The sequence below is a fragment of the Salminus brasiliensis genome, chromosome 17 (assembly GCF_030463535.1).
Source record: "Salminus brasiliensis chromosome 17, fSalBra1.hap2, whole genome shotgun sequence".
Lineage (NCBI taxonomy): Eukaryota > Metazoa > Chordata > Actinopteri > Characiformes > Bryconidae > Salminus > Salminus brasiliensis.
In genome coordinates, this window is record NC_132894.1 from 6,654,795 (window position 1) to 6,726,883 (window position 72,089).

At 43.9% G+C, this 72,089-nt stretch overlaps 1 protein-coding gene across 5 annotated transcripts; it reads right to left on the reverse strand.

Annotated features, from left to right (window-relative positions):
• Window positions 1–15,172: 15,172 nt before the first annotated feature.
• LOC140538402 (ephrin type-B receptor 3-like) lies at window positions 15,173–52,477 on the reverse strand. 5 transcript variants are annotated; one of them, XM_072660905.1, is made up of 15 exons: window positions 52,417–52,477; window positions 47,000–47,672; window positions 42,689–42,844; window positions 42,237–42,572; window positions 39,445–39,569; window positions 39,036–39,198; window positions 37,821–37,929; window positions 36,596–36,648; window positions 35,591–35,713; window positions 33,615–33,862; window positions 31,097–31,312; window positions 30,847–30,996; window positions 30,162–30,355; window positions 25,617–25,772; window positions 15,173–22,334 (listed from the first exon to the last, which is right to left on the reverse strand). In XM_072660905.1, exons 1-15 carry the CDS (start codon window positions 52,471–52,473, stop codon window positions 22,226–22,228), a joined length of 2,868 nt encoding a protein of 955 aa, XP_072517006.1. In that variant the 5' UTR covers window positions 52,474–52,477; the 3' UTR covers window positions 15,173–22,225. The 5 variants fall into 5 exon arrangements, with proteins under 5 accessions (XP_072517006.1, XP_072517005.1, XP_072517009.1 ...); XM_072660904.1 differs by having other exon boundaries at window positions 35,591–35,725; XM_072660908.1 differs by having other exon boundaries at window positions 35,504–35,725.
• Between the last annotated feature and the right edge of the window lie 19,612 nt (window positions 52,478–72,089).

Consider the following 72,089-nt stretch of genomic DNA (forward strand, 5'->3'; position numbering starts at 1 on the left):
AGGCAGGAACAGCTCTCTGACGTTTCTGTGGGGTTTCTACATCTCTACTCTACATCTTTTTTTATCCTCATCAAGGACAGTGAGGTGAAACCCTGATTATGTCCACGCCCAGGAAGTAATCTCAGCGCTCCGGTCACAGCTTTGATTAAGGCTGATAAATATCGATGCACAGTAAATGAGGGTTGCCACTGGAGCTCTCCCTGCTCACTCTGCCATCCCTAAAAACATCTAGTGTAAGTGACCATGCTGCACCAATGTCAAGGTCGTTATCCTCAGGCAGGCCGTCCGCAATGAGCCAACATCCCACACAGTTATATATTTTCTAACCTCTCTTTACCTCCTGGAATAGACAGGCCGTGCCTTTAAAGCCGTTTTCACACATGAAGTCCGGAAAATGTCCGGAAAGTAGCTGGAGATTTCCAGTATCAGACGTGTGCTCACTACAGGAAATCGGCCGCCTGGATTGGACAAGGGGTGGGGCCTGTGTGGGACCAGTGTGCTAGCAGTGTTTGGCTTACAGCTCTTCGAAGATGGCGAAGATCCCTCATCCCTAATGATGTCATCAACACGCCCACTGTGAATTTTCCTGAAATTCCTTCCAGCTCTGTTCACACTTGGGCTCGTACCTGGACTTTGTACCAGGAGGAAATTAATTTCATTTTAAATATAATTTAAAATATTATTAAAAAATGCATGTATATATATATATATATATATATATATATATATATATATATATATATATATATATATATAATGCAAATGTAATAAACTGAAAATGCATTGGCTAATTAGCTGTCTTATAACAATTAGATAATATTTGTAATATAGTCATGTATTTTTATACATTTTGATAAATTGTTTATTATACATAACTATGTAACAATATCATCATCATTATTGTCATCATTAATAATAAACAATAATAACAGTATTAAAATGTAGTAGTAGTAGTAGTAATAATAATAATAATAATAATAGGTAATTCTATAGCTGTAACCTGTGTTTTTTTTTTTTTGGTTTGCTCCTGTTTTGTACTTTATATATTACTACTTATGTAATCTTCTAATAAACTTTTAAAATATTATTATTGTTACTATTAATAATAATAATAATAATAATAATAATAATAATAAAAATAAAAATGAAAATAATAGTGTGCCTCAGACTTTTGAAACTTGGACACAATTTGGTGTTCCAACAAGACCATGACCCTGGAGCTGGATGTGGAATAGATTAGGCTGGTTAACATGGAATAACTTTGAATGGCCTTCCCAAAGTCTTGACCTCAACCCTACTAAAAAAATATATGTGGCCTGAGCTTTTTATCAAACCTGCCAAGGACAGTGGTCAAATATCCAACCGGAATCCTGTCACAAGCTTGTTGATGGCATAGTCCATATTTTTGTAAACCATACCCGGTCATATCAGAATGTCCCAGCTAGAAATTGTGGGTTAGTAGGTTAGTCTGCAAGCTTGCGTTTTTTAGAATGTTTGATATGGCCTAGAACGTGTAAACTTACCTCAGACGTTTCCAACGATGTATTTTTTGCCAACATTCTCATAACACGAGAACCAGCATTACGCCACATGTTCCAGAACGTTCCTAGAACATTATTTCTGTAACCTTCCAGGCTGACACTACTGTGCTAGCTGGGGTCCAGTACAACTTATGTAATGTCTCAGGTGAAGTTCTGGGTTATTATGCATGTCTGAAAGGGGCTTAAGACTTAAGATATATGCAAATGAGCTCTGTTCTGATTGGCTGCCCTGTATTGCACCTCATTCCAAAAGCAGGCCAGGCGGAAACACTCCTTAGAACCTGAAAATGGGCTCTTTTTGCAACTTAGTTCCCATAAATGTGACTTAATTGAACTCTTATTTCCAAAGAAAATGACATGATGGCTCATATCCGCATGAGTTTCCTCCGGGTGCTCCAGTTTCCTCCCACCTCCCAATAACTCCCTTGTGAATGATAGGCGAATTGGCTGGGCTCGGCTCTAAATTGCACCTTGGTGTCAATGAATGAGTGTATGTGGTTCCCTGCCATGGACTAGCACCCTGTCCAGGGGGTATTCCTGCCTTGCGCCCAATAATTCCGGGTAAGCTCTGGACCCAGCGCAGCCCTGATCAGGAAGAAGTGGATAAGACGAATGAATAAATGAACGATACGACGCCCTTTAAAGGACATCTCCCAAAGGAGCTTTAACCAAGTAGACTCAATTGGTCAATTAAGCAGATTCGCTTCTACTCTCATTGATTGAACATCTGGCAGGTTGACCTGATGTCCGACAGGAGGCTTAGCGAAGACGGTAGGCAATTCCACTAAGTTGGGATTTCTGTAAGAAGCTCATTCTGCTGCTGCTCACTGTTGTTGATTATCGTAACTTATCCTTGTCATGGTGCTAACCTAGCACGCTAAGCTAGACACCAGGGCTCGTGATAACCTAGCATGTTAGTTCAGCATAAACACTTCATGTGGCTTTGGGAACATACGGTAAACAGGCAAAAGTATTGGGACATCTGGTCATTCAGTGTTTCTTCTGAAATCAAGGGTATTAAAAAGAGTTTTTTCTGCAGTCATGGTCTCTACTGTCCAGGGAAGAAAGCTTTCTATTAGATTTTACAGAAGCATTGCTGTGAGGATTTGATTGCATTCAGCGACAAGAGCGTTAGTAGGGTCAGGATGTTGGATGCTCACCACCCCACCTCATCTCCCTCAACTCCTCAACTCATTGCAAAAGTACTGGATAGAGGACCACCATCCCAGAGAACACAGTTCCACTTCTCCACAGCTCAATGCTGGGGGGGCTTTATACCTGTCTAGCCCACCTCTGGCACAATTCCAATAGATTCATGTTTGAGTTCTATTGAGTTCTATTGGCAGTACGTCTCTACAGGGACTAGACAAGCTGTGTGTCAGCAATGGGTGCAGCCTAAAGTAATTAAATGCATTTGGCTTTCTGTAGCTGCTTCCCGCATCAGATTCAAAACCCTGACACTGGCCTACAAAGCCAAGAACAGACCAGCCAGCCCCTCTGTACTTGATGGCAATGGTCAAAAGCCGATCCGCACCTAGAGCCCTTCGAGCTTCAAATATGGCTCGGCTCGACCCACCGCCTGGACGAGCATCCAGGCTTTTTTCTGTCCTGCACCAAAGTGGTGGAACAAGCTTCCGATGGGTGTCCGAACGGCAGAGTCCAACACTCGCTGTCTTCAAACCCAGACTGAAGACCCTCCTCTTCTGAGAGGACTTGGACGAATAGCGAATACTATGGTCACCTTATTGTCTTGTGTTTAGTAAAGTCTAAACTTAGAGGTATCTTTGAACTATTAGTCTATTCTAACTAGCTGAGGTTTTTCTTGAATAAAAAGCAAAGCACTTTTGTAAGTCGCTCTGGATAAGAGCGTCTGCTAAATGCCGTAAAAAAGGGTGTCCACAGACATTTGGACATATAGTGGACAGTTGACGGTACACTGTGTTATTGTTAGGATCCAGGGGACAACGAGAAGCTGATGTTGTCAGTGAGAATGGCTTTGCCCTCAGCTACGATGCCCTCAGTGAAAAAATTCCACATCCACCATGTTTTGTTTACCTTGTCAACCCCATAAACCACATGAATGGACTCAAATGAACAACTTTCTGTTGGAAGAAAAATACCACCCGAGTAGCACTTGAAAGTGGGGTGAGTCCTTATAGGAAAGTCTGTCATCCATTGCAACGCCCCTGGGCAGTTATTTCCCCTCATACAAGACCAGGCTTCTCTCTCTTTGAAAAAAGAGAGGTTTCTAAAGCCAGCACTAAAAGCTGTACCAATGTTTCCAAACAGATTTGAAGTCGATGGTAAAAACGTGTTGTGTCGGCTTGTTCTTGCTACCACATGTGCACACATCTCCACAACAAGGACGGTTTCCTCCTGTTTACGATGGTGTTGAAGAGTGAACTTGACAAAACTAGAGGATTCTTCAGGACTTTTCATCTCCATCCTTCTCAAATACAACATTGTGATTGGCTCGAGGCAAAAGAAACAGCAGGACTTTTTAACAAAGGTGTCTGGAACAGTCTGGGCCATCCTCAGAAAGACAGCTGAGCTTTGGCTTCTACTTCGAAACTCATGCTACACCCTAAAAAAGGGTGTAGCATTTCATATAGAGTTGACAACTTAGGGCCATTTGAATGCTTAAAATTTTGCAGTATCTTCTGTAAGGCAAAGGCTCTCAGACGTTTGCAGTAATCCAGGTCAAATGTAAGGCATATGAATTTCATGGGCAGTAGCGCTTCTTCAGCTCTGTGTGGCTTTGGTCTTCTCTCAAAGGTGCTTTGTAAACAGTTATGAGCTAAGAAACTTGACAATGCGGTCATGTTACTTGAGAATTTGTTGACTGAGGCTGATTTGCAGAGCTAGGGGTTTACTGGCGTTTAGTAGTTTAACAGGTTGCAGACCTTAAGGCTCGAATTAGATGATGGTTTTTGGGTTACAGATCAGCAAAAAAATAAATAAATTAAAAAGACAAACACAAGACAGTAAGTTTAACTTCTCATTAATGAGTTATTTTGATGCGACCTGTTTGTTCATTTGTATTTGTGACTTTTCTTTTCACATGGTCTGTTTGTATTAGTGACTTGTATTAGTGATATGGCCTGTTTATTGTTTGTATTAGTGACTTTTATTTTGACATGATCTGTTTATTTGTTTGTATTAGTAACTTTTATTCTGACACTTTCTATTTGTTTGTATTAGTGACTTTTATTTTGACATGATCTGTTTGCTTGCTTGTATTGGTGACTTTAATTTTGACATTTGACGTTTTCTTCAGTTTTTTGTATTAGTGACTTCTATTTTGACAGTTTGTTTGTATTAGTGACTTTTATTTTGACACTTTCTATTTGTTTGTATTAGTGGCTTTTATTTTGATGCTGTCTGTTTGCTTGTTTGTATTGGTGACTTTAATTTTGACATAGCTTTTATGTTCGTTTTCTTCAGTTTTTTGTATTAGTGACTTTTATTTTCACAGTTTGTTTGTATTAGTGAATTTTATTTTGACACTTTCTATTTGTTTGTATTAGTAACTTTTATTTTGATGCTGTCTGTTTGCTTGTTTGTATTGGTGACTTTAATTTTGACACAGCTTTTTTGTTCGTTTCTATTTATGACTATTTTAACAGTCTGGAGTCGGCTGTTCTGAGATTGACTTACCTGCAGAGCTCTCCTGTTTACACTCAGCCCGTGTCCATATGAGACTCCCACTCCTCACACTAACAGACCTCTGCTCTCCACTCTGAGATCTGAGGCCGAGCTCGGCGTCTTTCCTAATGGCTCTCGTGGTTCAGTGTTTCAGACAGTACCGGTTTTCTCCACCCACTCCAGTCACATGATAGACAGCTGCTCACTCTCTGTGTTTCCACTGCATTTAAATAAAATAATAATGTAGCTAATTTTATGCAAAAAGAAAAACTCAACCCTGTTACGCATTGCAGCTAAAGAAACATCGAGTCCTGCGAGTCATGTTTTTTGCGTCACAGATCGGATCATTTTTCAGATCAGCAAGAAAAAAAAGAGACAAATTCGAGACAGTACACTTTAGCCCTGTTTGTTCATACTTTTGCTAATTTTATACAAAAAAAAAACCTCAACCCTGTTACGCATTACAGCTACTGTCAGCAAAGAAACACACAGATCCTGACGTGGCTACCACATTTTCTGAAATGCTAAAGTTCTATTTAGTCCTGAAAACATCTGACATTTTCAGAGCTAGAACGGCTAAACAGCCAAATGTAAGGGAATCAGCGGTTTGGGCCTTTTCATGCTGATGCAGCACAGACCCTTAAAAGCAAACAAGAGCACATAAAGCTCCCTGGGAACAAAGGGAAGACCCCCTTTACCATTTGTTTATGCTATAATGCGCCTTAGAATGTGAGGTAGCATTTGCATACAAGTGTGCTGCTGTGTTGCTTTAGCAAGTTGGCCGACATCTTCTTTTACATGATTAATTTAAAGACTTTGCTGCTTTTATAATGAACATGTGAGACTCCAGATCTCTGCGCTGTAGCAGTTACTAATATTAAAGAGCCCATATCCTATGTTTATGCTAATTTGTGGACTTTATTCACAGTTCATTTCTATGGCCTCATTTTATCCAGTAGAATTCAGACTTTTCTGACATTTGCAGTAATTAGGGGCACAACAAATTGTGCCCCTAAGACTGATGTATGTAAATTAGCTCTGTGCTGATTGGATGGCCTATATATTTGCCTCTTTCAATAATGTCTGATACTTTGTATATTTTCAGGGAAAACAAGGATGACCTTCATTTCTTGCTACTTTGATGGATCTTAGCATGTTAGTTTTTAGCATTTGTAGACTAGAGCTGTGGACTTGACTGTATTTGCATAACACAGTAGCTGGTTTACGGATGGAATTGTGTTGCTTTAGCATGTTGGCTGGCTTTTAAAAGCAAATATGAATCCTATACATGTTTAATTCAAAGACTTTGCTGCTTTTTTAATGCATGCATGGGATTATCTTGCCATTCGTAGTGCTTTAGCTGGCATGGAGGCTAGCGTTGGATCAAAACAGGAATTCAGAGCTATGTATATCGTCGCTGTCCAATGAAAGACATGTATCTCCACATGGCGACTTTACAGGAGAAGGGGGAAATATTGGCCCACTCAAAACCCCATATATACAGTGCCCTCCATAATTATTGGCACCCCTGGTTAAGATGTGTTCTTTAGCTTCTAATAAATTGAGTTTTTTTCTAAATAATATAGGACCACGATGGAAAAAAGAGTAAAATCCAACCTTTAACTCAAGTGAATTTATTCAGTAGGAAAAAAATCCCACATTAAGAAATAATTGTTTAACATGTTTAACAACAATTATTGGCACCCCTGATGTTAATACTTTGTACATCCCCTTTTGACAACAAAACAGCACTTAATCTTCTCTTATAATGTTTCACAAGATGGGAGAATACAGATAGAGGGATCTTTGACCATTCCTCTTTGCACTCTAAATCATCCAGCGACCTGGGTCCTCTCCTCTGCACTCTCCTCTTCAGCTCACCCCACAGGTTTTCAATGGGGTTGAGGTCTGGGGACTGAGATGGCCATGTGAGAAGCTTGATTCTGTGTGTGGTGAACCATTTCTGTGTACATTTGGCCATATGTTTTGGGTCATTATCTTGCTGAAAGACCCAGTGACGACCCATCTTCAGCTTTTGGGCAGAAGCCACCAGATTTTGTTTTAAAATGTCCTGGTATTTCAAAGCATTCATGATGCCATGCACCCTAACAAGGTTCCCAGGGCCTTTGGAAGAGAAACAGGGCCACAGCATCACTGATCCTCCCCCATATTTCACAGTGGGCATGAGGTGCTTTTCTGCATACTCAGCTCTTGTGTTACGCCAGACCCACTTAGAACATTTGTTGCCAAAAAGCTCTATCTTAGTCTTACCTGACCAAAGCACACGACCCCAGTTGAAGTTCCAGTACTGCTTAGCAAACTCCAAACGTTTGTGTTTTTGATTGTGAGTGAGAAAAGGTTTTTTCCGTGCATGCCTCCCAAACAGCTTGTTGGCATGCAGATAGCGCCTGGTGGTTGTTTTGGAGACTTTGTGACCCCAAGAAGCTACCATTTGTTGCAATTCTGTAACAGTGAGCTTTGGAGACCTTTTTATTTCTCTTATCATCCTCCTCACTGTGCGTGGTGGCAAAATAAACTTGCGTCCTCGTCCAGGCTTGTTTACCACTGTTCCAGTTGTTTTAAACTTCTTAATAATTCCTCTGACAGTAGATATGGACAGGTGGAGGTGAGTGGCTATTTTCCTGTAGCCATTGCCTGATTTGAGGAGGTCAACACACATCTGCCTTACTTGAATGGTATGTTCCTTTGTCTTTCCCATGTTGAAGAGAAATGGCCTCTGTGTCACATCATATTTATACCCCAGGGAAACAGGAAGTTGTGAATTACTAATTAAATGTTCCTACATACTCTGATCAACTTCGTAAACTACTGTAGAATTGACAGAAATACTTTAATTACATTTATTTCCTAAGAAATGTTAGGGGTGCCAATAATTGTGGAACAGGTGATTTTATGAAGAATAATTATTTCTTAGTCAGGGATTTTTTTTTCCCCTTAAAATTCACTTGAGTTAAAGGTTGGATTTTACTCTTTTTTCCATCGTGGTCCTTTATTATTTAGAAAAAAACTCAATTTATTAGAAGCTAAAGAACACATCTTAACCAGGGGTGCCAATAATTATGGAGGGCACTGTATATAAGACTGTAGTCCATCTGTTTCTCTGCATACTCTGTGATCAGCCTCCTTTCACCCAGTTCTTCAGTGCTCAGGACCCCACAGGACTGACCACCGCAGAACAGATAGGCATTATTGGGGTGGTGGGTCAGCATTCTCAGCACTGCAGTGACACCAGCGTCCTGTGATCACTGATAAAGGTCCAGAGGATGACCAACACAAACTGTGCAGCAACAGTATGGAGCTTCTATCTCTGACTTTACCGTTATCTACAAGGTGGACCAGCTAGGTAGGAATGTCTAATGGTCAGTGGACAGTGAGTGGACAGACACAGTGTTTAAACACTCCAGCAGCACTGCTGTGTCTGATACCACCAGTGCAACACCCACCACTGTTTCAGTCGGCGTCATAGCAGTGCTGAGAATATCCCACTACCCAAATACTACCTGCTCTGTGGTGGGCAGTCCTGTGGGGTCCTGAGCATTGAAGAACAGGGTGAAAGGAGGCTAACAAACTACAGAGTGCTCCTACATGGTAATTGGAGCTGATATAATTAAAAGTGAATGTTTAAACAACAAGGATTTGGTGTTAATGTTATGGCTGCTTGCTATATATATATATGTCAATGTGGTGTGTTTATGTGTGCCCTACTTGTACTTGTGTCAAGCCGTATCAGCTGTAAAAGCCCACATCCACCCACCCCAACAAATGCCATAAGCATTACCCTATTCACTAAACCATGCTGGCTAATGTTCAGACCCTATGGTGAATCCCAATGAATATATTCTCTCAGCTAAAGCAGCGTGTGTGTGGATGCTGCACTAATCCGGCAGGAGACATGCAGCTGCACTCCAGTTCCCCCAACAAAGGTCTGCTTGTTCTGCCACTGGCTATGCAGGGGACATTCTGGAGGGTGAAAATATTTCGGCGGGGGGACTGGAATGGGGTAATCCCTCTTGATGTTACAGAAAGGGTACCCCCAGGGTCACACTGTGGGTTAGAGCCCCTAACGCCTCCATCTCCTGGATTTAAATCAAGCCAAAGCCAAAGAAGAATGCCCTTGATTATAGAGTTACATGACCAATAACAATTGCTGCTAGATATTAAAAGGCTGGTTTGCCCGATTTCCTTTTGCATCTTTCTCTCTTTATTTTTCTCTACCATTGGAAATTGAGTGAGATGTTGGAGAATAGAGGCCACAAGTGTAAACACACCAAAAAAAACCCAGATAAAGGTTCTGAGACGCATTTGGTACTGCTAAAGAATCCATCAGTTCGCAGCTCCTCCTAGCACTAGTAATGCTCCGACACTAGGAAGGTAAGGACTTAACACGTACATGTGATACATGTTTCAAATTCCCACCAATGCAGCATCGCCAAGCAACCGACCAATCGGAGGAGAGCGCTGAGTCCCCAGCTCCAATGCACCAGCTAATATTGCTTAAGAGGGATAAGGCGAGGGAGCACCCGGAGAGAGCACGGCCTATTGTGCCCTCTCTGACTCCGGCTGCTGATGGCAAAGCAGCATGGCTCGGGATTTAAAGGCCAACTGCGACCCTCTGGCCATAGTGGCAGGGCATTAGACCACTGAGCCACTCGGATGTAAAAGCATCTTTCTCTCCAAGACGCATACGTCAACCAAACCCCTCCCAGTACGACTGAAACACCTCCCCATGCTGAATGGGTAAACAACTGGTATTTTAGGTGCATGTATGTATTCGTCACTGTACAGTGTGGACTGTACAGCGAAATGTGTCCTCCGCATTTAACCCATCTGGTAGTGAACACACACTCACACACACACACGTGTTAGGGGCAGTGAGTACACACACACACCCAGAGCGGTGGGCAGCCAACTCCAGCGCCCGGGGAGCAGAGAGGGTAAAGGGCCTTGCTCAAGGGCCCAACAGTGGCAGCTCGCCGGTATGTTTCTGGCATATGGCATATTCTGTACTGGCTTCACTGGTTCTCCTACCCATTGTACAGCTGGTTAGGAGAACCAGTGAGGTCAGTACTGCTGCAGATTCGAGTTATGTAGTCCCATGTGCTCTGCTATGACTACTTCCTTTGTCCCTAACCTCTGGGCTTTCCTCTGTTCTCCCAATAGGGGGCGCTAAGCTGCCAACAAATCAAATGGCAGAGCCAGAGCATATTCCGTCCCATACAGCTGTCCAATTTCTCTGACTAAGCCTAGCGCAAATTCCCGGGTGTAAATACATGTGGCCAAAATCTTAAAAGCTAGTTACTCGTTTACCCCGGTCATGTGACGACCCCATTTAAACTGGTCACTTTATGTGAGATGATGGGAGGGGCTCAGAGTGGTCCGGTGGACTTTTGGCACTTGCCATCAGTCGCTGGAGTCAGAGAGAGCACAGTTGGCCTTGCTCTCTCTGGGGGGTGGGTTCATAGCACTCCCTCCCCACATCACTCCTAGCTGCCGCTGTATCGCAGTGGCTGGTTTTTACAGAGTGTGTCAGAAGATATGTGCTAGTCTATATCCTCCTGGTGAGTGATGGGGTGCAACTTGAGATGGTGGGGCATAGAGTGAGACTGGGGAATGGAATGAGGCAGTGGCAGCGTAAAGTAGCTGAAGCTGTGAGGGTTCATTGGTTGGGCTTCCTTGGGCTTTAATGCGGTAATTGTGGAACAGCATAGTGGATAACACCACTGCCCTCAACAGAATAGACCTGGGTTTGAATCCTGTAACATTAACACCAATAGGAGTCCCACTACACTGAAAATAGCCCCTGGGTAAGACCCCTAAGCAACATTGTGCCGCTATGTTCCTCTTCCTCTCATTCTGGAGGACAGAAGAACTGTAGTCAGGCTGTTTCTCTGAACATCAGCTTCAGAGCTTCAGCTGTAGTGCTGCCAGCTTTCTCTAGCTCCCTTTATTTTCCCTCTAGTTTGTTTCTGCAGCAGCACCCCCGCTCAACCCCCTCCCTGCACCCCCCTGCTCAACCCCCCAAGTACACCCCCGCCCAACCCCTCCAACTGCCCCCCCCCCCCCCCCCCCCACGGCCAACACTCACACATTTACACACAAATGGCCCGTCTCAAACACACACCCTCTGCTCTTTGTTGCAAGTTGTTGCCAATTAGCAGTACTGTGTGTGTGTGTGTGTGTGTGTGTGTGTTTGTGTGTAATTAACGGCTGTACTCAGACAGGTCTGATGGTGAGCGCGGCGCTGGTTGTCCGGCAGAGTCACACTGCAGAAATGACCAATTAACCACACAGCCACGCTGAGCGAGCGAGACGGGGGATTAGAGCGAGGGAGAGGATGAGAGGATGAAGAGAGAGGGAGTGAGGGGGAGGGAGGCGTAGCAGGAGGGGGGGCGGGGGGTCTTCAGGGAGAGAGAGAATAAATAGATAGGCTGAGCAGGACAGAGCTGAGCTGCTCTCTCTCTCTCTCTCTCTCTCTCTCTCTCTCCTTCCTTTAGTTTCTTCTTCTTCTTTCTCTTCATCTTCTACTTCCTCTTCTTCTCCATCTTCTTTATCCTCTTCCTCTTTTTTCTTTTTCCTCTTCCTCTTCCTCTTCCTCTTCTTCTCCATTTTCTTCTTCTTCCTCTTTTTTCTCTTCCTCTTCTTCTGTTTCATCTCCTTTTCTTTCTCATCTTTTTGTTCTACTTTTCCTCTCCTTCGTCTTCCTCACTTCTTCTATTTATCTTATTTAACTCTTCCTCTTATTTTTCTGTTCTTCCTCTTCTTCTTCCACTCTTTCTCTTCTTCTTCATCCTGTTCTTCATCTTTTTTCTTTATACCTTCTTTTTCTTCTACTCTTCCTCTTCTTCTCTTACCCCTTCTTCATCTTCTTCTTCTTCATCTCTCCCTCTCTTTCTCTCTGTGAAGTGTGTGTGAGGTGTTTAGTGTGTGTGAGGTGTTTAACCTCGAGGAGTGTGTTCACTTCAGGAAAGAACAGCTGCCATCATCGACGGAAACACAGAGACTGCAAACAATAGCAGCCGGCGCTGCTGCATTCCTCCACCACCAACATCAGCCCAGACACGCTCAGAGAGAGAGGGGGAGAGAGAGAGGGAGAGAGAGAGAGAGAGAGAGAGGAACAAAAGGAACAGTGTGTGTGAGAGTTACAGATGAGGTGTTTGATTTAACTGTGTGTGTGTGTGTGTGTGTGTGTGTGTGTGTGTGTGTGTAGTTGCTGCATCCTCTCTGAGATCTGCTTTATTCTTTCTAAGTAACAAACAACTAATCCACACACACCACAGGTTTGCCTTAATTGGACGAGAGAAAAAGAGAGAGAGGGAGAGAAAAGGAGGGAGAGAGAGAGAGAAGGGGAGAGAGAGGGAGGGAGAGAGGGAGAGAGGGAGAAGGAGAGAGAGAGGGAGAGAGAGGGAGAAGGAGAGAGAGAGGGAGAGAGAGGGAGAAGGAGAGAGAAGAAGGGAGGGGGGGCTAATGTGTAAACTGGAGGATCAGGTTTAATCATTGGGAATATTAAACAGGAATGTTAGCCTAACCCTCATGAACAGGTGATATTTAACACTGTGTGTGTGTGTGTGTGTGTGTGTGTGTGTGTAAATATTTTTTCTTGTACTGGCTTATTAAATGTACACTTAATTCCCACCGAAATAAAATAAATCTGTAATGATGTAAATATAACATTTCAAACAGTAAGAGAAGTGTATACTAATTCTTGCTGTAAGTATTGTGATTACGATTGAAGGGACTGCAGGTAAACAAAGGGGAGATTTTGAGACTACAGATGAGCTTGGTGTGGTTTCAGGTGAGAACAAAGGGGGTAATGAGATTACAAGGGAGATTAACACGATTACAGGTGAGATTAATAAAATTACAGGTGAGAATAATAAAATAACAGGTGAGGTTAATAAGATTACAGGTGAGATTAATATGATTAGAGGTGAGATTAATATGATTACAGGTGAGTTTAAAATGATTACAGGTGAGAATAATAAAATAACAGGTGAGGTTAATAAGATTACAGGTGAGATTAATATGATTACAGGTGAGATAAATAAGATTGCAGGTGAGATTAATAAAATAACAGGTGACGTTAATAAAATTACAGGTGAGATAAATAAGATTGCAGGTGAGATTAATAAAATAACAGGTGACGTTAATAAGATTACAGGTGAGATAAATAAGATTACAGGTGAGATTACTATGATTAGAGGTGAGATTACTATGATTACAGGTGAGATTAATATGATTACAGGTGAGATAAATAAGATTACAGGTGAGATTACTATGATTAGAGGTGAGATTACTATGATTACAGGTGAGATAAATAAGATTACAGGTGAGATAAATAAGATTACACGTGAGATTACTATGATTAGAGGTGAGATTACTATGATTACAGGTGAGATTAATATGATTACAGGTGAGATAAATATGATTACAGGTGAGATTACTATGATTACAGGTGAGATTAATATGATTACAGGTGAGATAAATAAGATTACAGGTGAGATTACTATGATTACAGGTGAGATTACTATGTTTACAGGTGAGATAAATAATATTACAGGTGAGATTACTATGATTACAGGTGAGATTACTATGATTACAGGTGAGATTAATGTGATTACAGGTGAGATAAATAATATTACAGGTGAGATTACTATGATTACAGGTGAGATTACTATGATTACAGGTGAGATTAATGTGATTACAGGTGAGATTGGTAAAGTTGCAGATTAAATGGCCAAAGTTTGATATTTATGGTTTGAACTGAAGGCCTCAGCCAGTACGGCTCATTGATCCAGCCTGTGTATATTTATAGGGTGGATGTTTCGTCTCCAGGCTCCTCGGTGGGTGTTGGTGGGCTTTGTGGTGTGTTAGCGGGCGCTAGCAGCTATATGAGCTTCAGAGTGAGAGAGTTTTGGCCGGCGTGTTAAAGAGTGTGCAGAGCAGAGGAAAATCCATATGAGCCCGTCAGCAGCCCTCCTCAGTACAAACCCACCCATCCAGCAGAGCTTCTCTACTCCACACACCTAACACCCCCCAGCCTCAGACGGGGAGAGAGAGAGAGAGAGAGAGAGAGAGGTCACTTATTTGATTTTTCCATTCCACCTTTTCTTTTTAAAAGATCCATTCCACCTTTAGCTCAACTGATCACACTCTTGACTCGACTACGCTGAGGCTTCTTCTACGGCTTCTTGTTTGAATTTTCCATTCCACCTTAACTGGTGCTGCACATACATTCTGTGTTCCACCTTAAATGATGCTGCAGTTACATTTTGACACCTAACTTGGCCTTATGTTCATATTTTCTGTTCCACCTTAAATGATAGAGAATGTAAAAGTTGCAAGTTTCTAATTCCACCTTAAATGGTGCCACAGTTACATTGTAGCCCTTGAGATAGAAAACATTCATTCCACCTTAAATGGTGTGACATTCTGCCAGGTACCCTCAGGTAACTGCATTTAGCATTTTCTATTGCACCTTAAATGGTGCTGAATGTAACAGTTGCAGTTACTGCACCATTAAGGTGGAATAGAAAACTTGAGCAAGAAGCGTAAATCTCCAATTTATTAAGGTGGAATGAAAAAGTCAAGTCAGTCTCAGCTTAATTAGTCAAGAGTGTGATTGAGTTAAGCAGTTGCAGTTATTTTCGCTATTTATTTTCTGAGCCATTTAAGGTGGAATGGATAATAATAATACAAATAAAATGTACAGATATCAGAATGTAACTGTTGCACCATTTAAGGCGGAATAAATTATAAAAATGAAAGAATTACAGATACAAGAATGTAACCGCAGCTCAATTTAAGGTGGAATGGATCATTTAAATAAGAAGCTGGCAAATAAACTCCAATTCAGCCTCACTCTCCTCAAACCATCTGGAGTTCTTCAGTAATCTCTAGTAGACTTCTTTATGTCTTATGTATGTAAATGCAACATGCAATAATTCACACAGTGGAGACCTCAGGCATCGTTTCTTAAATAATTTAATTGAAAAAGGGTATTTTAAAAATATTTCTACAAGAGCGCGTCATTTCATCATTTTTGTGGTTTTCCTTTTTTTTTTTTTCGTCACCATTAAATACATCTTGATGCTTTCCAAGAAAAACAGAAAGGAAAACAATTGCATCTAGACATGTAGTTGTTTCTGGTTCTGTGAGTACAGTACTGTAGAAACGGTGCTCTCTGTCGCTTCAGTGAGTTCCAAAGTGATGAGAAAACACATATAAATGCAGAAAAAATTATATTTTAAATATATATATTTATATATATATATATATATAAAGGTTATGGGGTTGATGGGGTTTGGATGGTGAAGTATGGTGGTGGACGCGGCTGAAGCAGAGGAATGTAAAACCTGGGGGGGATACGGGGGCACCACACCATTGGCACAAAGAGAGATCTATAATCATGTCAGGTTTAGCTCCAGTATAAACCAATAAAAAACACACACACACACACATACACTCAGTATGATATCTACGGTAGGTGGTCCATTTGTAGGAGTAGTAAACGGATAAAAACAGCTGGGGGTCTTCACTGTATACAGAATTATATAATAGAAACCACAGAGGACTGTCTGTCACTCAAAACTGACTTAGAAAGCTCCCCTCCAAAAACTAGCTACTGTTGTTTGATTGGACAAGTGTTACAGAACGCAGGTAGGCAGGAGAGACTGTAGCTCCACCCCCTTAGTGTATATCACAATACCTACATTTAGTGTTATTAATATTCACCTTAATGAGAGACTGTCGCTCCACCTCCTCAGTGTATATCACCATACCTACATTTAGTGTTATTAATATTCACCCTAATGAGAGACTGTAGCTCCACCTCAGTGTATATCACAATACCTACATTTAGAGTGTTATTAATATTCACCCTAATTAGAGACTGTAGCTCCTCCTCAGTGTATATCACAATACCTACATTTAGAGTATTAATATTCACCCTAATGAGAGACTGTAGCTCCTCCTCAGTGTATATCACAATACCTACATTTAGAGTGTTATTAATGTTCAGTATTGAATTAATATTCAATATTCAGAGGTGGAGCTACAGTCTCTCATTAGGATTGAATGGGACAGTTTACACCAGTGTTCAGTAAAGCTTGTCCAACTGTACAACAGTAGATATGAAGGTAGCTACTGGAAAAGCATGGCGGTTTGAGCTCAGCCCGGCTTTAAAGAATCGATGCTTTAGAGCCGCAGCGGCTTCATCAATCTGTCGAGAATATTCTGGACACTGCTGGGCCTTTTTTTCCTGCACCGCAAACATTAACTCGCTCAAAAGGGATCGGCTGAGTGATTGGTTAAGGAGAGTGTGAGGGGTGTGCTTGTGCTTTCCTGTAGTGTTACGTAACTGTCACTGATATGGTCACTTGGAGGTATGGAAGACAGGCAAAACGTGGGTGAAACGTGACTTTTATAATGGATTTTTTAAATTGTGGGCCAAATGAAGACTTCAACTTTGTGTTTTATTTGATTAATCACCTGATAAGCAATGGAAACATGCTGGACTTAAATTGTTTTGGTCCACGATTAAAATAAATAAAGAAAAACAACTTTTAAAAATGGGTTTATATGATTTTCTAAAAATTAAATAAATGACTACACACTCTCTGTTGTCTGTTATTTGTGATCTCTCAGTGAGGAGAGCCAGTCTGGTGTGTTTTGACAGAGAACTACAGCACATGAACTGGAGACGAAGTCATTTTTGATGAGTCGTTTTGAATAATTTCTTGGTCTGTTTAAATTTAGGGAATACGCAGCGTAGTGTTTAACACGGAAACTCAATCAGCTAGTCACTATTAGTCAGGTTAGCAGGTTTTAATACACTGCACTGAATTAAAATGTTATAAGTGTTAGATTAGCACAGTTCTGCATTTATGGGAAACATCGGAATCAGTTCAATTCAGCGCAATTATTACGTTAAAAGTTTCACAATGAATTATTTAGGTTATAAACAGTCTTAAGAACAACTGCACTATGTATTAACTAGTATCTAAGGGGCCGTACTGTACACTGTAATACTATGGACTAAAGTATGTCCAAACTAATGCACTTTTTCCTGTACCTGCAATTCAGAATTAGCCAAAGGTGGCTAAGCTAGCTCTTTTGACATGTTTATTAACCCTTAGAAGTCACTCAAAATGCTCATTTAGAGATATTTCAGTGTTTTTTTACATTTTCTGTCACTTTTTTAAAATGTTGAGTGCAGATTTGAACCCTGCAATACAGAACACCTACATCATTTCCATACAACGTAATGAAATATGAGGAAATTACGCAACTATATTTAAATGGTGAGGTTGATAAAGCTTGACTTCTAAGAGTTAATGTGCATAATGTAGGAAAGTATAATTAAGCGCAGATTAAAGAAGTGAGTTTTCTTTTCGTATCGCTTCAAACCACACATTTCCCAGCCCGATTTCTCTCTGCTGCTCCTGGACCACACGATTCCCTATCATCCATTATCCTATTATTATCAGAGACTGAACAGGGACAGAAAACCCGTTCACTCAAAACCCACGCAAAATAAACGTCAATGGGCGGATGCTAGAGCCCCAACAACATCTAATAACCAAATGAAGATCAGTCTGCATCCCATTGGCTTCTATAGTAAGTATGAACTATGTCTGTCCACTTAAAAAATAAGGGCCAGGAAGGTACTTTGTTCTCTGGAGCCCAAGAACAACCAACTTGGGCTCTGTTCAATAGATGCTTCAATGGAACAGCCATACTTGGACATGAGATGAGTGAAGAAGATTTCCAAAATTTGAAGAACCTCAAAAGAACGCAGGGTTCCTCTTAGAAGACCACACTCCAAATGTGCCAACAAGACATTTGCCAAGGAACCTCCCAAATGTTTAAAGAACCAACATACTGATCCTAGAACTTTTGCACCATGTGGAGGTTCTTCAAACTTCGAAATCTTTCCTTATGCTCTTGCATCTCCTTAACAAAAAGGCTTCTCCAAGGAACCATTCCAACGTTTTTTTTCCCAGGCTTCCTAAAGAACCCTTTCTAAGAGAGCATGTCCTCGCCAAGAACCCCTTAGGAACCATTTTTACTGTGAAGAACAAGAATGTGTCAGAATGACCACCAGGTGGTCCCTAGTGATCAGTTGTAAGTTAAACAAAATGGTTCAGTACAGAACCATGACCTCAAAGACCCTACGACAGAGAACCTCTTGTACATGGTTCCTTAAAGAACCTTGTTGACAAAATTGGCGCTATATGAGTCAAAGACCCCATTCTCAGGCAGCTCGAGGAGCCCTGAACAGTCCAGATTGTTTGAGCGTTTGTAGCGACCCAACTCAAAACACAGAGATCAAAATCGTGGACCATGTTTGGGGGTCCCCGTGGGCCAGTTTAGGAACCTCAGCTGTAGAGAACCCTTTGCTTAGACAGTAATGCTGAGACGTAGCAGAGCAGCAGATGAAAAACAGGCTGTAAAATGTCGCAGTGTTCCTTTAACGGAGCAGAATGCCGTGGTTCCTGCAGAGGGGTCGGTTTATTGCTTCTACAGCAGAGTCTGTGGATCCTGCAAACGCTTCTACAGAGTGAGAGAGAGAGAGAGAGAGAGAGAGAGAGAGAGAGAGAGAGAGAGAGAGAGACGCTGATTGCGGCTGTTTTTGAAGGACAAAAAGGCAGATAATAGACTGGTCATCTCTTCAGGCCTGTAAATACAACACGCTATAAAAAAAAGGGGGCCAGACCAGCCTGATCACGCCGGACTGCAGAACTGACTGCCTCACAGCGGTCACTGCCTTTTTTTTTTTTAACCTTTAAGCGCCCACATCCTAAGGCGTAGCGCCGTACGTTGATTCAGATGAAGAAAATATATTACATCTGCCCCAAAAGTAAGCAAACAAAGACAAAGCTTGAGTTGATGTAATATATTTTATTCATGTGGAAATGATGTACATGTTTAAATCAAGGAAGAATGCATCACTGGTTCAGCGTACATGGAAAACAATGCAAAAAACGGAAGTTCAGACGGAAGGACGTTTGGTTTCTAATAAGGGTGAGGGGCTCAACAGTGTTTTTAAGGGTGCGTTAGATGCTGAGTAAACCTAGTAAACCTAGAAGAGCTGGGAAAAAGAAGAAACGGCGTGGAAGACAAGAAACGGGGATTGTACAAAGCTACATGACACTCTTTTCAAGGGGAGCAAAGAACGAGATGAGCCTAAGCACTGTCGGAATCAACAGAACTGCCTTCGCGTTAACCCTTAGAAGTCGCAGTTGCGCCTGAAGCGTGCTGTAATTTGATAGTTCCTAACTCGGTGAAAGAAGCTGAGAAGCTGTGTGGAAAGTGCAGGTTGTCAACCTTCAGCCCATCCCACATTAATGCCTGGAGGTAGAAACAGAGCTATTTCATTATTGTGATCTGAATCTGAATAAATGCTTTGACCAGTTTTCCAAACGGAAAGGGATCAGAAGTGCCGGCCCATACAGAACATCGCCGATATTCATTATTAATAATAAATTAACCACATAATTGCATAATTACTAGTCTTGCACGGATACTGATATTGTACCTGTGCCAACAAATGCACCTAAATACCAGTGAAGAAGCCTCAGGGCTTTTTTTAGGCCTTCAGAGAACTGGACGGCCTCTAATTCGACAGTGATGTCTGTTTGTAACCTTGCAGTATTACAGTACTAGTCTTATTCCATGACTAAGGAACACTACTCTGGCAAATTGTCCAATCAGGATTGTTTTGTCAGTGGTATCTCAGTGGGCAGATACAGCTAAGCGAGCTCTCCCACTGGTTAGGACTTCACTGGTAGAACTGAAGGCCTCACATCAGATTAACCACCAACATAAGTAGGAATCAACCAATCACGTTCCCATTTCCAGTGGGTGGGACCAACTTCAGCCTACAAAATGTCTCTCTCTAAGCCTTCTAGATAGGTTCTAGATAGGCTGAGACTATGAGCGGTAGTGCGAGCAGGTTTGACAACAGGCAAAAAATATTTAAGTGCATTGCCGCTAGCTTTGCGCTAACGTACTACTAGAATCCCCTGGGAGGGCTAGCAGAAATTAGCATTACAGATGGGGTTTTTACCTCCTTTTTGAGCCACTGAACGAGCTTTTAAAGGTTTTGTACCAATGTGAGTTTTTCAGAGCCAGTAACTGCTGTTCTTTCAAGCTTATTATATTTTATTTGAGTCACAGAACTCTGCCTTCACCAACATAGCAAAAACAGTATGGTATAAATATCAGAAATTCAGAGGTTAGGTTAGCTAGAGTTGTTTTTAGTGACAGTACTCGGCATTGGCAGGTATCAGTGTTGGTGTCAGAAGGGGAAAAGTGGTATCGGTGCATCCCAACTAGTTAAATCAGCACAACAGCAACGACTCTAGACTTCTAAGGGTTAATCGTACAGTTAGGGTGCGTTGGGGAAGGTGTGCTCAAAAGCAAACGCAGCAAGCCTGAGAAACGCTCACAAGTGTAAGGGCTCGGAAGACATGTCGAAAAACTGCATGGACACTTTGGGCTGCAAATTCTGTCTTCCGCGTAAAACGGCTTCTTTTCTGTTACTTGCTTCGTTACAAAAGATCGGTTAGAATAACAGCAAACACCAAACATCAGTGAGATTAGACCCGTCATTTCTCCTGCCGCTGATTACTGACTGGTTTGAAGGCGGTCAGTCTTCAGTTCTTTCTGTTTCGTCCTCGTGTCTGATGGATTTTGGGAGAGAATAAATAGCGAGGTTGCGCAGAGATTAAACCTGAAACGTGTAAAACAAACAAAAATTCTGTGTTTTTTAACCTTTTTTCCTCTTTGCTCACTCTGAACAATGCACATATCGATAAATATGCATATATCGTATAATATATATATGCATATGTAACATCTATCATAGGTATATGCATACATATTCAGAAATACATATGCATATCGCATTTATATAACGTCCAATTTGTTGTTTCTTCTTAAAAAAAGAGTGATTCCTTAATTGTAAAAAAATTCGTAATCGTCCACTGATTATTACAGCTGATTGAAATATAGTTGCTCCTCGTCACAATTCGGCATCATGCGGTTTCGGCGCCCCCGCTGGCGGAGCGCAGCTAAAGCAGTATTGTACAGTATTCATGTGCATAACTCTTACACTCGTTCACTAATACACACATAACCACACTCTATAGAGAAGGGTCGTCCATTGCGAGTGCGCCGGCCACTGTCGCCGTCGTCGCCACTGTCGCCACTGTCGCCACTGTCGCCACATGATCAGTGATGACCTCCAATATTTCAACACAGGAAATTAAATAGCGAGAAAGCCCAGCATGGTTCGCTTTGCCGAATCCGAATCCGCCCGGAGATCTTCCCGCAAGTCCGAACCTTTTTCCGCTCCCGTGACCTGGCCTGCAACTCTCCCACTAGTCCTTCTCAGGCATAAGTAAAACACCTTCAATATGAAGATGGAGAATATGCACACACACTCACTCGATACCCACACACACACTCGCACTCACTCATCCTCACTCACACACACACAGTAAAACCAATCCTAGCACTGGATGGACTCGTCTTTATCTGCCATTTTCAGTCCGATAAAGGCGTCTGTAGAATCCGTGGGAAGTGGAGGTGGGGGATTTGGGGGGGAGGTGGGGGTGGGAGAGTTGACCCGGCTTAGTGTCCCAGCCGACCTCACGGGGAAAAAAAATAAGAACACGCACACACATGCAGAAACACACCTCACGCCACAGCCCAGTGAGGCACGCACAGGGCATGAAGGAGGGGGCAGGGGGCAGGGGGGCAGGGGGGTGGTCTCCTTTTGTTTTTTTAAAAAAATGTACAAAATAATCGTAATAAATGTCTTGCCAGGTGGAAAAAAACTCAGTCCGAAGAGAAAAATAGGAAAAGTAAATTGAAAAAGGAAAAAAAGAGTCAAAGTCATCCGAGGCACTGCGAGCCACTCGTACAGTTTTATCCGATTGGCCGAGGTGGTCAGGCAGCTGGGGTCTCCCGTCCCGTCGGCTCTCTCTCCGGCATGGTCCCACCCCGCTCCTCCCTCAGACCTGGACGGGCAGCGTTTGGTTCATCTGCAGTCTCATGTCCTGAATGCTGCCGAGAATCTTCTTCTGGTGTCCGGCCAACGTCACGCCTATCCGCAGCAGGTCCCTGGAGAGGACAAGGAGACGGTGTTAATATCAGTAAGACAACAAAGGCTCAGTAAGACACAGCTCACTGGACATTTTGGACCCACCAACACACCAGGTCCGAAAAGATCTTCGGGGTGTGAAGCTGAATTTGCAGAAAGTTTTACTGACTTCAAAAAAATTATAAAAATACACAGCAGTAGGGGGACATGGTGTCCTGAAAGATCTGACAATGGCGTGTGTGTGTGTGTATGTGTGTGTTCCTGGGCTCTAAGCCTCTGTGGGAATGGCGCCAGATGAACATCTCGGTTAGCAAAGCGGTGGCAAGTTAGCAAACAACTCTGCCCCACCCACGCTTTATCTGAACCGTGCTGACCTGTGTGGGTAAAAGGCAGTGCAGCGTGAGAAAAGGTGTGTGTGCGAGGGTCCGAACAGGTTTACTCAGAGAGGAAAGGTCATTAGTGCTAGGTAATAATTAGCCAGGTTGTTTAGCTACGGAGAGCAGCTGCCATTTTCACACTGCATACGAGCCAAACCTGCACAGCTTATTTACCTCTAGACCTTAATCCGCCTACATAAAGAGACAGGGTCACACGTGTCCTTTAATTTAATGCATATTCATAAATATATCCATTACACTACACGTTTTATATAACTGTACACAACTTTATTAGGACACATAATTACTGTTTATACACTAGTTTATCACACAGGGGGAAAATTATTCAAACTAATTATTTAAAAATTATTCACATGTACAAAGCTGACATTTTATATGTTTATATGTTTTTCAATACATTAATTCAGCTTAATTAATCTCTAAAATAAGCAGACAAAAGGCATATTAAAGTTCCCTGTAGGTCACTTATTTAAACTTATTTACATATAACAAGTACTTTGAAATATATTTATGTTTCTTATATTTTTTGGCATATATATTTTCTATTTTGTAATTTATAATATTTTTTTTTTATATTTTGATATTTTTTTCTCTAATTATTTTAATGTACTGTATTTTTTAATGATTAAAAAATGTTATATATCATTACTGTCACAAAAAAGGAGAAGTAAAAAATATTTTAATAGACGTCAAGGTGAAAATAATTTATTCCAAGTAATTGTGGAGCATTTCTATTGACACAATTGTTTTTACAACAATACATATTTTTCGTATTCTTAACAAACACAATCCTTGTTTGTGTTTGTTTTGTGTATTTTATATTTTCCTGTTTTTATATTGATTTATTTCGAACTTGTTTTAGCATTTATTTTATGTATTACATATTATTCTGCATTCCTTTTTATCTTTCAGTTTTTAATGTTGTGTACGTTAAATATTTTATGTATTTTATTACAGCGTACACTGACACCTGTATTTCCCCACCAACAAATAAAGACTGTGTTTCTGGTCTCCACTGCATTATTTGCAGGGTTTTACAGTGTCGGCTGGTTTTCCTGCATCAGGGAGACGGTCACACGCAGTAAAACGGAAGTACGTCTGTGCCAATGTAGACACAGTGGGGAAAAAAAGGAGAAGGGAACAGGCTGGAAATATGGCAATGACAGAACTCTTATTAAAGTATCAGCAGCAAATAACCCTGCCTGCTTCCTGTTCTTTTGTCAGGCTGGGTAATCTAATCTCTCCACATCATGTTTGTTTAGCGCCGCAGCTCATGTAACTGTAAGAAATATCACATACACTTTTTTCAGCTCTCGCTCGTTCCTGTGTGTGTTTTTCCCCTGTCGACAGACGGGACTGTTGGGAGGCCGAATAGCCTCGCCAGTGCTAGCGTCAGAACTGCACTCGCTAACCACCAGCAGTCCCCCCCCCCCCACCCCCCACGTCCATCTCTCAGTGCGGCGGCGGAGAAAATGATAATAAATGAAGACCATTAGGAGAATTATCATCCATTAAGGACGGGAGAAATCCACCGATAGCTCCACCTGTCAGGTTGCCAAATTGAAACAAATTACCCACACCTCCATCCTCTATTATCCTTTTTAATGGGCTTGATAAATTTATTATTATTATCTTTATTCATTTATTTGATCCTAACGGCCCCGTTTATTTCCGCCTGCCCGTTTCCGCTCTAACTCTGACCTCTAAACGCTCCTCGGATGCCCGTATTGTCGCTAATTAACCTTATTTAAATGTTCGCTGCGTTTCGCAGCCGTCCTTCCGGCCAGTTTGTGCCGGACATGTGATGCAGTTCCAGCTTCCTCGCTCGCTCCGCAGCCTCCTGTTCCGTCCGAACTCTTACTCACTTCTGCAGGCCAGGCCTGGTGTGTCCCGGACGTTTGCCTTGTCTTAGGTTTCTTCTGTGGGACGCTCCTAAGCTAGCTTAGCGATCAGCTCGCTGAATGCAGGCCAGTGTGAACAAATCAGCTCTGGACAAAGACCCCATTCTAGCCTGCCAGCCACACACCCCGCTGTCATCTGGGACACCAGCAAACGCTCGCCTGTTCGGTAGGGCCCCCCGCTCTGATCCGAGGACCTTAATGTTAAGTTTCGGCAAATATCGATGCAAATCGATCTCTCTGGCAGAGAAACTATTTGGACAGATGTGATGCTAATTATTACTGAAGTACACGATTTATACAATTAGACGTCTAAAAGGCACTCTGGCCTCAATCTATTGGACCGGATCAGGACATCCCCACAGTTTAGTAATCTCTAATAGACTTGCTTATGTGGTTTCTGATACCACATGACTCACTGTTTTCTGTAAACATGGACTAAAGCACATTAGCATAGCATCGCATAACAGTAGCAGTCCGTGTTTATAGACAACAGTGAGTCATACAGTGTCAGAAACCACATACGCCAGTCTGCTAGATCACTGAACACCTCTGCACAGTTTGTGATGATGTAGGCACATGGTTAGCCCCATGCTAATTGATTTACGCTATAATGTGATGCTGGATGATACAATGATCAGCCATAACATTAGCACCACCTGCCTATACTTGCTACTCAGTTATAAGTAGGTGGTACTAATGTTATGGCTGATCAGTGTATCATACAGCATCACTTTGTGCCAACAAAATACATCTGACCAATTCGAGGCATGGACTCCAAGAAGGTCCAAGACCTCGAAGAAGGTGTCCAGTGGTATCGGGCACTATGGGACCTCTATGGAGTGCAGTTTTCTGGATGTCCTTTCTTGCAGCACTCTTAGTAGGAACTGACCACTGCATACCAAAAAAACCCAAAGGGCAACTAAAAAAAGGGGCTTTCTATTATATGGGTCTTTAAAATCGAAAGTCTCAGCGCTAGCCTGCTGTAGCTCCACCACACACTCACTCTGCTGTCATCTGGGCCACCAGGTCGAAGGAGGCGAAGCCGGCGTTGAGGAAGTTGTCTCGATAGCGGCTCATCTTAATGGCGTCCAGCCAGTCTCCCACCGTGGTGAAGGTGGAGTAGTCAGGCACGCTGCGGTCCAGCAGGGGCTGCGAGACCCTACAGGGAGAGAGAGAGGGCGAGAGAGATAGAGAGAGAGAGGGTTAGGTCACGCCGGGCCTCCACCAGACCACCACACCCCCAAACCCCCCACCAACTCCTCTCTTAGCCCTGCAGGGCTCGGCTCCGCCTGGGTTAACCACGCTGTGGCTGACTGGCTGGACACCACTGCTGGACGCCTGGTGGAAAGTTGAGAGGAGGGGGGAGGCCAGAGGGCGTGGCTTCGTAGATTTCCACAAAATTGGCAGTTGAAGTTTGCTTCTTTAGTTTTAGCCATGAGGCTATTGAAGCTAACAAGTGATGGTAGCTTGGATACCACCAGTTAGCATGGTGCTAACTGCTAAAGCAAAATGTTTTGAAGTGAGCACTAGGTGAGGTGCACTGCATGGACAAAAGTATTGGGACACCTGATCATTCATTGTTTCTTCCGAAATCAAGGTGGTTATAGCTCATAGCATTAAATGAAAGCTTCCGACAACAAACATGTCTTGGTTAATCAACTACATTTGGGGTAAGAGGCCACATTTTTGGCCAGATTATCACTTTAAGTACACACTAGGAACTTGGCTATGAGTTGCGCGCCAACCTGGGCTGCCTACCCTAAGGGCTAAAGCGCTCAAATGAAAGCGGATCAAACAAGCGGCCGGCTGGAGTAACTCTCACGCACCATAAAAAGTCTGATATCGATCTTTTTATTTTGAGCATGGGTCGCAATACCTGGGCCGTGTTCACTTCTGCTATAGAACATCACAGGCTCACGCCAGACGCAGACTGATCCGGGGCCCGATACGAGCTACCGCAGAGTTTTAATAACCCTCAGCGACGAGGCGGAGGGCAGCAGGGTCAGCCGGGGAGTAAAAAAGCCCCACTGTCCGCAGGCTCTGCTCTGCTGATCCTTGTCGTCGTTTGATGGCATTAGATTAATTAACAATTAAGAGCAGGCAGGGAAAAAAGTTAATAAGAGCGATACAGAGGCTCCTTTGAGGAGAGGAACCCACAGATGGACGGGAGGAATGGGGTTTTAATAAGCTCCTGCTGCTCGGACTGAAGGCCCCTGCGGTCATTATCCTGGGACAGTTTCCCCTTTAAAGGAGCACTGTTAGAGAGGGGGTCCCATCTCAGGCTGAAGGGAAGCCCCTGTCGTACCTGCCAAAGGTAAAAAAAATAAAAATTCCAAGCTCACCTGTGCGGATCACAGTGGTGGAACCCTTTTAGGGGTTCAGAGAACCCTTTTTGGAAGGTGCTTGGCGTTTGAAGAACGTTCTTTAAATTGCCATGGTTCTACACCAATCAGCCATAACATTAAAACCACCTGCCTTATATTGTGTAGGTCCTACTCATGTTACAAAAACAGCTCTGACCCGTTGAGATCGGACCAGATGGGCTAGCCTTCACTCCTCACATGCATCACTGAGCCTTGGGTGCCCTTGACCCTGTCACCTCTGGTAGGTACTGACAACTGCATACCAGCAAGCCCCACAAGACCTGATGCCTGTTGCTTTGGAAATGTTCTGACCCAGTCAGTCGTCCAGATATCACAGTTTGGTTCTTGTCAAAGTGGCTCAGGTTCTCACCAACATCACCTTCAAGAACTGACTGTTCACTTGCTGCCTAATATATCAACCCCACTGACAGATTGACAGACACTAGAACCAGATAATCAATGTTATTCTCCTTAATTTAGGTCAGTGGTTATAATGTTTTGGCTAATTAGCTTCCACTCACTGCTAGCCACGTTAGCATTTTGGGTTCAGCAACAGATATCTGAAAAAATCACGGTTTAATAAAAACGTATGGTGTCTGTTATATTAGCTTCTACAATTCAGTGACAAATTTTGCCCATAATTCAATCCCCTGCGTCGGCGTGTGCTACGTTATAAGGCTGCACTGATAGATGCCATCACTCTCGCCCTCTCTCTCTCTCCTCTTTCTCATTAAGCTCGGCAGGGGACCACCTCTCCGCTGGCCCGTTTAAAATCTCGTTAGCGGCTAATTAAAACCATTCCCATCTTTGCACTGCCTTAATCTAGCTAATTACTCTTCGCTAATCTCCTTAGCCATCGCCACTGAAGGCAACACATTGTTGCCCCCGCCCCACACCCCCCACACCCCCGTCTGCCCTGGCCGCACCGGCCGTGTACAGAAGGGCAGGAGGCGGGTCAAACTGCCAGCCCGCCAGACAATAATTAAACAAGGCAGCGCTACGCTAACCATTGATGAACACACTACGGTGTCCAAATGTTTGTGGACACCCCTTCTAATGAATGAAAACAGCTTCTTAGGGTTGCACTCATTGCTGACATAGCTGTGCAAATGCACACAAACACACACACATTGTCTGGTCCACAGCTTGGCGTAGTCACTGTAGAGAAGTACTGCCAATAGAATAGGACTCTCTGTGGAGCAGATCAACATTATAAACCTGTTGGCACTATGCTGCCTAATGCCAAGCGTGGGCTAGAGGGGTATAAAGACCCCAGCATTGAGCTGTGGAGCAGTGGAAGTGATGGCTGCTGCTCATCCAAAACTTTTGAGATGAGTTGTGGAGTTGGGGATGATGAGGTGGGTCGGACCTCACTAACGCTCGCTGAATGCAATCAGCTCTTCATAGTAATGATCCAAAGTCTAGTAGAAAGCCTTCTTCCCTGGAGAGTAGAGACAGTGACTTGGCCGCCCTGCCAAACTCCAATCACGTCCAGCGTTTTATTGACTGAACCGAAGCAACGCTTGATTAGCATAGCATTAAAAGGCTTCACATTACACTGCAATTTGGCTACTGGAGATGATGTGAAGTCTAAAGGTCTCATAAAGTGCATGGCTACGGAAAATAAGTGTTCGTTTGTTAAATGTAATGTAACGGGGAACAATTCATCGGAATAAACGCCGATAGAAAGACAGAGCGGAGTGCTCTGCTGCATCAGTGCTCTGCTGCTAAACGATAACTCAGCACTAACAGGGTTTAGCCCTGAATGTCGGCCAAACCCAGACATCGCAGCAAAGTCACATAGCGAGGAAATGTCACTCAGCTACACACTAATCTTGCCAGAATGCCAACCTTGTGCTGCACGACTCGAGAGAGATGTTCCAGGACAAAGCCTTTTCTATGCAAGCCCACAAAACACCTCAGTCACGTTCTTCCTCTGAACTCTCAACGGGAATAAACCGCCCTGCTCTGCTGAATAGCAAGAGTATTCAATTCAGAGGATTATCAAACTATATCTATAGCACCAGAGATGAATAGGCATCTACCGTATCTTATGATACCATGTCGAAGGGCTAAAGGCCGGCGCGAAAATAAAGACTTTTTAATACCTACTTAGACGACCTTCATTACACAATACCATACATTCAACCTGGCCTAGGGTAATGAAACCTGATACTCTTACGTAGGCTGACTATATGTTCTCAGCCTCTGGGATATATCCTTGTTGTAGGATCTTAAAAAATGGCCAGAAATGTCTGGAATTTGGCTTTCATTTCATTGACATGTTGACATTTGCTTTTTTCCACAGTCCGCACTGTGCCACCCTCCCGCCCCAGAACCCATTCTGCCTGAGTTACTACAGTACTATCAAGTATAGCTATCCTACGTAATCAGCAACAGCCAATAAGCTTGCTTGTTTCAAAATCTATACAGCTAATTGATAGATATATTATTAACACTAGCACCTCTGTATGATGAGTCCATAGTCCGTAATCCACTGCAGTCCATAAATGTACCCACCTCCTACTTCCAGCGCAACACACTAATTTCTGGTTTAAGCCACACCCACTAAATAGTATAGTTTAGAAATCAGAAAAGTATCTTTCTGGGCAGTTTTTTCACCCTAATGTTATTTAAGTTTATTCATTTCTAGTTTCCCACTCTACCTAGGACCCCCTCCCCACACACACACACAATGCTACTGGGAGCACTGGAAGCTGCAGTGGCATGCTAAACCATGCTAACTGCTGGCTTCCCAACGCTTTGTCTAGTTCAGTATTCATTAAACACTTTCATTCAATGCTTCCTATCAGGCTCTAAGGGACTTTTCGCACTTGCCTCAAATAGCTGAGACTGACTCAGGACCAGTTCTGGCAAAACACTGGCTCTTTTCACACAGAAGAATTTCTTCTCAAGTGTGGATCAACTGCACTGTTTCATGCAATTCTATAATGTTTAACAGGAAATAAGAGGCTCATGTGTTTTTGGTGAAAATCTTAGTGCAAGGCCATAATTCCACATTGGCTTTGCTTCCCTGCCATTACAGAACATGATACAGGTGGCAAAATCCACACCACCAGGGCTCTCTTATAAGGAGAACCAACATATCGGTTCTCCAGACCACAGCTGTGCTTGAACACAGCTTTCACCCTCAGCCAAACATCCTGAACTCTGGCAGTTCTTACCCAGACTGTGTGTTGGTCACCACCTTTAGGCTGGCAGCGTTGCGGATGAGTTTGTCCAGCGTGTTGACGATCTGAGAGAATTTGGGCCTGAGGTTCCTCTCCTTGACCCAGCAGTCCAGCATGAGCTGGTGGAGGGCGGTGGGGCAGTCCATGGGGGGCGGCAGCCGGTAATCCTGCTCCACTGCGTTTATCACCTACAGCAGCAGGAACAATGGTTTGCATGAACACAGGTTAGATTCATCTTATTAGACTGGAACAAAAGTCCACAGTGTCCCAATCCTGGTTCTGGAGTGTCTCTATCCTGCACATTTTGTTGTCTCCTTTTCTCCTGCTCTCAACAAACCTGATCCAGGCAGCTCATTAGCAAACCCTCCAGAGTTGGAGTGGGGGTGTTGGAGCAGGAGTATGTTTAAATATTAAAGGAGTTTCAGAGCTTTGCTGCTTCAGAATTTTTTAAGCGAGATGCAGTTTTTTCCAGGAAACATTTTAGGCTAACTAGTGAGCTCCAGTTTGGCTAGGTGGGCTAGGTGGTGGACACAAAAGGAACGCTGGGAAGGGCATTGGCCAAACAACCCCCCACCCCCATGCATTATATTTGCATATACTGTCCCGCTTCCTCCTCGCTCCACGATTGTGTTTGTAGGTTCATTTTCATGCATTTGGTCTAAGAAGAACGTCAACTCACGTCCTGGTTGCTCATGTCCCAGTACGGCCGCTCTCCATACGACATCACCTCCCACATGACGATGCCGTAACTCCACACGTCAGAGGCGGAGGTGAACTTCCTGTAGGCGATGGCCTCTGGAGCTGTCCAGCGGATTGGGATTTTTCCTCCCTATATGAACACAGGCGCCGTTACACACACACATCAGCACAAGAAACACACTGCAGCTCATGTTAGCTGGTTAGCAAGTTGTGTGTGGGCGTGTTCTCACCAGTGAGCTGGTGTACGTGGGATCTGACGGGTCGTCCTCCAGGAATCTGGACAGGCCGAAGTCAGACACTTTACACACCAGGTTACTGTTGACGAGGATGTTGCGGGCGGCGAGGTCGCGATGGACGTAGTTCATATCAGAAAGATATTTCATACCCGCCGCGATGCCCCTCAGCATGCCCACCAGCTGGATCACAGTGAACTGGCCGTCATTCAGCTGCGTAGAAAGAACAGGCTTTCCGTTAAAGGTGCCACTGTGATTCCAAAATATTTCAAACTGTAATTAACTTAATTAATACGCATCAATCTGAAGATGGAGATTTAAGCCTAATTGTTAATAATATTATTTTACTATAATAAAATTGTATTTTACTTTCACAAAATTTTATTTATTATTTTTTATTTTAAAAAATGGGACAGTTCAATAAAATGTTGGGGCTTTTATGGCTGTGTTTCTGATTCTGAATCCTGAACTGTGGTCAAATTCGAAATGTCCAATTTTTAAAACTGGGAACGTTCAAAAAAAATATTTTGACAGTTTTGGCTAGGCTACTTTGCCTACTTTTCTAAATTCTGAATCCAAAACATCTAATAGTGTTCAAATTTGAAATGTTTATATATATATATATATATATATATTTATTTATTATTTATTTTTTTATTTTTTGTACGTTCAATAAAATGTTTTCTAATTCTGAACCAAATCCAAAACAATCAAATTGTGGTAAAATTTAGATCACAATTTTTTTTCTTCCCATTTCTAAAAATGGGAACATTCAATAAAATGCTTAGACAATTTTGTTTTTCTAATTCTGAATCCAAAACAATTAAATTGTGGTCAAATTTGAAACGTCTTCATATAAAAAAAATAAATAAATAACATAAAAAAACTCTCCTATTTTAGAATATGTATGTGAATATACGTTCAATAATATATTTAGGTTATTTTGCCTACTTTTTAAAATTCTGAATCTAAAACAATCAAATTGTGTTTAAATTTCGAAATGTCTTGATATTTGAGGTTTTTTTTTTTACAGAAAAGTTCAATCAAATTCTTGGTCTATTTTTGATAAATTAATATTTTTTTAGGCTCATTTTCAATTTCTGCGTCCATAATAATCGAATTGTGCTCAAATTTGAAATTTCAGGATCTCCTAACAGATCTAAATTTGTGGCGAGGTCTGCGAGATTTACATTCCTACTTTCCACATAATATGCCGTCTGAGATTTCCAAATGCCACCAGCCTGCATTTGACATTCCTCTCAGACTGTGATTCATCGGCCTACCGATTCCTCTCGAAATGTCACAGATAAGTGAGCACTGTCTTGCGCAGCGCTACAGGAGACAGGTTACCACCACCTGACTCTCTACGGCTGAGGTGGGGTAAAAAATCACACGCTTACAGAGATTAACCCTTCGACTTCTCCATTATCCAATATCACCAGCAATAACAACAGCACGCTGTAACTGTACATGAATTATCTGTGACTCGTAGTTTCACCTGAACAACTGGGGAAACTGGGGGAAGTACAGATTGTACATGTTTACTTCGTCCCACATCATCGTTTGTAAGTATAAAATGTTATATTTTACCATGATGTGAATTTAATGAGCAGGTTTTGAGACGTTTTCGTCAATATTTGGCAACCAAGCAACCAGAAGGGGTCATTTCCATACAGAATGTAATGAACGCATGTAAATACTACGGTAAAACGACAGTAAAACCACTACACCTAGCAAGAGTTAACTTGCTAACCTGAAGTATACATTGGAAATAGGGTTATTTCCCACTGTTGTCGGAGGCAAATCCAGCTTGATCACTTCTTAGGTATTTCCACAGAAGCAGAACTGCTGCTTTGAGCTCCTGGGCTTTGATAAAAATCTGAGAGCTTCAGTTCAGTGATCCGTAATTATGTGCATGCTAGCATTCCGGTGGCTGTGACACATGCCTGTCGTGCCCACGGAAAGTAGGAAAAATATTCTGTTCATATTTGAAATAAAATCTAATTAGCGAATCCTAAACCTCGCTTTAAAGAAGTAACCTGCCACTTTTCCGTGCAGCTTCCCTGAGCGCGTCAAGGCAGGCCGTAGCTGTAGCTTGAGCCGGAAAACAGCCGCTAAGTTAGCTCTAAATAACTGCAGGAGCCTTGACAGACAGTCGTCAACTCATTTTATCTGCTCATCTCAGCTCAGGCTGATTCAGAGGCACGGTCTTAACTGATTGTAGAGAGCTGAGGAGTTTTATATAAAGGCAACATGCCATTAGACCAACCCTGACAAAGGCGTTTTCAGGAAATTCGATAAAAATCAGGCTGAAAACATCAAAAAATGCAGGTTCATCAAACATGATGTGCTCTGTGCTTATGTATGAGATGCCATTCAGCCGTCAGAAAGCTACAAGTTACACTCCGGTTACTCTATCTGATACCTGCACGCATCACTCCACCAAACTACTGCTGAGACTGTGGCATGTTTCTTTTTTCCATCCCTCCCTGTCTGCTGTTTCCTTGTTTCTTACCCGGAGGAAGGAATCCAGCGCTCCATTCTCCATAAACTCGGTGACGATCATGACTGGCCGGCTCTTGGTGACCACGCCCTCCAGACGGATGATGTTTGGATGGTCGAACTGTCCCATGATGCTTGCTTCGCTCAGAAAGTCCCGCCTCTGCCGCTCGGTATAGCCCACCTTCAACGTTTTAATGGCCACGATGATCTCTCTGCGGCCAGGCAGCTTCAGGCGGCCGCGGCACACTTCCCCAAACTCTCCTGGGCGAGCGAGGGGTAGACAGAATGGAGAGAGAGCGAGACAGAAAGAGAGAGAGAGAGAGAGCAAGAGAGAGAGAGAGAGAGAAAGAGGAGGGGTGGAGAGGAGAGGGGAGAGTGAAGGACAGTGGGGGAGAGAGGGGAGAGGGAAATTTTTTTGGTTAGAATTGAGGAAAGGAGAGGGAATGGAGGCAACGAGAGAAGCCAGGCTAGGGGCAGGAAGGTGTGTTTCTTTGCCGGTGGAGGGCGGGGGGGGGTGCAAAGAGGCAGATTCGGTAGGAGTGAGTAGCTGTGATGGGGCAAATTAAGCGGCCAAAGCTGGAGAGAAAAGACACAGGGCCTGATGACGAGGAGGAGACGAGGAGGTAAACGGAGAGGAATCTTGAGGGGATGAGGGGATTTCAGGCTTTGGAAGTGTCGAAGGCAATAAGAGAAGTCAGTCTAGGGGCAGGAAATTGGGTTTCTTTGCCAGGGAAGGGGCAGAGAGGGCTGATTTGTGGGCAATTAATCGGTTTGGGCAACTGAAGCAGGGAAAGATGGAAATCCCAGGGGGAATCAGACTTCAGCATTCTCAAAGGCAACGAGAGAAGCCATGCCAGAGGCAGGAATGCAGTTTTGGGATTGGGGGGTGGGGGTGGGTTATAGCTAAGGATGATTTAGCTGCATTGGGCAAAATGGGCGAGAATAGGATAAAAAAAAGTGTCGGCAAAAGATGCGAAAGGGTCAACTGGAAGGGACTGTGGAGGAAATACGGGGAAGGGGGGAGGAGGTCAGGCTATGGAGGAGTGAAAGGAAGTGGAGGAAAACGGAGGTGAGAGGAGTTTGGGAGGATTCGACGGCTTGTGACTTCGATCTAGCCAGGCACGTGTGTGAGAGCATGTTGAGAAGGTTTGGGGGGGGGTGGGTTGAGGGAAGAGAGGAGAAGAAGGAGAGGGGGACAGGGGTGGGATTCGTCACTATAAAGGCCAGGCTGGGATGCGCTAGGTTTTAAGAAGCTGTAGTACATGTTAAAGGTGTGAAGCAGGGATTTGCAATGTGGAGCTCCTCTGCTAAAGGCACTTCCCAACTCCCAACGCTCTTCTAATCCTGCTCAAACCAGTCCTGCTGCTCTCTCGCTACACAACAAGCCACCATCACAAAAAAGCCAGGCTAGACCCAGGCTATGTCTGAAGCTGTGCCCTGCTTGCTATAATCGGGACCAATTTGTAAAGGTGTCCGAAAGCCACCGAACAGAATGGAGCATTAGGAAACCCGAAAAAAATGTTCTGCACAACAACCCAATGAGAGTGGTCCTAGAATGAAGAGAGAATTCCTGATCGTCTCAATGCAAGCAGTAATCATTAGGGGACCATTTCAAACACATTCACAATGTAGTTAGCAATCAGGGTTCAGGGGAGGAACAGATGATCTTCAGGGCAGGAAGGAACAGCAAGGATTTTGGAAGCGACTAGCCAGACTAGTCAGGATCAGGAGGACAAAGGGCACCTACAGAGGCCCATCACAGAGTCAGGACAGAAAATGACATGATCTATAGATGATCAGGGTCTGAACAATCCCCAGGAGCTCAGTGAGTGAAGCGGTTAGAGAAGGGCGCCGGGGTGCTGGGGGGGCGGAGTTTATGGGGGATTGAAGTGGTTTAAGTACCGCGTGAAGTGAAGTCCTCTAAGGGAATGGCCTGGCTGAGGCTAGCTGGCTTCCCCCTGCCGCTCAGGACCGTGTGCTGTTGGTTACCTGCGCCGATGACCTCCTCGATCTTCACACACGAGATGTCGATCTCTTTGGCGAACTCGCGCACCGCCTCGTTCGGGTCCTCGTAGGTGAAGGGGTCGATGTAGACTTTGGTTCCCGGGGTGACTATAGGGGATTCAATAGTGGGAATAGCCATATGAATTTCATTTGAATGACGGAAATGCCTCGAGCATGCTCTGCACTTTGGCTAGCAGTTCGGCTAGAGTTTCATGGTAAAAGGGTACAGGGTAACAGGGTTGGCTGATTGCTTTCAGTTGACACATCATTTGGGGGTTAAGATGCCATGCTCAAGAGCACCTTAGCCAGGATGCCGGTCATTCTGGTCCAGGGGATTGGACCAGCGACCTTCTGCTCCCAAGCCTGCTTCTCTAAGCTTTAATCCACTACTGCCATGAAGACTGATAGCAAAGGAATCAGGGCTCAGTTGCTAGCCAACAATTAGCAAGTAAGCAGTATACACAACATGTCCAAATGTTTGTGGACACCCCTTCTAATGAATGATGCATAAGTTGCACCCATCGCTGACGCAGATGTACAAATGCACACATGCACAGCTTGTCTAGTAGTACTCTCTGTAGAGAGTACTGCCAATAGAATAGGACCCCCTAGAGTAGAAAAACTGTGGAGCAGTAGAACTATGTTTTCTAGATTGATTGATGGATGGTGCTCTATCCAGTACTCCTGGGATGAATTGGAGGGTTGCTTTTGTCCATATAGTGCAGTTAGCTGGAAAACACTAACACAGCAGCTCTTCAACAGCTTTTCTAGCCTGCTGCCATCTATATAATTCTAAATCTGTGAAATTTACCAGCTACCAGTCTTGTCGCCGACCACAATAATCAGATGTGTTGCACCACATTTCACCATGTAAAGCTAGCCTTACACCAGTTCGACTGACGCACAAATCAGGCACAAAGGACCCATATTTAAAATGTGGATCATGTACAGCAAGCAGCACAGGAGGGTGTGAAATCTGTAGAGGCTTACTGTATTGTTGCAGTTTCTCAGTGTATTCGGATTCAGAGCCATTCCTTTGTTTCCTGTGGGAGAAGGAAAGAAAAGTACACAAACTCATCCCCAGTGTAAGAGCTTAATATAGCATTATTGTCCGCTGATGATTTCTTTACAAATCAGAGTAAGACAGACGGATTTGGAAAGGAAGGAAAGGGTACCGCTCCTGCTGAAGCCTCAGGAGAGTGAAATTGAGGTCGAATGGAGGAAGGGAATGATAGTGAAATCAAGAGCACAACAAATGCGGTCTCGGGAGAATCCCTGTCATTTTTTTCCCCCTCGGCCAGCGCGGCGCGAGTCACGTCACTTTACCATCAGCCAGGAAAAACTCTCAGTGGCGGCTATGGGAATGTACGTACTCACAAGCACTCTGGGATGATCCTCGGGCCCCGCTCGCTAACTCATCCTCCTCCCTGCACTTCATTCCTGTCTCCACCTTTTAATTTTCCTCCCCTCTCTCTGTTTCTTTCACTTTCTGCCTATTAATGTGCAGTATTTCAGTATTGGGCGAAGGGGGGAACGAGAGGAAGGTGGGTGGGTGGGTGGTGGTGGTGGGGGGGTTTGTTGAAATTACATGTTAATGTGGTTCCTTTGTTGTCTAACCAGTAACCGGGGCAATAATACCCGCCGGTGATTTGCATCTCATTTCCAATTCAAATGAAGTTCCGGAATATGCCAAGGCCTTCGTTCTCCGTGTTTCTCTTGCGCTCTCTCGCGCTCTCTCTCTGTTTTTTTCCCCTCCCTCCTTCATTCGCAGGCGTGCAGAGACTTTCAGACACAATGCAGCCGGTGGGAAAGAAAAGCAGGCGGAGATTATTCAGGATAGCTGCAGACTCCATCCTGATCTGGGACATGGTTCTTTGCTAGGTGGGGCCAGGCACTGGGGAATAATTTCAGTAACTGATGTCAAATTCAGTTAAATTGGGAAGCAGAGGTCTGTAAAGCTTGCCTACAGTTTATTTCGTGATACAGGTAGAACCTGGCAACTTAAGCGTCTCTATTTTTCAACCATCACTTCGTTTCTAGAGCGTCTGCTTTGGCTGTAGCACAAAGCGTCTGCTTTTTCACGCCATGCTTACAAAGGTCTACAACTTTGCCGTTTGCATGGCGGTCAAAATCCTGTCAAAGTCGTCATCACTTGGCCATCAAACCCGTCAAAACTCACAGCACTGCATGCTTCTTTAAGGTGTTGAAGGTTTACCTGAGGCAGACGATAGTGAGGACCACGACAGCGATGATGAAGACCAGTCCAGCCGTGAGAGAGCCGACGATGAGGGGCAGCTGCTCCTGAACAGACTTATCAGGGTCAGCTGAGAGAGAAAGAGAGCGAGAGAGCAAAAGAGAGAGCAAGAAAAGAAAGAGGAGTGAGATGTTCCAGTCGTGTTCATGCTAACTTTGAGCATCCTCTCACCGAGAGGCTCTTCATCTATCTATAGGCTCTGCAGCCTCTCCTCCTCCTCCTCCTCCTCCGCTGCACACTTTGTGTTTATGTAATGAAAAAGAGTCACCTCTAACTCCCAAACCTGCTCATACTCTTCCGTAGCTCTATAAATACCTGCTGGAGTCGTGCCCTGGAGTATCAAACAGTAGCGTGAAGTGTAGAGGTGGTGTGTGATGTACACAGAGAAAGAATGGTTCTTTCACATTTACAGCATTGAGCAATCTCTACAAACTGTGTGCTGTAAGGGTAGATAGCCTCACTATTTTATTTACCCTTCTGTTAGCTAGCATTTTCTTCTCCCTTTCAAATTCTACTTAATTTACTGCTTGTTACTATGTCTATGTGTTCATCTGACACTGACACAGACTCTGCAAATTTGATTACTTATAGTAGAAATTAGAGCTTACATATAAAACACACTGTAATACACGGTAGGGAGCTTAGAGGGCAATATAACACCTATTCCCAATATAGCAACTATTTGATCATGTAAGAAAAAGTGCTCTATAATGTTAATATGACTCACATTCTCATTCTGACAGACTGTAATACCCTACAGGAAGTGTAGGGGGCGCTATAACTTAAATTACTGCCCTTAAAAGATATAATGCTCTATAATGTTAATTTAATCCGCACAATGATTTTTAAAAGACTGTAATACGTTACAGGAAGAGTAGGGGACGATATATATAATCTATTGTTTCCCTTAAAAAGTCATCTGTAATGCTTGATATTGCTCATATGATACACATGCCCATTCTGACAGACTGTAATACGCTACAAGAAGCATAGCTGGAGCTCTATAATGCGTAATAGTGCTCATATGACTCCAAAAACTCATTCTGACAAACTGTAATACACTATAGGAAGCATAGGGGGCAGCATTTAATTTAAAATGCTCTTTTTTTCTAAAAATAGGTCAGAAAATTTAATAATAACTGTAGCATGTAGAGGTGGTGTGTGTTTGTGACGTACTCTGGTGGTTGGTGCTGAAGTCCGCAGGGCTGCTGTAGCGGCCATATCCCGCCACGGTGCGAGCACGAACCTGAACCACGTATGGCGTTCCGGGTTTCAGGCCCTCGATCCGTGCTGAGCTCCGCTGAGCCGTCATGGTGTGGGATATCGCTTCACCCTGATCCTGCAGAGACAATACACACATATTAGTAATTCTGAATTTGGTAATTCCGCTGTTAGCCAGCAGGTTCTCGGCGGGTTCTTTGTTCACCACCATGCAAATCCCTCCCCCAAACCCAGCCCAGCTCTGCAGAAGGAGGGAAAACAGACGGATACAGAGAGAGTTAGAGAAGCGCCAGTGCTGTTGATTAGCTGGTGGAGGACGGCGAGGAACTGGACGGCGTTCTCATCGGCTTACACCGCTGCTTACCTTCTCGTGGTATTTAATCTCGTAATCCAGGATGATGCCGTTGGGTTTCTCCGGAGGCAGCCAGGACAGACTCATGGTGCTTGCTGACGCCCCCATAAGGTGGACGGTGGGAACTGCAGATGGAGCTGAAAGAGAAGTTTCAAAACTTGAATAAATCCCAGATTCACTCAAATACAGTTCAAATACAGCAGAGGCGGCTTATACAGGCTCTACTGCCTCATTATACAATGTAATTAATGGTGTTGGTTATAATGGAGTACTACTAAGATTTGGGTCTGACTGTAGAGGGTTTTGATGTATCTGTGTGTGTATGTGAGTGTGAGTGTGTGTGTGTGTGTGTGCGCCTTCTGAAATCTTATGTGTGAAGAGGATCCAAAACACCTGACAAAACGGAAAGCTGAGCATCCGGCACATCCATTCCACACCCCTTTACTACACACACACACACACACACACACACACACACACACACACATTTACTTCCTTATCTTTTTTATTTTCAGCCCAGATTTTGACTCAAGTCTCCCTCTCTCACTTCCCTTCTCTCTCCCTTCTTTCTCTCTTCCTTCTCTCTCTCCTTTCTTCCCTTCTCTCTCTCCTTTTTTCCCTTCTCTCTCTCCTTTCTTCCCTTCTCTCTCTCCTTTCTTCCCTTCTCTCTCTCCTTTCCATTCTCTCTCCCTTTTCTCTCTCCTTTCTTCACTCTTCCCTTCTCTCTCTCCTTTCTTCACTCTTCCCTTCTCTCTCTCCTTTCTTCGCTCTTCCCTTCTCTCTCGCTTCTCTCTCTCCTTTCTTCACTCTTCCCTTCTCTCTCTCCTTTCTTCACTCTTCCCTTCTCTCTCTCCTTTCTTCCCTTCTCTCTCTCCTTTCTTCACTCTTCCCTTCTCTCTCGCTTCTCTCTCTCCTTTCTTCGCTCTTCCATTCTCTATCTCCTTTACCTTACCTCTCCTTTCCTTTCCCCATTCCATTCTCTCCCCTTTATCTCCTCTCCCTCTCTCTCCTTTCTAGTTTTCCTCCTCCCCACATTTCTCTTTCCTTCTACCCCCCCTCTCTCCTTTCGTCCCCTTTTCCATTCTCTCTCTCTCACTTTTCTCATTTCCTCTTTCGTTCCCTCATTTTTCCTTCTCTTGCTCTCTCTTTCCCCTTTTCTCCTCTTCCCTTTCACTCGCCTAGCCTTTTCTCCCTCTATAGGTTTGTCTCTTGATGTCTCTTAATTTTCATTCCCTCCTGTCTTACCCGCGACCCTCAGGTCTGTATATTCTCTATTGGGGCGTTTTCTCCTCACTGCGTTCTGAAGCTGCTCCACTTTCACGCTTTACTGTTTTTCTTCTTTACACTTTCTCCAACTCTTAATGTTGTCTTGACCCCCCCCCCCCCGTATCTCTCTCTGTGTGCTCTGTTAAAAGCTTTCTAATCCCCAGTTCTGCCCCTTTGATCCCCTGTACTTCTCCATTCCTCTGCCTTTCTCTTTGTCAGTCTCTCTCTCTCTCTCTCTCTCTCTCTTTTTCTCCTCTATCTCTTTCTTTCTCTCTACCCTGCCACCCCGCCACCCCCCATGCCCTGGTTGTGGGGTTCTTTTTTTGGTTGTGTAACCCTCCCCCCAAAGCTTCCTGTGCATATTCTCCTTCTTTCTCTCCGGCCGGATTACGGATCCTCAGACAGGCCAGTATTCACCAGCTCACGGCCTGTATTTACTTTTGGTCTTAAAAGGTGGATGAATATTCAGGGATGGTCCTGGGAGAATCTCCGGAATAATCTGATCCTCAAACGCCCCCTTATATCCCCCTGACCCCGGGGGTCCCTGCTGCAGGGTGGTGAGCCGTGGAGCCTAAAGCCTGACCCGGGTCAGCCGAGCTGTAATAAAGGCTGAGGAAGGTCCCCCCCGAGCGTCAACACGAGCTTTACTGTGTCTTTGTGTCAGCGGGGCAGGAGGGCGGATACGGATATACAGATTGAGAGCCAGGGAGTCCCCAGTGTGCCTGTATACATTTATATATATATATATAGTTCTCACAACATTAATATCCAGAATGAAGTTCTTAAGAAATCAGATCCAGTATAATGTTCTAATAAAATCAGATTCAGTATGAAGTTCTAATAACATAATATCCAGAATGTAATTCTAAAGAAATCATATCCAGTATGAAGTTTTTAAGAAATCATATCCAGTATGATGTTCTAATAAAATCAGACCCAGTATGAAGTTCTAATAACATTAATATCCAGTATAAAGCTCTAATAACATTAATATCCAGTATGAAGTTCTAATAACATTAATATCCAGTATGAAGTTCTAATAACATTAAAATCCAGTGTGAAGCTCCAATAGCATTAATATCCAGTATGAAGTTCTAATAACATTAATATCCAGTATGATGCTCTAATAGCTTTAATATCCAGTATGAGGTTCTAATAACATTAATATCCAGAATGAAGCTCTAATAACATTAATATCCTGTATGAAGCTCTAATAACATTAATATCCAGTATGAAGTTCTAATAACATTAATATCCAGTATGATGCTCTAATAGCATTAATATCCATGTGAAGCTCTAATAACATTAATATCCTGTATGAAGCTCTAATAACATTAATATCCAGAATGTAATTCTAAAGAAATCCTCTCCAGTATGAAGTTTTTAAGAAATCATATCCAGTATGATTTTGTAATAAAATCCTCTCCAGTATGAAGCCTTAATAACATTAATATCCAGTATGAAGCTCTAATAACATTAATATCCAGTATGAAGTTCTATCAGTGAGTTCAGAGAACCTAACACACACTGTTACTCACCAGCCTGGTTGGTAGTGATGTTGACGGCGATGAACTGTGGCGAGTACGGACTCTTGTTGGACACCCCGTTTACAGCCTGGACTTCGAAGCTGTACTGTGTGTGGGCCTGCAGGTTCCGGACCGCCACGCGCCGCACCGTCAGCCCCAGATGACGAGGGGAGATGTCCACGTTATCGTCGCACCTCGTACAGCTCCCGCGCTCCGGAATGCACTTCTTACAGATCACGTTATACAGCAGATCATCACGGCCGCCCAGGTCCTTCGGATCGCTCCACTCCAGCACCAGAAACGTCTCGTTCACGTTAGAGATAACACTGCGAGGAGCCGAGGGAACCGCTGTGGAGGAGAAATGGCAAAAAGTCCAGCATTGGGAAAAGAGACGAGAGTGAACGAGAGAGAGAGAGAGAGAGAGAGAGAGAGAGAGAGAGAGTGACCGAGAGAGGTGTACTCACTGGTGCAGGCTGCATCGGGCGGGTCGGTGTCGGCTCTGTAGTAGCCGGTCCTGCAGGAGCAGATGCTGGACGCTGCAGAGCTGGTCCGCGAGTTGGGAGGACAGGGAGAGCAAAACCCTTCACCCTGCTTCGACTTAAACGTCCCCGGACTGCAGGCTGAACACACACACACACACACACACACCAATGAGAGTTAAAACACACTGCACAAAGTCACAGCCTCAAAAACAACAATAAATAGTCTGTGTTTGAGTTTACAGCTCTTCCAACGAAGGCTAAGAGGTCACACACACACACACACACATGCATGCTCTGGGATTCCCACTGAATCGGTCAATAAGATCAGAGGGGCCGCCGGTGTGTTTATGAGCACCATGGAGTAAAACTACAACCTCGCTTTACAGCAGGACCTGATAAGCAGCTTTTCTGAGCATCGGCAGCTTCTGAAGACGAGTTAGAAGATCATAAAGAGGCCGACGATCATCCAAACAACTCTGGGTCTGTGGCGGTTAACCCTTAACACTCATATCATTCCCATCAGTAACAACCGAAAATGGCGCTGTACTGTGAGATACTGGCACACCAGCTACTGCGCCCAGATGGTGCCATAGTAGCAGAAGAACCTGGTATGTGAAGCAGAATTCCCACTCGGTTTCCCCCTAGCAGCTGCTAAAGGCTAACACAGCCCTGTCTAGAGTACACTAAATGGACAAAAGTATTGGGACACCTGCTCATTTATTGTGTCTTTTGAAATCAAGGGTCCCACTGTTTATCCTGTTGTTGTTGGAGTAACTGTCTCTACTGTCCAGGAAATAAGGCTTTCTACTAGATTTTGAAGCATTGATATGATGAGATGATGACTGCATCCAGGGACAACGGCGCTAGTAAGGTCAGGATGTTGGATGAACGCCACCCCGCCTCAACCCACAAGTACTGGATGGAGCACCATCATCCATCATCATTCCAGAGAATTCCACAGTTCTTCCACTGCTCCACAGCTCAATGCTGGGGGGCTTTATACCCCTCTAGCCCACGCCTGGCATTAGGCAGCAGCATGGTGCCGATAGATTCATGTTTATCTGCTCTAGAGAGTCCTATTCTAATTTAAGAGGTGTCCACAAACATTTGGACAAATTATGCAGCTTATTATGCTAAATGTTGAATCCACGAGAGCTGAATCCTGGCTCTGGTCTCCAGGAGTCTTTTTTTTTCCCCTGAATGTTCAATATTGGCACAGCGCTCCATTAGAGCCGGGCGGATGTTTCTGCAGTATTAGCACAGCGGCTGTTTGTTCATCCATTAATCAGCGCCGGTCTTCTAACCATTTGTCCTCCCCATCGAGCTTCCTGCCATCCTACCGATGGTCACTGCTCATGCACACTTTCACAGCCCTTTTACAGTGTAATAACTGTGTTTTTATACTGTTATTACACTTACATTTAGGTTTCTAGGCATTTAGCAGACGCTCGAATCCAGACGGATGTCAGAAAATACCCGTAGCTAGTTTGTATCAGCTAAGAGCCAAAAGATGCCTCTAAGCCTCTAAGCCTAGCAAGGAGACCACAATACTCGGCACTGCACTTCGCCCAGGTACTCTCGGAAGACAGAGAGGGAGGGTCTTCAGTCTGGGTTAGAAGACAGCGAGCGACTCTGCCGTTCGGACACCCAGGGGAAGCTCGTTCCAACACTTCGGTGCCGGGACAGAAAAAAAGCCTGGACGCTGGTCTTCTGTGGATCTTAAAGGATGGTGGGTCAAGCCGGGCCGTGCTTGAAGCTCGAAGGGAGCATTATTTTCTGATAAGCAACATTCAGGCCTAACCAAATATCCTCCTTAGCTACTGCTTTTAGCTTATCAGGATATCTTACCAACAGACTTATTAGTCTCATTTAGGCAGCTGTGCCTACAAACGTACGCCATGGCAGGACATTTTGATAAGGCAGTCGAATCACAAATCAGCAGAACACTGGCTAAAATCAACAGCACGAGGGACGCTAACCAAAAAGGCAGAGCGGAGTGTCCTCAGGTTCACTACGGCCTGCCCAGACGTCTGGCCGGCTCTCCCAGCTTCATTTCTCCAGTTTCAAACTATACACAGATCGATAACATCTCCAACCACGTGGATTAGCGCCTCGCTCGGCTTCTGGGACGCCTTTGGAAACCGCAGCGGTTCCCCTTTAAACAAGGCCGCGCCTTTCGGAGGGGTTTAAAGTGCTGATCAATCATTTCCAGAAAGGAAAGAAGTCAGCCTTTTCCTTTCATCCTCCTGTAGCACCTCTCAGAGCGAGGACGAGCGAGGCAAAAGAGGGAGAAAAATAAGGAAAAGCAAAAGGACCGTCCACATGGACACTCCGCCTGGACACACAGCCATGGTAAGTCTACCCACTCTACATCCTACAGCAGTTTAAGGCCATCCATTAAGCCTACAGTAGTTTGGCTCCTCCCATTCTGTCTAAAACAGTTTAGCCCCGCCTGTTAGGCCAACAGCAGTTTAGCTCCTCCCACTGTGTCTAAAACAGTTTAGCCCCACCCACTCAGCATATAGTAGTTTGGCTCCTCCCATTCTGTCTAAATCAAGTTTAGCCCCACCCACTCATCTTACAGCAGTTTAGCCCTGCCCGTTTTATCTAAAGACTTTTACCTCCAACCTTTTACACTGACATTATAGTGTAGTATAGAGTAGAGTGTTTTAACATGAACTGCTTTCCGAATGAGGCACAATACAAGACAGCCAATCAGAAAAGGGCTCATTTTCATATATATCGGTTCTAAAGGCACAGTAATGGCCTGTTTAAGGAGAGAGAAGGAAAGGATAGGAGAGACAGATTAAGAAGAAAAGGATGGAGGAAAAAGAGAGGGAGAGAGAGATAAAGCAGAGAGAGAGAGAGAGAGAGAGAGAGAGAGAGAGAGAGAGAGAGAGAGAGATAAAGCAGAGAGAGAGATAAAGCAGAGAGAGAGAGAGAGAGAGAGAGAGAGATAAAGCAGAGAGAGAGAGAGAGAGAGAGAGAGAGATAAAGCAGAGAGAGATAAAGCAGAGAGAGAGAGAGAGAGAGAGAGAGAGAGAGATAAAGCAGAGAGAGAGAGAGAGAGAGAGATAAAGCAGAGAGAGAGAGAGAGAGAGAGAGAGATATAGCGAGAGGTTTATCGGCGCTCTGGTTTCCGGACGCTGTGATTAGGGAGGTGTTTACTGTGGAGGTTTTAACCTTGAGCTGTCCGGAGCGAACAGATGAATTTTTAACCATGAAACATTGAACAGGTTTATTCCGACGCCCACCGCAGCTCGACTGCTGGACACACACTCAATATCACCCCCCCCCCCCCCCCAGAACACACCCCCACCACTCCCACTCACCCATATAACCACCCTAATCCTGCTGCTGATTCTTCCTCCATCCCTGGCTGTTCATGAGCAGCTTTTAAAGAGCCCACATCAGGGAAAACGCCATTTAGCCCCGCCCATTCAATCTACATTTGTTTAGACCCGCCCAATCAGAGTACAGCAGTTTAGCCCCTCCTATTCAATCTACATTCATTTAGACCCACCCATTCAGAGTACAGCAGTCTAGCCCCTCCTATTCAATCTACATCCGTTTAGCCACGCCCATCCAGACTACAGCAGTTTAGCCCCACCTAAGGATGTTTAGGCCCCCATTGCTTTCCAACAGAGGTACAATACAGGGCAGCCAATTAGGACAGAGGGCATTTGCATTTATCAGTCTAAAGTTGAGAACACATGCTTTTGGAAAATGATTAAAGGGACCCAGAAGAAAAATGTGGATTACCGGCCCTTTAAAGCAGTCAGGGAGGAGCCCTCTGAACTGGCGCTATCGTAGCTGCTGGCGGGGTGGCTTTCCCTGAGCCGAACGCTATTCATTAAACTTTCACCACAGCGCTCGCCCCGACTCCACGGATCGATTCCCACTCCGCTCTCTGGCCCTGCTCTCCATTTGACCCCTGACCTCCGGCGGGCCGCTCCTATCACTGTTGCCACAGTTACGTTCTGGCTGAGTGCCACGCTGGCATCATTCACTTTAATGTGAAGCAGATATGTTTTCCATCTCTCACTCTCTCTCTCTCTCTCTCTCTCTCTCTCGCCCTCTCTCTTTTACTTATTCATTCTCTTTCTAACTCTGCTCAAATTGAGGTCAAAGGACCGGGACCAAACAGACGGAAAGGAAAAAAGGAAAGAACAGAAGGAAAGAACAGGGAGAGTGGGGCTGATTGGGGGTGGTGGTGGTGGAGGAGGGGGGGGGGGGCATTAAAGCGACACTATGCGATCGTCAGCAGGGAAAGCAGACCACATCAACACTCACCTTGGCACTGTGTTTCCTTGATCGCTGGCTCGAAGCCAGCCATGCAGGTGCAGGAGCCGACCGGGACCATCCACTCTCCGTCTCCGTTACAGTACAGCTTGAGTGGGACGGACACTTCCACCGCGTTCGGCACGCAGGTGCCCGGAGCGATGACCAACGACGTGGCCTCGGCTCCGGTGGCCGTCTCCGGGAAGACGGCAAAGTTGGCGATGGTGGTGGAGCACTTCTTGTAGAAAACCCGGACGGAGATGAGCGACATGCACGCTCCCAAATCCTGGAAGGCCAGATAAAAGCCGGCCTTGGACAGCGGGCCGAAGCTGCGGATTTTGGTGTTGACTCGGCCCGACTCCAGCATGGAGAAGCTCTCGTCTGGGGCGATGGTGTCCACTTTGACGTACGGGTTCTCCATCCAGAACGGGCTGGTGGCCGTGGCCGAGTCCGAGTCCGACTCGTAGTAAAAGAGGTTGAAGGTCTCCTTGCAGGATCCGGGAATGTTGGGAATGCTGTTGCAGTCGCGGACGGTGAACTTCATCTCCACGTACACACGCAGGACGTCCTTCCGCGGGATGAAGTCGCTGCGCAGCCAGTTGTTCTGGTTCAGCTCGCGGACGTTGCACACCTGGTACGTCCGGATCGGGTTCATGGCGTCATCGTATCCGCTTACCTCTTCCCACTTTCGGGATTAAAAAAAAGAGAGAGAAGGAGACTATGAGTCACACATTGACCTCTGCGGCAGCACACACACTCTTAAAGGTTCTGTACAGAACCCTTTTCATTAAGTCTCCTAAAGAACATACCATCTACAATACGTTTTAATGTAAACTATATGGACAAAAGTATTGGGACACCTGTTCGTTCATTGTTTTAATGAAATCAAGAGGATTTAAAGAGTTTATCCTGCTTTTGTTGGAGGAGCATTGCTGTGAGGATTTGATTGCATTTAGCGACAAGAGCGTTAGTAAGGTCAGCATGTTGGATGATCAGCACACTACCTCATCATCCCCAACTTCCTAAGTCATCCCAAAAGGGGTACTGGATGGAACAACACTCATCATCCCAGAGAAGACAGTTCTAATGCTCCACAGCTCAGTGCTGCTGGATCAGATTGGGACTGCATCTCAGCACTTTGTAGAACCTCTTTTGGATAGGGGTATCATGTTAAGGTTTTTCTATAAACCTTTAAAAGGTTCCTTAGCAGCCCAGGCCTCTTCAGGGAACCAAACCCAAAAAAAGAGGGTCATTCTGCCCCTTTGAGTCAAGTTCCTGTTGTGCGAATATTACTTGGTTATATTCCAGACTCGTTTTGCTTGTTTAGTAAAGTAGATATAAATAAAGTAAATGGACACTTAAGCTTTACAGTGGTATAATAAGTGATTCTTCAATGGCGCAGGACTGTAATTTTGAAGAGTGCGCCCAACATTCAGATACAGCCACACTAACCCTACAAAAAAGAGCAATAAAAGGGAAGAACAGAAGACAGACGTTTACAGTATCACACTTCGGAGGAAGATCATAAAACGGCCATAAATACAGACAAACAAAGGCTTCGCTTCAAGCTTAAATCCACACTTAACACTAGTGCTGAAGCCTGATTGGCTCTGCCACTTTACAAACCACTGTAAAGCACTCAATATAAACACATATGAACATGCTTACACACACACATACATACACACACCTGGTGGAGTTGAAGCTTCCATTGCCCATTGGCTACATTAGTCTCAAACCGGCCTTGGCTGATCGACTGCGTTCGTGGTAAGGGGTGCTAAACTGTGCGCGCTAGACTTTTCTGATCACCTTAATTTAATTTAGCTCCTATTGAATTTCCATGTCGCTGAATGTAAGGTAAAGATAAGGGGAGAATCCACAAAGCAATTAGAGCACCATCACAATTAAACGTGTTGGCAGGAAAACCAGCTAAACGTGCGCTGGAAGCTAACAGCTTGTGCGGGTTTGTTTACCTCAAAGCTGTGTTCTTGCGCACAGGACCGGTGTCTTTAATTAACACAGGGATATGGATGCGGTGGAGACCGAACATTCATCCCGACGGCCCCCCCGGAGACTGGAGGCAGACAGGCAGCAGGCTATTACATGCCTTTAAAGGGCCTATATCCTGTATTTTACTGTTATTTTTACGATCTCCCTAAAGGCTCTTCAGTTTACATCGTTCATTCTCGTTCACACATTGACTTCTCCTCTTTTCACTCTTCACTACACTCTACGCAAAAGGGGTTCTAGGTAATACTGGAAATTAAAAGTGGAACCCTGGGTGCTATGTAGAGCCATATGTTAGCATAGGCTGCATACAGTACAGGACCCTCTACCAACGCCGATGAACCTTTTGACCAGCACCGCACAGAACCTCTAGAATGAGACTCCTATATGTAAATGAGCTCTCTTCTAATTGGCAGCAATGTCCAAATATGGCTCTTTGAATTAAAAAGGGGATATTATCATTTTGCCCTCATATGGGCTCTTTAATGCCACCCGGAGGATCAATAAGCGGGGCGAGATCAGTGAGGCCGGAGAAAGCCTGGAGTGTCAATGGCTGTTTAGGGCCGGGTAATGAATTGCTGAGGGAGTGGAGTGGTGGAGGTTTGTGTGTGTGTGTGGCTGTCTGTGTCGTTCCGAGGTCACACACACACACATTTCCCCTCACACACACACTCCTCCTGGGAGAGCAAAGCTCCGATATCATGCATCACGCTCTCCGCTTCTCTGAATAAATGCATTAAAGAGGCTTTAGAAAACAGGGTCAGGATCTCCAGGATTGATTTTGCTTTCCCTCAATTAATACTTCTACAGCTGAGTGTGTGTGTGTGTGTGTGTGTGTGTGCGTGCGCACATTCTAGCGTTTTCCTATAAGGCTAAACAATAAGACAATAATATCATATCACAATACTAAAAGACTTACATGAAATGTATCACACTGTCCAAATGTTTGTGGACACCCCTTCTAATGAATGCATTCCGCTACTTTACTGTACTAGCTGCACCCACTGCTGACACAGATGTGCAAATGCACACACACACACACAGCTTGTCTAGCCCCTGTAGATAAGTACGGTCAATAGAATCGGACCCTCTGGAGCAGATAAACATGAACGTGTTGGCACCATGTCTGATGCAAGGTATGGGCTAGAGGGGTTTAAAGCCCCCCCAGCTTTGAGCTTTGCAACTGTGATCTCTTTTAGGAAGAGTTGGGGAGTTGGGCCATCTGACATCCTGACTTCACTAACATTCGTGAGGCTGAAAGCAATCAAATCCTTACAGCAATGCTCCAGAATCTAGTGAAAAGCACTGTCCAGACAGTGGAGAGAGCTCCTCCAACAAAAGCATGATAAGCTCTTTTTTGATACCCTGGATTTGGGAAGAAACAAGTGAATGAGCAGGTGTCCCAATACTTTTGTCAATATTTTATCACAATCCTTAAAGACTTTGGGGGTGTTCAGCCCTAGTGTACATGTGAGCTTTGTTCTATCTTTCTCTTATACTTTACAGTCAGTACAGACTGTGTGTGTGTGTGTGTGTGTGTGTGTATGTGTGTGTGCGTGTGTGATTTTACTTGCAGATAGCAGCAACGCTGCTGGACGCTAACTGCTAACAGCTAAGGTCACTGCTTTCATTCACGCATCCAAATGGATTCACTCTGAGGGTCAAATAGCATAAGACTGAACTGAACACTGAAGTGTGTGTGTGTGTGTGTGTGTGTGTGTGTGTGTAAGCATGCTTTACTCTAACTGCTCACACACACTGTGTGACTGCGTCCCCTGCCATTGGTCACGCCGATTTAGCTCAGGCTAAGTGGCTAAGTGTGTGTGTGTGTGTGTGTGCTTGTGTCCTGAGGGATTCAGAGCCTGGTGCGAGTCTTTAATCTTAAGAGACCATGGACCTAACACCCCCACCACCACCCACCACACACACTCATTCAAATATGCATATGGTTCCTTTTTGACTGGTATTAGAGACAGAAACCTGCATTTTCAAGCATATATATACACTATATGGCCAAATGTTTGTGGACACCCCTTCTAATGAATGCATTATTATCCCCTAGCATTGCGCTGTGGAGCAGTAGAACTGTCTTCTGGAATGATGGATACTTTTGGGATGAGCTGGGGATTGGGTGGGGTGGTGACCATCCAACATCCTGGCTCCACTAAAGCTCTTGTCACTGAATCAGTCACTGAATCAGATCTTCACAGCAATGCTCCTCCAAAATCTAGCCTAATCTCTTTTCAAACCCCATTGATTTCAGAAGAAACAATGAATGAGCAGGTGTCCCAATACTTTTGTCTTTATTGTGTACCTCCACTGCTCCTCTGCTCATTGATCGCTCATTGATCACACAGCATCAGAACTCTTATTGGGGGGTTTCTGGCAATCTCAATATCTGATACACACAAAACAAACACACACACACACACTAGACCTACAGATGGACAGTGTGTCTCCAACTGGATCCGTTTCCTCCCTCCGTTTTTCTGATTATTTCTTTTTCTGATAATTTGGAGTTTTTTTAGAATTATTTACAGTTTATATGATTATTTACAGGCCACTCCACCCTGCTCTGTTTGGCTCTCCCCCAAGCTCTCGCCCGGCTGTCACCCAAAATAATAAATAAACAGGCCTGAGGAGGCCGAGTCAACAAACGCACAGACGAGAAACGAAAAGGCGAGGCAGATGATTAAGGATGGAGGAATATGTCAGGTTGAACTGAAGAGCTACAGCACCACCGAAAGTGTGTTGTCCACACCGCCTGAAAGTGTGTTTACTATGTGCAGCAACTGCCGTCTGTTGCTCCGTCTGAACCCCTTCATACAGACTCGTATAGGAATGAAATGACAACACAGTTAAAAAAGTGTGAGTCTGGTGAGTTATGGATCCATCTGCCTGACAGACAGCAGACCAGCGCCTGTAAAAGCGCATCTGCTGAGGTGTGACGGGGTTGTATACGGGTGTAACAGGGGTGTATGAGGGTCTCAGTGACGTGCATGGGCGTATGAGGGTGTGAGAAGTGAGAATGGGGGTCTGAGGGGGTGTATCAGGGTGTGAGGGGCGTGTGAGGGCCTTTTGGCAGAGTTATGAGTGTTTTTGTGTGTGTGGTTGTTGCGTCTGGGGTCAATATGGGGTCCGGGGCAGGTTGGCAATTGTGTTATATTACTTGGAAAGAAATGTTTTGAGAGGGAACAGCTGGTACAGCACAGTGGAGGGCGGAGGGGGCGGAGCAGAAAGGGACAGATAGTGCCCTAATTTACATGCGTATACGCCAGGACCCTAACCATATACTGTCTGGCCAGTAAAACCGGCAGATGCTGAAGTAGATGCTGAAATACGGAGTTCAAATGTATGAAAATAGCAGAAGTGAGGAGTCTATAAGGTTAAGCTCTGAGGCTGGTTTAAGCCATATAACTCACCCCTGTCTCAGGATGTGCCGTCCAGGCGAGCTCGGTGGTGGCCCATTTGGTGTCCATCAATGTTTCTGTCAACAAACAATAAAAAAAAGTTTAGGCCAAGAAACCCCCAGCAAGCAGTCTGACATCACAAACACAGGACTACCGCAATAGTGTAAACATCGTAATACACACACACACACACACACACACACACTATCCCTATGTCATTCACTCTCATTGTCATTTAGTCTCTCTCTCTCTCTCTCATTAACTCTCTCTTTCCTCTTTAGCAACCATATGTGCTCCTTTCTCACTCACTGTCAGGCTGAAAGCATACACACACACACACACACACATACACACACACACACACACACACACACACACACACTCTGAGTGAGTCAGTGAGTGAGGGAGTGAGAGAGTGAGAGTGTGTGTGTCCAGTACAGAGCATTTCTCCTGCCCACTGGCGCCCCTTTCAGCACTCTAAATTTAGCCTCTCTTTCTCACACACACACACTGGCTAACACTCTCAGTCTCTGGGGTTTTTCATTAGCCATAAACATTTGAGTAAACAAAATAAAAGTCACTTTATGTACAAACAACCCGACAGAACGAGAAAATGGCACATTACACACGCAGAGGGAGGGGGGAAAGGGTGAGGGAATAAGCAGGGGGAGCAATAAGCAGAAGAGAAGCAAATATATATATATATGTGTGTGTGTGTGTGTGACAGAGAGAGAAAGAGGAGGGGGGAGCACACACACATACATGCAGAAACTAGAGGAGCTAGAGTGTGTGAATTTGATTGGCATCTCTTTTTCTTTCTTTGTGTGTTTTTGTATATGTGTGTGTATGTGTGTGTGGGGGGGGGGGGCGCTGTATGTAAGCAGCTCTGACTCAGTGGAAAAATGACAGAATGTTCAGGAGAGAGCTGGAAGACCACGTGTGTGTGTGTGTGTGTCTCTTTTGTTTACACTGTGTAAGCGGCGCTGAAAAGCAGCAAAGCAGGACTTATTGTGTTTTAGATGAGGAGGCAATACTGATTCACACACACACACACACACACACACACACACACAAATACACACACACACACACTTTCTCACAATATCAGCATTAACTCACTCCAGGCTCCATGGCTACTGTTGCTTGTTTGGACAGGCTTTACAGAACCGTGTTTAAGCCTAATGAGAGACTGTAGCTCCACCTCCTCAGTGTATATCACAATACCTACATTTAGAGTGTTATTAATATTCACCCTAATGAGAGACTGTAGCTCCTCCTCAGTGTATATCACAATACCTACATTTAGAGTGTTATTAATATTCACCCTAATGAGAGACTGTAGCTCCACCTCCTCAGTGTATATCACAATACCTACATTTAGAGCGTTATTAATATTCACCCTAATGAGAGACTGTAGCTCCACCTCCTCAGTGTATATCACAATACCTACATTTAGAGCGTTATTAATATTCACCCTAATGAGAGACTGTAGCTCCTCCTCCTCAGTGTATATCACAATACCTACATTTACAGTGTTATTAATATTCACCCTAATTAGAGACTGTAGCTCACACTGTTCCTCTCTCACTCTCACTTTCAGCACCAAAAAACGATTACACTATTACAAAATAAAAGTCCTAGTTTAAGTACAGCCTGTCTCCAGATCACACCATAGTATATCTTATACTTCAAAAAGGAGCATACACACACACACACACACACACACATTCTCACACACGCAAGTACATGCACGCACTACACTCTAATCCGCTAATGACAAAGCAGGCCTAATAACAGAGGGAGCCAGACACACACACACACCCACACAAACACACACACACACACACACACACACATTATACTAGACGTTACAAGCCTCTTAAAATATTTCTTCCTTTGTTCCAACAACCAGACATTTTAACAGAAAAACAAGTCTCTGTGTGTGTGTGTGTGTGTGTGTGTGTACAGAAGAATGTTGTGCGGACCCCCAGGCCTGGGCAGGTGAGGATTTACTGCAGGATTTAAACTCTTTTGAGAAAAAGTAAAAGCAGGACTGAACTAAAAGAAAACAACCTTCTCTGACCTTCTCTGACTTTTCTGCGCTGGCTTGAATGTAACCAATCAGAACGCTCGCAGTAAACCGAGCTATAAAAACACACAGGGCTGCAATTTCATTCTCAAATATTATATTAAACATGATCTGGAATATCACAGACCACCCGATGTGGGAATGCTGAGCGGATTTCCAATATTGTAGCTGTGCATATCTGTGGATTGGCATATTTAAACATTTATCAAATATAAATTCCATGAATATATAAAAAAATGAATATCAAAAATAAGAATTGCAATTGCAATGTAATATATGTGATAAAATTATTATTACATGAGAAGAATATATTATTACTAGTAGTAGTATTACCTTAATTATACATACTATAGAAGAGAAGAGAATATTGTTATTACTATTATACATAATATATCATGTAATAAAATAAATATTACATAACACATGTAAAATACAAACACACAATTATTACTATTATTAATATTGCTTGGGAGCAATATAAGTACAATCATTATTATTACTACTATTACTATTACTACTATTATTATCATTGAAAAATGTAAAAAAAAAAAAACATTTAAAATATAAACATATTTAATACTATTATATATTTAAAATAAAAAAGAATAATTATAAAAACAACAAAAATAAACAAATCATGTTTTTAAAGAGTAAATAATTAGCAGTAACACGAAAAGCAACAGTGAATAAAGTTTATTGTTATTATGTTTATTAAAATGTTATTCTGTGGAATTTTAAGTAATCTGGCAACCTTTTGCTGAGAAACTGCTTTCAGTGTGAACATGTCTCTCTCACTGCTGCACACATGCTGCTCGCTCGCCCTTATTTATGTCTGAAAACAACACATGCTAATTAGGGAGTGAGAGATGATCATTTATTACTATTTCACTTTTAACTATTATTTTTTGTATCACATTTAATTTATTATATTGACAAACACACACACACACACACACACACACAAACACACACAAACTAGAGTGCTAAAAGCCCCTCTTCTTCTTTCATGTGTTCACTTAGTTTTATGACAATTTAATTAGCTCTTATCGTTTTTACCCTCAAACAGCCCTTCTCTCTCTCTCTCTCTCTCTCTCTCTCTCTCTCTCTCTCTCTCTCTCTCTCTCGCTCTCTCTCTCTCTCTCTCAGGGCTAGTGTGTGTGTAGATAACTCTCTCTCTCTCTCTCTGTCTCAGCTCATGCTTCTGTCAGTCTCCTTTCTTATGCTTAATTGATTTCTCTCTCTCTCTCTTTCTCATTCTCTCTCTATCTGGCAGTGCTTTGTTGTGACAGTTCAGAGAAGCTCAGGCCGCACATAGCAACATGAAGGGGAGGGGTGTGTGTGTGTGGTCCCCCCTCCCCTTCTGTTGCTATGTGCGGCCTGAGCTTCTCTGAACTGTCACACAAGCACTGCCAGATAGAGATCGAGAATGAGAAAGAGAGAGAGAGAGAAATCAATTAAGCATAAGCAAGGAGACTGACAGAAGCAGAGATGAGAGAGAGAGAGAGAGAGAGAGTTATCTACACACACTAGCTGAGAGAGAGAGAGAGAGAGCAGGAGAGAGAGAGAGAGAGAGAGAGAGAGAGAGAGAGAGAGAGAGAGAGAGAGAAGGAATCCTATTTAAATTGAGCTGGGTGGAGCAGCCGGGGTTTTGAATGTGTGTGTGTGTGTGTGTGTGTGTGTGTGCGTGTGTGAATGTTCCTGGCTTTTCTACGTTGTTACTTCCATTGTTGTAGAATTTGAATGCACACCTGTTCAGAATTGAACCCCACGCCTCTCTCACACCTTAAACTCAGCTGTTATTTCAGCGATTGTCCTGCAGCTGCACGCTGTCCGGCTCGGGTCTGCTGAAAGACCCTCAGCACATTGATTGACTGAATTCAACTGAATTCAACTAAACTGAACTGAACTGAACTGAACTACACTGAACTGAACTAAACTGAACTGAACTGAACTGAACTGAACTGAATTGAATTCACCTGAACTTGTCTAAACCATACTATGCTACACGGAACTGAACTCAGTAGAATTTAAATAAACTGAACTCAAACGAACTGAATTTAATAGACCTGAACTGAAATTAACTGATATTGTAATCAAACTGAATTCAATTGGACTGGTTTAAAATCAACTAGTCTGAACTGCACTGAATTGAACTGCACTGAATTGAATTAAACTGCAGTGAATTGAATTGAACTGAATTTAACTTTTTGAATTTAACTTTTAACTTTAACTGAATTGCTAAACTAACTGTTTATTAAAATTCATTGAACTTGTGTGTATTATGTGTAAACTCTCCTACACTGAACTGGTCTGTATTCAACTGAACTGAACTGATTTAATGATTTATAACTAAAGCGGTCTGAAGTTAATACAACTCAACTAGCTGAATTTAACTGAACTGGTCTGTATCTCTCTCTCTTTCTCTCTCTCTTTCTCTTTCTCTCTCTCTCTCTCTCTCTCTCTCTCTCTCTCTCTGTCTCTCTCTCTCTCTCTCTCTCTCTCTCTCTCTCTCTCTCTCTCTTTCTCTCTCTCTCTCTCCCCCCTCCTCTAATTAAAGAGCAGTGGGGAGCTGCAATGCAGGTAGCCCTTAGGGCATCTGTCTGTAAACCAGGTGTGCCCATGACTGAGTGTGAGTCTGTGTGTGTATGCGTGCAAGCGTGAGTGTGTGTCTGTGTGTGTAAGAAGCTCATCCGGAGCTGAGACTGGTCAGGATGCTGAAGCACAGTACACACACTGTGATTGGTTAGACCCTATTATTTACATATTGCGGCCTTCAGTGGTGCCAGTACTGAAAAGAACACCATAACGAATAAAATCACACACACACACACACACACACACACACACACACACACACACACTCTTACAGAGATGTCTGACTGCGTCTGGTTTACACTGTTGTGTCTAGACAGACAGCAGATCAGAATTCGACACACTCTGCTATTAATGAGCACTTACGCTAACACACACAGATAACACACACTGACTCTGCTGCTGAATATTCACACCACGCTCAGAGCGGCTCTGTTACACTCTCTGGCCAGAAGACACTCAGCGATACGACACACACTCACTGGCGCGATGCTGGCGAGAAGCTGAGAAGCTCTAATAAAAGAGAATCAATTAATCATTTAACCCACATTACTGATTCTTAATAGTACTGAATTGAACTGAATTGAACTGAACTGAACTGAATTATATTAATTTGAACATCTGAATTGAAACAAACTGAACTAAACTAAAAAAGAACCAAATGAACTGAACCGAACTGAACTGAATTACACTAATCTGAACAGCTGAAGTGAACTGAACTAAATGAATTGAAGGAACCTGAACTGAATTGATCTGAATGAACTGAATCGAACAAAACTAAACAAGCAGAGAGTAAGAGAGGCAGTAATGTGACTCCACTAATGTGGTTTCAACATTTGCCTCCTTATCCTCCTCCTCCTCCTGTGCAGGTGTGCCAGGGTTGACCCCGTGCCCCCCCCCCCCCCCCCATGTGTATGTGTGTGTTAATGACAGTATGTGAGTCTGTGTGAATGATGTAATGCCTGGTGAGGGAGTGTTTCCTCGGAGCACACTCAGAACTCAAGCCTGTCATTTACAGACACACACACACACACACACACACACACACACACACTTACTTCAGAGTTTATACTGTGTTTGAACCCAAACTTGGATCAGCAGTGAGCTCTGAACTCAACGCCAGCTTTGCATTTGCTGTTGGAATTTATATAATTCTACGTATTCTACGTCTATTTAATTCTACATATTCTACACACACAGTTCTATATATTCTATATCTCAATCACACACATACTGTAGAATTAATGTAGAATTAAGGGCTTCTTGGCAGTGAGAGGAAACAGGTGCAGAAAATGTGTTTAGGGAAAAGAGAAGACTGAGAGAAACATGGAAAATATTCGTACACTGGTGTGTATGTGTGTGTGTGTGTGTGTGTGAGAGAGAGAGTGTGTGTGTGTGTGTGTGTGTGCACCATGGAGAAGTTTCCCACTGTTCTGACCTTTTCTGACCCCAGCATATGCTTACACACTCCATCTCTCTGGTTCTGTCTCTCTCTGATTGTCATTAGGAGAAGCTTAAGCAGGACCCCTTAATGCCCCCCATCAGAGAAAACCTGTTGGTAGTGAGGCCTACTGGGGCATTTTAGTCAGAACTATTTATAGAAAAAAAGTGAGAGACACATTCAAGAACCCAGTTAGAAGAACCCAGGTTTAGGTGCTGATCCTCTCTGTGATCTCCAGACACTGGATTTGTCCAGTTCCACCAGCAGCTCACCTGATTTGCTTTAATGAAGGACTGATTAGATAAACTAGGTGTTGGAGGGGTAATCACACACACACACACACACACACACCCTATCACCATGTAGAGTTTGTTTGTGTTCTGTCCATTTTCTCAGACTTCTTCCAGCACTGGACACACAGTAAATACAGAGAAGTGAAAAGCCTCACAGTTCCATAACAGTCCAGTGCTCTGATTTCTAAGCCTACTTCAACGGCTCACAGTTTACTGTTAAGCCAAAAAAAAAACCAACACCACACACATACACACACACAACACACACACAAACACACACCCCCCTGTTAGAATGCAACCACTGTTGTCACGGTTACCTCACCACCCCGACCAAATGCAGAAAGCATCAATCACACCCCGAAACAAAAATACAAACAAACTCATCCGCACTGTGAGTTCACCAACAACCCCCCAACACACACACAAACACACACACACACACACACACACACAATAAACAAGACCCAAACCACACAGCCAATAAACCAGCTCGAGAAACAGGAACCCTCCACTGAAAGGAACAGTTTAGTCATATCATTAATTATCCTCAACATAAGGGAATAGTTTAGCCGAAAATGCTAAAAAACTTTGCTTTTAAAGTTAAAAAGGCCAAAATGCAATCAACATAAAGGATAAGTTCAGAGTTCAAAAAAAAAAAAGAAAAAAAAGAAAGAAAAGGAACTGTTCGGCCAAAAACACAAAAAGCCCTAATAACCTTTTGCATAAATGAACAGTTCAGTCCAACACACAAATAACTCTTAGGGATAGACCACCCCCCACCCCACCCCCCCCCCCCCCCCAAAAAAAAAAAAAATCAATTACAAATTAAAATAAAAAAATAAAAATGCTAAAACTTAGCTTAAAAAGAAACAGTTTAGTCAAAACCGATAATAACCCACTGCATAAAGGAACAGTTCAGTCAAAATGGTGGTTGGTGGGGCGCAACAGATAACACCACTACCTGCCACGGAGCTACCACACCATGTGGGAGACTGGGGTTCGATTCCCGGGCTGGGTGACTATGCTGCGCTACACCAATAAGAGTCCTTGGGCGAGACTCCTGACACTACACTGACCCACCTCTGTAATATGAGTTACCTTGTAAGTCGCTCTGGATAAGAGCGTCAGCTAAATGCCATAAATGTAAATGTAAAATGCTAATAACCCTCATCTTAAAAAAGAGAACAAATAGAGATATATATATATATATATTCAGTCCAAAATATTAATAATTTCTGCTCAAAAAGGAACAGTTCAGTCAAAAATGGTATAGACTCCGCTTAAAAAGAAACAGCTAAGTCAAAGCACTAATTACATTCTGCATAAAGGGCAGTCAAAACTGCTACGTACTCTAATAACTCTGCTTAAAAAGGAACAGTTCTGTCAAAACACAAAAATCCTTCTGCACAAAGGAACAGTTCAGTCAAACGCACAGATAGGCCTCTGCATAAAAGAAGAGTTCTGTCAAACGCACAGATAGGCCTCTGCATAAAAGAAGAGTTCTGTCAAACGCACAGATAGGCCTCTGCATGAAGGAAGAGTTCAGTTGACAACACTACAATCCCTCTGCACAAAGGAACAGCTCAGTCAAAAGCACAGATGGCCCTCTGCATAAAGGAACAGTTCAGTGAAAAGCCCTAATGTCCCTCCACTTAAGGAGGGAACAGTTGAAGAAGCTAAATGAAAGCAAACAGTCATCAACTAGCATCATGCAAAGGCCATCCAGGCTAATTGGCTGTCTACCAGCTTCCACATTAGCAGGTTAGTGTGTCTGCTCGAGCTGTTCTTTTAAAGGGGTTAAAAGGATATGAAGTGGTGGGTGTTTTGACAGTAGAAAAAAAAAATCTTTTTTTAGCCTCGTGCTTTCTCTAGTGTGTGTGTGTGTGTGTGGGTGCTGGATCATTATGGTAAGTTTTGGCCACTGGCCTTCGCTGTCAGCTGTGGAGAAGAGCTGCCGCTCAGGGACCCATCACACACACACACACACACACACAAACAGACACACATACACTGACACCCTCATTACAGCCCCAGCACACACACACACTCAGACTAAATATATGGAAATGGCCCTCGGCCCACTGGGAGGGATTCACTCTGAGGAGCGTGTGTGTGTGTGTGTGTGTGTGAAGAGGACACTTGAACAACTGCCACTATGTGGCAGTTGTTCAAGTGTCCTCTTTACACACACACATACACACACACACACACGAGGTGTGGAAGCTATAGTGTACATTTGCTGCATTTACCAAAAATGTGTGTTCAGTAATGTATGTGTCTGACATACAGTGTGATTCAACACACACACACACACAGTGCGGCTCAATCGATGTCAAAGGTCTTCACTGATACTGATAACGATATTCAGAAGCTAGAGATACTAATAATAGATATCATTTAATACTATTTGATTATTAAAGGTTTTCATTGAACAGATTTACTGTCAATGGGAGGGGCTAAACTGCTGTAGGCTGAATAAGGTGGGGCTAAACTGCTGTAGGCTGAATGGGAAGGGTTTAACTGCTGTAGGCTGAATAGAGTGGGGCTAAACTGCTGTAGGCTGAATAAGGTGGGGCTAAAATGCTATAATACTAATCTTAAAATGCTGAAGTTCACCAGTCCAGCTTGTTTTTTGCTGTAATAAAGCCGAATGACGTCAACTTTAACCTCAGCCACCAAAAAACAGCCTTTACCTCTTTTAATGTTCCTAATAAAGGCCACAGTTTAAGGAGAAAAGTACTCGTTCCTCTTTGTTTAGAGCTTTGTCTCCCCACAACCACTGAGTGGTCATGTTTCATCATCTTTGGGGGGATCTGGACCCCACAAAGAGATAAACACACACACACATACACACACAAAACCTAAATAAACTACTTTATTACACAGCACAGAGTAACTACAGGTTCAGTTCTTCTGCTCTGAACAGGCATTACACTGAGTTATAGGCAGCAGGCCCCGATAGAGACATCATCTAAACACACAGGATCGGCTTACCACACACACACACTGTTCCATGTAATGGCCGTGCAGACCAGGACAAGGGGTGTGTGCCGGGCGTTTTGGGGCAGCAGCGCATGCCGGCTGCTTCCAAAGTCACTGCCAAACATTTCAGACTCGCCGTCTGAGGCTCCGAAACTGTCCCTAACCCCTTTCAGAGCGACCCCCGGCGTTCGATATAGCCTCCTCTAATCATTATTAATAGCATGATCTAATAAAAGCCCCACGTTTATAGATTTTGTATCGTTAGTATCAGAAAATTCTCTTTCTGGACAAGAAAACACATGAATGGAGGTGTTAAAAAAAAACATAGCGCATCCAACAAGAAGGCCAGCCTTGTATGTCCTTACACAGCAGTAGCTAATAGAAAGCAAGCATTTCCATTACGCCACCACTGGGGGGGCCTGTGGGAAGAGAATTAAACAGAGACTTCTAATAAATAAAAAAAAAGGCCTGTAAACGATCTCTCTGAGAGAACCTCTATACGCACTTTAAAGAAATAAAAGTAAACAAATAAATAAATAAATAAAGAGAGACTCTCCTCTTCCTTAAACAGGCTTAGAGGCTATCGAGTTTCATCTGCCTTTCAGGAACGTTTAAGGGATTTAAAAAAAAAAAGTTTTAAAAAAGGCCTGATTAGTATCCCACAAAAGCGTCCGCGTTGACCGTAAAAAGAAAACAGCGCTAATTGGCTGTAATTAAAGCCGTACACGAAAAAAAAAAACACCCCAAACACCAAACCCGAAGCAGCCCTGGCTCCACCACACTGTACCGGTAATTATCCAGCATTCCTTTCTCCCGCCTTCTTTCTTTCGTTAAACAGCTCCAGGTGAGTGTTAGCCATTAGCCGTTAGCCTCGGGCAGGCGGCCTGCTCTACTGCTCTACCGCTCGCTCTCACGCAGCCTCGTTAAAGCGATAGTGTGGGACGATTCCCTCCAGAATGCAGCTGGAAAGCACTTTGGGAAGTTTACTGAGGCTCGATTCGGCCTCTTGTTTGAATTTCCCATTCCACCTTAAATAGGGCAGCAGTTACATTCTGGCACCATGCCAGAATGTAACTGCTGCCCCATTTAAGGTGGAATGGGAAATTCAAACAAAAAGCTGGTGAAATCAGACTGCTTATGTCAACATTAGCCTAGCACCATGCTAACCGGTGAGGTATATTAAAGCGTTATATTAAAGACGGACTACTGAGGAACTATCGCTTTAATGGGTGACCTGTACGTTAATCTTTACCCACCCATTAGCCACTTAGCCAAACATACACATACACAGACACAGGTTACACACAGGTTAGACAGTAACCGTCTGGAATGCTGCCGGATGAGGGTTTTTGCTTGTCTGCTTACACAAACACACACACACACACACACACACACCTATGAAAGCAATGTGGATTTCGTGACTAAGCGTAATTCAAGAGGAACTGTCTACCCTTCCTTGTCGCTCTCTCTCGCTCTGTTTAATGGCCTCTGATGACGAACAGTTGTGGGTTAGTTATGATTAATTGCATATTTATTTATTTCTCACACAATTTTTTAATGGTAACGCTCTTATATTTGGCAGGAAAAGGTGTTTATTTGCTATCTGGCTTCATTAACTCTGAGAGGGGAAGATCATTATTATTTACAGCTGTGTGCATTTATTTATTTGCGAGCTGAGCCCCGAACGGCCGGCGCTGATAAAACCCAGCGCAGTTAATTAATCTCGCACTCGGCCGCGACGATGCGGCGACTCGTTAGCCCTCTCAGAACGACTCCAGGCTCTTTAGAGGACATTCGGACGCTTAGTATGCTTAGAGTGTGGAGGAACGTGGCCACTGGAGATACACTAAATGGACAAAAGTATTGGGACACCTGCTTATTCATTGTTTCTTCTGAAAGCAAGAGAAGAAGGAGGAGCACTGAGTTGTGGAGGAGCACTGAGCTGTGAAGATTTGATTGTATTCAGCGACAAGAGCATTAGTGAGGTCAGGATGTTGGATGATCACCAGCCCTCCTCATCATCCCCAACTCATTCCTAAAGTACTGGATGGAGCACCATCATCCATCATTCCAGAGAACACTGTTCTTCCACTGCTCCACAGCTCAATAGCCCTCTAGACCATGCCTGGCATTAGGCATAGTGTCAATAGGTTTATAGGTCTATCTGCTCCAGAGTCCAGTTCTACTGGCAGAACTAGACGACCTGTGTCTGCAACTTAAAGCAGCTGAAAGTGTTCATTAGAAGGGGTGTCCACAAACATTTGGACATAATGTGTAACTTAACAATGGACGGACGCCCATACCCCACCAACCAGGCTTAAGGTAGTCTTCGTACTTGCAAATCCTCACAGCTCAATGTTCCTCTAAAATCTAGCAGAAATCCTTCATCCCTGGACAGAAGAGCCAGTTACTCCAACTAAAGCAGGACCCTTGCTTTCAGAAGAAACAATTGATAAGCAGGTGTCCCAATACTTGTGTCAATTTACTGTATCTCCAGTGACCACGTTTCTCCACACTAGCTTCGTGTTTGTATTTTCCATTCCACCTTAAATGGTGCAGCAGTGTAGTGTAGTTTTTAAGGTGGAACTTCAGCCTCGATTTCGCTTTAGCTTTGCTGAATGTTGTTCGCACTTTAGTCCACGCCGGAAGGAGGTAAGGCGGGTGGTGGGATGCGAAAGTATCGGTACAAGCAGGGGAAGGGAATTAGCAGAGAGCAGGATAGAAAGAGAAGACACTGAAGACACCGAGGACACTGAAGACACAGTATTTCTGCTGAATGTCAGTTATTTCATCACCACAGTGAGAGCTCAGGCTGTGGCGCATTGGACTTAACCCTTAGCAGAGCTATTCGTGTTGTTACACTGCATTCTTACAGAGAGTTTCTCTGGTTGTTTTGAAGGCAAAAATAACAAAACCCCTAAAAGTCTAGATTTAATATTGATATTACTGTATATTAGGACATGAATTAGTTATATATATTCAAATTTTTATTTTTTATTTAATATAATATACATATAATTTAAATTGTAATTATTTATATATATTATTTATATATTATTTATCACCTTATTTTAGTATTAGTCCCCCCAAAAACACCAAATCCTGCAAGAAAAGTCTTTTTCTGACTGTAAAACAACACTGAACACCCATTAAATTCAGATCACACTCAAATAGCTCCTCCTCTACTAAACAGAGAACTAATATGGGACGGGCTGAGCACTTACAATCAGCACTTTCCACAGTTTCTTCCACTTCCTCCAGCCAAACTAAGTCCTTATTTAAAAAAAGCATTCAAATACAGTTGCAGCAGGCTGCGGACACCGCCGGCAAGCGCCGTGACGTCTGTAAAGGTCAGAAGTTGATGTGCGGGAGGTGTAGTGTATACTGAAGCCGTGCTTGTGAGAGAATAATGGAGTTCAATGGCATCTGAGCTGTAGAGAAACATTCAACTTCTGACTGAAGCCGTCTCTCTGTGCTTCTGAATCACAGGCTGATCGAGCGGCTCGCGTCCAAGGCCGTCCAGCGCTGCCCACAGGGCTTTAAGCATCTCCGAACACTTACATAAAACCCTCAGATTTCACAGAACGGGCTTTTGGGGCCCTGAAGGATACAGAGTGCTGAACGTACCTGAGCGTGAGCAGTGTGACTACGTTAGTGAAATATATGACATCATCAAGTGGAAAAAATAAGCTTTTCCAGTTCAATTAACTCAACTTTTCTACCACGCAACAACCTCACCCCACCCCGTGCCCCCAACCACCACCACCACCATACTTCTCTGTGTGTGTTTGTGTGTGTGTGTGTGATTAGAGTCTCTTGAGGTTGAGGTTGATAAGGATACAGACCTCTGTGTGCGGCTGTAGCAGCTGCGTGTGTGTGTGCGTGTGTGTAGCAGCAGGGTGTGATGTATTATTCAGCCTCATCGATGTGTAACTAAAGCCAGGGGGCAAAGGGCCTCTGCTAAAGACCCCCACCACCATCTAACCCCCTTTCTGAAGCAGCAGGGGACAGACACACTGGAGTAAAAGAGATGGAGAAGTATGGTTGTGGCAGCTAGACGGGGGGTAATTGAGGAGCGGGGCAAAGAAACAGGGGGGAACTGTCAAGAGAGAGAGAGAGAGAGAGAGAGAGAGAGAGAGAGAGAGAGAGTTCATAATACTTTATTCTGTGCATATATATATATACATATATATATACATATATGTATATATATATATATATATATATATATATATATATATATATATATATATATATATATATGCAAACTATGTGTCCAAAAGTTTGTGGACTCCCCTTCAAATGAATACTTTCAGCTACTTTAAACTGCAGCCATTGCTTACAGACATGCAAACGCACACAGACACACACACACAGCTTGTATAGTGTCTGTAGAGAAGTACTGCCAATAGAATAGGACTCTCTGGAGCAGATAAACATGAACCTACTGGCACCGCCATGCTGCCTAATGCCAGGCAAGGGGCTTGAGGGGTGAAAAGCTCCACAGCATTGAGCTGGATTGTGCTCCTCAGCAATCCAGTAGGAAACCTTCTACCCTGGACAGTGGAGACTCTTTTTTAATATCCTTGATTTTTAGAAGAAACAATGAATGAGCAGGTGTCCCAACACTTTTGTCCATATAGTGTATGGACAAGCCCCATTAACAAGCCCCTCCCTAGCTGAAAACCACTATATGTGAAGGCCAGGGGGTCCTCCAGGACCATGGTTAGAAACCACTGCTCTACACCACTCTCGACCACACCTACACCACCCATACACTGCTCTACACTCCTTATACAGCAGTGGCAACATCAAACAACGTTAGAGCAGACAGTTCAGGGTTTTGTGGAGCTCTGTGTGTATATGTGTGTGTGTGTGTGTGTGTGTGAGAGAGAAAGAGAGAGAGAGAGAGAGAGAGAGAGAGAGAAAGAGAGATAGGACAGCACTACATCATCTGAAGCTCTGTCATTATCTCTCCACCTTCTGACACACCAGGCCTAACACACAGGCCCGGCAGAGCTGGTCTGGCGGCTAGTGCTGTAATTATAGAGCTCCGGACCGCGCCCTGGAGGTGAGTCTTCACACACACACACACATGCACGCACACACACATGCGCACACAGACACAGGTATTCTCCTGGTGGTCTGAGGGCAGGATGAGTTCATCGGAAGCTCTGTTCCAAACCACTGAGTCGGTGTTGGAGGCTGGTGGAGCTCCTGGTGATTTAGCGAGGAGGACAGTGCACCTTAAAATAGTTAGCACACGTAGCCCCTGTAGGCAGCTAAAATGGGCACAATATGTCCAAATGTTTGTGGACACCCCTTCTAATGAACGCATTCAGCTACTTTCAGCAAATGTACACACAGCTTGTCTAGCATTTGTAGAGAAGTACTGCCAATAGAATAGGACACTCTGGGGCAGATGAACATGAACCTACTGGGACCATGCTGCCTAATGCCAGGCGTGGGCTAGAGGGGTATAAAGCCCCCCAGCAGTTGAGACAGTTACTCCACCAAAAGCAGGATAAGGACCATTCAGCTTTCTCTCGTGCTCTCGCGCTCCTGCTCTCTCTCGCGTGGTCTTTCTTCTAGAGCCAAAACCAAACCTGCTGATTCCTGAAGGCTCTGTGCTTCCTCCTGTCCAAACAAGGTAACGGGACACACACACTGTCCCTAAAAACAGATACATCACCTTCACACTAACACACACACATACAAAAACACACACACACTCTCTCTAGCTCCCATACAAGCCAGGAATTTAACAAAGAGACTCAGAACAAAGAGTTTTTCTTCAGGAAACTGGAGCACAATAACGAAAACCTGAGAACCGTCATTACAGCGATTCGATTTACCCCTCATTCCCCAAATGTAGTCAGTCATCCAAGACATGTCTGGCGTCTGACGTTTACTTCAACAGTTTGTCAGCACTGGAGCTATGAGTCTATAAGCTTATAGCTGGAGCTGGGCAGTGCTGTAGGTTCAAGGAAGGTGCCTGGTCAGGTCTACTCGAATGTTCAGATCTGTTGTAATGGAGCAAATATTAGGCACTAGTGGTACTAATGTTATGGCTGATTGGTGTATAATATAATCATAATAAAATCAATCAGAAGCCCTGTTCAGTAAATGGCTTTGCGGTTGTAACGCTGTCTCTCACACACTTTTACTTATTAATACTTCACACTCTCCCACAGATTAGTGCTCCGGCCTGCCCCCGCGCCCAGCGCTAGCGCTATAGATCGGCTATATGCGCCAGACTAATTAGCCGGCTTTTTCTGACCGAGTGGCGTCCGATCGAAGCGAAGGTTCATGAATAAGTAAGAGCGGTGGCAGCCTGCCTGCTTCATTAACCAAAGCCCTGAGTGTTTAGCTGGGTAGAAGCTCCAGCAGCGTCTGAGCCGCCGCGGCTTCAGCATTGATTGATGGGCGGCTAAATTGAATCTCTAATCATCACCAACCTCTTAGCAACCGGCCCCCGAGGACCCAACCCGACCCAGAGAGAGGATCCTGCTGCTTCTGCTGCTGACACCTTTAACCTTTAAAGCCAGAGTACACCAACCAGACCAAGACACCAGAAACAAGAAACCAAGCAGAACGCTCTAGCGCTCGCTGTGGTCTTACTGAGTTCTCGGAAAAAAAGAACCTATAAATGAAGTGGACTCGAGAAAATGAAGGGAGAATCACAAGAATCAAACATGGTTAATGAACAGCAACCAGCTGCTCTAGGAAGAGTTTGCATGATGTGAAGGTTCTGTAAACCTTCTGATGAACCAAAAATGGTTCTTTACAGTGCCAAAGGGCCTTCTTCAACGTTTTGGTGCTTTTTGGTTCCATCTAACCATTTTTTTTATAGAATAACCACAACCAGAACCAGAAACATTATATAGAACCATTTCTTTACTAAAGGACCTCTGAAGAACCCTTTTTTAAGGGTGTAGAAAATATGTTTTAAATGATTTAAATATGAATATTAATAAAAATATAAATATGAATATTCTATCTACAATGTTTTTTTTTCATGTTGATGGAATAAATAAAAATACTATTTTTAAATATATAGTAAATTGTATAATTACTAATAAATACAAATACAATACATTTCAATATTTAAATCATTATATACTTCAAATATATTGCACATGCCACAATTGTCAATTGTTACACATCAACATACTGACTTCTGCCTCTCTGTCTGCTTTCTTTTGGCCACAACTAATCTAAATGCAGGCGTAATTTATGACACATCTAACCACAAGACATAAACACACTTCAGTAATTGCGTAACGTAATCCGAACAGACGTATACATCAAAACGTCAACGACTCCAGACTTCTGTGGGTTAATATAAAGTGTCTGCCCCCTCCCAAACCACCCCCGCCACCTCGCACCCCATTCATCTGCCACTGTGTTATCTGACTCTGATGTGTGTCTCTGCTGTCGTTCGTGTCAATATGCCTGCTTTCACACCCTTCTGCGCTTTCCTCTCGATCCGACATCCCTGCAGAATTCCCATCTCCACTTAGACGCCTCCATCGAGCTGACCACAACAATCTGGACCTCATGGGGAGGAATCCGTCACTGCTACTTTAACCCGTATCCTTTACTGAGTGACATCACACACCCTCGACTGATAAACCACTGTATGAACCTAATTTAATGGAAGTGTCCTTTACACTTCCGTTCTCTCAACACGGTGGAGTGACACTACAGAAAGTGTGGGGGGAGCTCTATAATGTTCATAAGATCCTAATCGCCATTCTGACAGACTGAAATACACTACAGGAAGCATAGGGGGCGCTCTATAATGTTCATAAGATCCTAATCGCCATTCTGACAGACTGTAATACACTACAGGAAGCGTAGGGGGAGCTCTATAATGTTCATAAGATCCTAATCGCCATTCTGACAGACTGTAATACACTACAGGAAGTGTAGGGGGAGCTCTATAATGTTCATAAGATCCTAATCGCCATTCTGACAGACTGTAATACACTACAGAAAGCGTAGGGGGAGCTCTATAATGTTTATAAGATCCTAATCGCCATTCTGACAGACTGTAATACACTACAGGAAGCAAAGGGGGAGCTCTATAATGCTCTATATATTCATTAGACATACTGTGCCACGGTGGCTAAGCTGGTCTATTTATAGGTAGTGTGTATTAACGTGTCACTGTAAATATAAACAGAATCCTGAAGTAAACAGAAGGAAACAAGCAGTCTGTTGCTAATAACCTAAGCATTAGCATGCTAATTTCTGCTAGCCTGTAGTCAGAGCTGCTGAGAGCTTCATCTCCAGGTGAGAACCCGACAGGTAAGAGGTGTTACAGCGCAGAACAGCTGCATCACTCTGCTCAGATAGCACCACTCTCTTATGGTGTGAAATGCCGTGGGTGGTGCTTTGAGAGAAAGCCTGTGTGGGTGTGTTTGTGTGTGTGTGTGCGTGTGTGTGTGTGTTAGGACTGCCATGTAGGTGTTGGAGCGGAAGGTGTTTTGCATACAAAAGTGCAAATTCCTGCTCTCACGGGAAAACCAGCAGCACAGACACACACACACAATTATTGCGTTCAAAAGTTTGGAATCACTGTTTTCAACAGATACAGGTCATAAATATCCAGTATGGAGTTCTAATGACATTAGGTATTACACATAAACACAGACAAATCCTCAAACCAGGCCCAAACCAGACACACACTGACACACACACACATACATACAGTCGCGTGGAGATGGTGTTGAATGTTATCAGTGAGCGGACAGAACAAAGCCCCCCGCTGCCGAGCCTCAACCGGCCTTTATAACAGAGCAAGGAGAGATAACGGGCGAGCGTCACAACACTGCAATTAGCAACTGTTCCTGATAAAGAGACATCAGAGAGAGAGAGACTTTAAAGTTTAAGGAACCTTAGGGTTTAAAGAACCTTCACACAATGTAAAGGTCTAATTAAAGAACCCAGACGTGTATCCAGTGATCTATTGATGAGCTGATCTGTGGACCCTCACACAGACCCCTAGAGTATAAGGGGTTAAGTGTATTGATCATGTGTAGACAGTCTATAGAGGGCAACGGATTCGGCCTCGGTTCATTCCCAATTCTCCAGAAAGCCAGTGGATGAGTGGATGAAGACCGAGACTAGCGGCTGACTGATCAGGTGTGATGGTCGGCCATAAACCAATCAGCCGTATTGATTTCTCTGGCATGCCTGACTGGAAGCGTGCGGTGACCCCTTGACCCCTCTGGAAATCGCTCAGGTGTTCCTGTCAAATGGAAAACATGCCAGGAGATCTGAGGGGGGTGGAAACGTTTGTCAGGGTGAATAACAGTCTGACAGCCTTCAGCTAAAGTGCCGACACTGGACACAGAACCGCTTAACGACGGGTTCCGCAGAGACGCCGAGAGGTACTGTGAATGACACCAGAGATTTCACGGCGGCATGTGCACGAATATGCGTGTGTGTGTGCGGCTCTTGACAGCCGGGACCCTTCTCAGAGCGCTTTGAGAGGGTTTTTAGGCCATGACCTGGATCTGCTTCACATGTGAGGAACAAAGGAAATTTAAAGGGCCATATCACAGGAAATGAAATGTCCTATATTGTCTAATATTAAAAATATTGATGCATTTAGTTAACAATTAAAAGTTTTATATCATATCAGTCACTTTCCAGTCCGAATAAGTCCATGAACAGCTCACTGGTTCACTGGTCTGAGGCACAAGTCACAAAAACCCAACATGCCTATTCACCTATTCAGCCTATAGCACTGCAGGCCCACTCATTTACACCGAAGCACTAGGGAGTGTTTCAGCCTGGACTGCTTTTTTGAACAAGGCAGCCAATCAGAACAGAGCTTATTCACATACATCAGCCCTAAAGACAGTCTGATTGACTGAAGGGGTAGGAAAAGGGATGCCTAAAATTAGAATTCTGCCATTTCTGGTCATAAACCCACGTTTAAGGGCTATAAGTGGAATATTGAACGTAAGAACAACGTAGGGTATGGGCTCTTTAACACCTCTCCAAAGCCCCTCCGAATGCAGAGGTGTCAGAGAGTCAGCAGTAAAATAATCCGCCCAAACGACGGCACATTTGGTGCAGGATGGGCTGAGAATTAAACACACCCTGCTGTTCTAACAGCTCATTTCACGCCGAAAAGAGAGCCCTGGGTGGCTGAAGAAAGTGATTAACTTCTTTCCACTGAATACAAATATAAAAGCAGGCCGAGCTGATGATAATTCCTTAACATAGTGTTTCCGTAAAAAAAAAAAAAAGAAAAAAGAAAAGCAGCTGAGTC

Coding starts and splice junctions, on each gene's coding strand:
- LOC140538402 (XM_072660908.1), bottom strand. CDS start 52,473: ATGGACACCAAATGGGCCACCACCGAGCTCGCCTGGACGGCACATCCT. Junction 42,845..46,999: donor CAAGGAAACACAGTGCCAAG/GTGAGTGTTGAT, acceptor GTGTGTGTTCAG/CCTGCAGTCCGGGGACGTTT. Junction 22,335..25,616: donor GTGGCCCAGATGACAGCAGA/GTGAGTGTGTGG, acceptor TGTCCTCTCCAG/GGACCTGCTGCGGATAGGCG.